Source organism: Rutidosis leptorrhynchoides, chromosome 1 (assembly GCF_046630445.1).
Source record: "Rutidosis leptorrhynchoides isolate AG116_Rl617_1_P2 chromosome 1, CSIRO_AGI_Rlap_v1, whole genome shotgun sequence".
NCBI classification, from domain to species: Eukaryota; Viridiplantae; Streptophyta; class Magnoliopsida; order Asterales; family Asteraceae; genus Rutidosis; species Rutidosis leptorrhynchoides.
Genome location: NC_092333.1, coordinates 578293795 through 578365883, shown reverse-complemented (window position 1 = coordinate 578365883; position 72089 = coordinate 578293795).

Sequence of the window (72089 nt, the reverse complement as noted above, 5' to 3'; positions counted from 1 at the left end):
CATCATATATATCTATCGCAATATCGCTTAAAACGCTCTATAATCGAAGATAATGAAGGTGATCTACAAGTGATAAGCCAAGATGCGCGAATTTGTATCGGAAGAATGATTTGCAAAGAATTTTGATGATTTATGACATTGGTCGATCTCGATACGAGTTAGGGTCAAGGTAGCACTCTAAAATGATAAAACAAGGCTTCCGATATGTTAGGCTTCGTCCAAATGAGCTAATATTAAAAAGAAAACGAAACAGTGCCCTTTAGCTAAGCAGGACGCCGTCCAGGGAATGGGGACGCCGTCCTGCCCTTTGATGTGGGACGCCGTTTTGGACAGTCGGGACGCCGTCTAGGTCTGTTTATCGGGACGCCGTCCTGCCTTTTGGGACGACGTCCCGTAGTAGGTGTACCCGACTTTTCTGCTTTTTACCTAATTTCTCCACTTTAAAACTTCATTTTTGGGACTGTTTCATAAGAGTTACGCACCAGAGAGTTTTAGAGGCGATTTTCAGGAGCCATTTGGAGAATTCCAACCTCTTTGAAGAGGCTCAACATCAAGGCATCATCCATCAACATCTTCTTCATCCAAGAACTCTTGTTCTTGTAGGTTATTTACTTGTTCTCAGCAATGATTTCAGTTAATAATTTGATTGTATTGTTGTCTGTTACCATGATTGTTGGCTAGTTTCTATAATGTTTGTCTAGATTAATAACCAAGGTATTGGATGTAATCTTATTGATTGAATGTATTATGCGTGATAGATTGAAGCTTGAATTAAGAACCATGCTTATTGTTGTTAAAATCATTTGTATCTAGTTAATTGATATGTTGTTGATAAAGAGAACTCTTGTTGATGTATCATATTGATTTACAATCAACTTGTCTTAGATTGATTGTTTGCTAAACCGGACCAAGGGGGTAAACTAGATTAAAACGGTTAAACAAAATAGGAATGAATTGTGTAGAGCGAACGCAAAGGCAATTGTTATTCAAGTCTTTAATCTTGTTGATCAACTAGTCACAAACGAAAAGGTCTAAGTAATAGGGAACCCTCGCTTAGTAATTCTAGTTTGAGTACTTGCTAAAGAGAACTCTTGGCGAGTCGATTTAGGTGATTAGCATACTTATAATTATTTGATTACAAATACAAGAACTATAGTGAAAAGGGAACCCTTGATCTTGTTATTGTATTTGCGTGTTTATCCGAGAGAACTCTTAGTGAACCTATTAGATAACTACACACATAATTATTCAATCAGGGCTTAATATCTAATTTACATCCAATACCGAGGGTAAAATATCTAGATAAACATTTCATCTCTTTGATTTAATTCAAAACTATCTTACTTGCTTTATTTGCACTTATTATCATTTCATAAACTTAAAAGACAAAAATATTGTTTTTACATTTAACCTTCTTTGATTTGGCTAAATCGTTAAATAGCCACCAAAACATAAAACTTGTACTTTTAACTTTCATTCACTTAGTTAATCATAATATAGTTTCAAATTCTAGTTTGACTGATATAACTGTCCTTGGAACGATACACGGAACTAAACCAGTTACTATACTACTACACGATCGGGTACACTGCCCGTTAGTGTGTAGCAATCTCTAAAACCGGTATTTTCCATACGATAATTCATATACCACTTTTCGCACATCAAGTTTTTGGCGCCGCTGCCGGGGACAGTTTTGTGTCAAAATAGAATTATTAACTGATTTGTGATTAAGTAGTTTCTTAATTATTTTAAAATTTTAATAATCTTTGATTGTTAAACTTATAGAATCGGTATGTTTAATAATTTTTGTTAGTTGTGTGATTGACAGTTTATAGGTCGCATATGCCACATACCCGAAGTTCAGAATCTCCATTACTTACACCGTTTACAGAACCTGATAGAAAGCTTGGTAGGATTTCAAAAGAAGTACTTGAAATTTTTGAATCTTCATCAAAGCAAGAAACCTTTGATTCAGAATCAAGTACGACCAAGCCTCGATATTCAGACTTTGGTAAACCCGTTCAACCCCCAAATTTTGAAATGGAAGGAGAAAGACCGTTGGTACCACGACAATCAATGGCAGCAAAGATGAAAGCAACCCGGACCGGACAAGGTAGTGCTATTACTCCACCTACTGGTGAGGTAACTTTTGAAATAAAAGGACCTATTCTTCAAATGATTAATAACAGGTGTCAATTTGGTGGTGGTCCGAATGAAGATGCAAACGAACATATTCGTCTCTTTCAAGAGATATGTCTTCTATTTAAACTTAAACCAGAAACTGACCAGGCCATATTATTAAGACTTTTCCCTTGGACACTCCAAGGGGAAGCACGAAGTTGGTTAGATTCATTGGCCGAGGCTACGATAGAAACGTGGGATGGTATGTTGGAAAAATTTCTTAAGAAATATTTTCCAGCATCCAAGTCCGCGAGACTCCAACACGAAATTACCCAATTCTGTCAAAAGCCGATGGAAACCCTGTACGAAGCATGGAATCGATTTTCCAAAATGCTAAGAGGTTGTCCAAACCATGGTTTGGATACCTTTCAAAAGGTCCAAATCTTTTACAAAGGTTGTGATGTAGCAACCCGAATTTCAATTGACCAAGCGGCCGGTGGTTCTCTTATGGACAAAACCGAGCAAGAGGCTTATGAGATAATCGAGAAACTAGCCGATTATTCTCATGAGTGGCATCAAGAATGCCCAATTACTCGAAATGCTCAAGTCCAAAGCGCCGGTGCTTATGATGACTTAAGCTCCCTAGGTGTGAAAATAGATGGTGTTGTCCGAAACATGGACAAAATTACCAAGGAAATCCATAGTATGAAAGTAGGTTGTGAATACTGTGGAGGTCTCCACTTAGGAAAAGATTGTGATGCCGGGTTAACCATGGCTCAAAAAGAAGAAGTGGCTTTCATAAGCCAAAGAAATAATAACCAGTTTCAGGGAAGAGCCCAATTTAACCGGAACTTTAACAACCCCTACAACCCTCAAGGTCAAACTTCCAATTTTCAACAAGGGTCAAGTGGTGGGTTCCAACAACAAACTCCGGGTTTTTACCAAAAACCCCAACAGGAAGAGAAAAAGTCAAATTTAGAGAGTATGTTGGAAAAGTTAATTACATCACAAACTCAGCTTGTCACAAATATAAACCAAACCAACGAGAAAAACGAACATCAATTTAGAAACCAACAAGCATCAATTCAAAATTTAGAAAAACAAATGAGTGGTTTAGCCAATTTACTGAGCGAGAGGAAACCAGGTAGTTTACCGGGCGATACCAGTAAAAACCCACGAAACGAGCACGCAAATGTTATCACCACACGGAGTGGTCTAGCATACGATGCTCCAAAAATGCCCGAAAATTCTGATTTCAGGGTTCCATTGAACCAAAATGATGAACCGGTTAAGGAGCCGGAAAAAGTGGTTGAAAAGGAAGAACGGGAAAAACCCGTAGTGAAACCATATCAACCACCGCTCCCATACCCAAGAAAACAACAACAAGAGAGGCTAGAGGCCGAAAGGTCAAAATTCCTAGATATGTTTAAACAAATTAACATAAACATGCCTTTCATTGATGTAATCTCAGGTATGCCCAAGTATGCTAAGTTTTTAAAAGACTTACTTACTAATCGGAAGAAAATGGAGGAACTTTCATCCGTCACCATGAATGCAAATTGTTCAGCAATTTTGATGAACAAAATACCGAAAAAGTTAGCTGATCCTGGAAGTTTTACCATACCATGTCTCCTGGGAGATTTGGAATGCATTAAAGCATTAGCGGATTTAGGGGCTAGCATAAATTTAATGCCTTATTCATTATATGTTAAGCTAAACCCCGGGGAACTGAAACCAACTCGAATGGCAATCCAACTAGCAGACCGCTCTGTTAAATTCCCTCGTGGAATTTTAGAGAATATGTTAGTAAAAGTAGGTACCCTAGTATTTCCGGCTGATTTTGTAATTCTAGACATGGAGGAGGACACACGTGTGCCTCTTATATTAGGTCGACCTTTCCTCAATACCGCTAGAGCTATGATAGATGTTCATGGGCAGAAATTGACCCTTAGTATTGAGGATATGAAGGTTACCTTTTCCGTTGACCATGCCTTGCAGTACCCCGAGTCTACTGATGATCAATGTTATTATTTGCAAACCGTAGACACGTATTCGGAGTTATTGCAGGAATTTCCAGAATTGCACGGTACAGGAGAATGCATTTTTGCGGAAGGTGATGATGAAACAATGGTGGAAGAAGTGGAGATGTTGACCACTTTGATGGCTAACGGGTATGAGCCAAATGATGAAGAGTACAGAAAGTTGGATTTAGGGAATGAATACCGATGTAAAACATCGATTGAAGAACCTCCCGTTTTGGAACTAAAGCCACTTCCAAGTCACTTGGAATATGCTTACCTACAAGAAGGTTCTGCTCTCCCGGTGATCATTTCATCCGAACTCTCTGTAAGTGAGAAATCTAAGCTTGTTTCCATGTTAAAAGCCCATAAAACGGCTCTAGCATGGAAAATTCATGACATCAAGGGTATAAGTCCCTCTTATTGTACACATAAGATATTAATGGAAGATAACTATAAGCCGTGTGTACAAAGACAAAGGCGACTCAACCCCAATATGCAAGAAGTTGTTAAGAAGGAGATTGTAAAACTCCTAGATGCGGGTCTTATTTATCCAATTTCGGATAGTCCTTGGGTGAGTCCGGTCCAATGCGTGCCCAAAAAGGGTGGCATGACCGTTGTCACAAATGAAAACGACCAATTAATTTCTACCAGGACTATCACGGGTTGGAGGGTATGCATTGACTACAGGAAATTAAATGATGCTACCCGAAAAGACCATTTTCCCCTTCCTTACATTGATCAAATGTTGGAAAGATTAGCGGGAAAGAATTTTTATTGTTTTCTTGACGGTTTCTCGGGATATTTCCAAATCCCTATAGCACCCGAGGACCAAGAGAAAACGACCTTTACATGTCCTTATGGTACTTTCTCCTATCGGCGTATGCCTTTTGGCTTATGCAATGCTCCTGCTACCTTCCAAAGATGTATGGTGGCTATTTTTCATGACATGATTGAAGATTTTATGGAAGTATTCATGGATGACTTCTCAGTCTTCGGTGATTCTTTTGACTCATGTCTTAAAAATCTTGAGCGTATGTTGATTAGGTGTGAAGAATCAAATCTTGTACTAAACTGGGAAAAATGCCATTTTATGGTAAAAAAGGGAATTGTATTGGGTCATAAAATTTCTTGTGCAGGTCTTGAGGTGGATCGGGCTAAAGTGGAAGTAATAGCCAAATTACCACCACCAACGAATGTGAAAGGTGTTAGAAGTTTTCTGGGGCACGCCGGTTTTTACCGGCGGTACATTAAAGATTTTTCCAAAATTGCAACCCCCATGAAAAAACTTCTTGAGAAGGACGCTCCATTTGTCTTTACGGATGAGTGTCTTACCGCCTTTAATCTTCTTAAAGCAAAGCTCACGCAGTCACCGATTCTCATATCGCCGAATTGGTCAATACCATTCGAACTTATGTGTGACGCCAGTGACTTTGCTATTGGTGCCGTCTTGGGGCAAAGAATAGAAAAACATTTCAAGCCCATTTACTATGCTAGTAAGACACTGCAAGGAGCCCAACTTAATTACACTACCACCGAGAAGGAACTCCTTGCAATCGTCTTTTCGTTTGACAAATTCCGATCCTATTTGGTGCTAGCAAAGACGGTTGTCTACACAGACCACTCGGCATTAAAGTACTTGCTTTCTAAGCAAGATGCTAAACCCCGTTTAATACGTTGGGTCTTGCTTTTGCAAGAATTCGACATCGATATAAAAGATAAAAAGGGTGCCGAAAACCTAGCTGCCGATCACCTTTCTCGACTTGAGAACCCGAATCTTGGGGTTCTACATGAGACCGTTATCCAAGATAATTTTCCTGATGAAAATCTCATGAGAGTTGAGAAAATTAATGATCCATGGTTTGTAGACATTGCCAACTATCTTACGGGTGGATTCCTAGAAACCGGTGTGTCACACCAGAAAAGAAAGAAATTCTTTAGTGACTTAAAATACTATTTTTGGGAACACCCATATCTCTTTAAACAGTGTCCCGATGGGATAATCCGTCGGTGTGTTTCGGGGAAGGAATGCACCGAAATTCTGCTTGACTGTCACCTTGGTCCAACAGGTGGGCACTTTGGTCCTCAAATCACGGGGAAGAAAGTTTATGAGGTCGGTTTCTATTGGCCTACAATATTCAAAGATGCCTACGCTGTTTGTAAAGCTTGTGACGCATGCCAACGGGCCGGTCAAATAACTAAACGGGATGAAATGCCTCAACAAAGCATCCAAGTATGCGAGGTGTTCGATGTTTGGGGAATTGACTTTATGGGCCCCTTTCCAAAATCTCATTCTTACCTCTACATACTTGTCGCCATAGATTATGTTTCTAAATGGGCGGAGGCAAAACCTCTACCAACAAATGATGGCCGAGTAGTGGTAAACTTTTTGATGGAACTTTTCTCTAGGTTCGGCACACCAAAAGCTCTTATAAGTGACCGGGGCACCCACTTTTGCAATAAGCAATTGGAAAAGGTGTTGAAAAGATATGGAGTAATCCATAAAATTTCGACATCTTATCATCCCTAAACGAGTGGGCAAGTAGAAAACACCAACCGGTCATTAAAACGCATACTTGAAAAGACCGTTGGTGCCAATCCCAAAGAGTGGTCAACCAAGTTAAATGATGCATTGTGGGCTTTTCGCACGGCCTACAAAACACCGATTGGAACAACTCCTTTCCGTATGGTATACGGAAAAGCATGCCATCTCCTGTTGGAGATTGAACATAAAGCACATTGGGCGCTAAGGGCATGCAATTTGGATTACCAAGAAGCGGGTCGGTTACGTTTGACCCAACTAAATGAATTAGACGAGTTGAGGCTTGAAGCCTATGACAACTCTCTAATTTACAAGAAAAAAACCAAACAATGGCACGACAAAAGATTGAAACGTCTAAAGGAATTCATGGAAGGCGATCGTATCCTTGTTTATAATTCCCGTTTCAAGTTATCACCCGGAAAGCTTAAGTCCCGATGGACGGGACCGTTTGTTGTTAGAAAGGTGTACCCTTATGGTACAGTCGAAATGGAGAACGGGAAAGGTGATATTTTTAAAGTGAATGGCCACCGGGTCAAACACTACGTTGATGGTCCCCTGGAAATTGAGGATGAGGTTAGCCTCAACTTCAAGAAAAACGCCTAAATCAAAACGGGGACGAGTTTGGTGAACGACTCGTAAAAAAATGGTTCACATTTGTAATTAGGTTTGTATTGTGTGTGCTATAAATTTTTGTTTGGTACAAAATGATTAACGTATGACCCCGAAACGCAAACGACTCAGAAAATCAGGTCAGTGAGTTTTAGTGTTACAGGACGTCGTCCCAATAAGCTAGACGCCGTCCCATTATACAAACCGGGACGCCGTCCTCCTGACCTAGACGCCGTCCCATTATACAAACCGGGACGCCGTCCTCCTGACCTAGACGCCGTCCCACTCTAAAGATCAAGACGCCGTCTTGTATCCCGAGACGCCGTCTCGAACCACTGAGTCAGAAAAAAAATACGCGTTTTAAACCATATCCCACTCATTTCTTATCCACAAAACACACTCTTCTCTATTTCTCTCTGCCCTAACACGAACCACTCTCCAAATACCCTAATTTCTACCTTAATTTCGCGATTTCTTCTTCAAATTCAAGCTTCAAATCATGAACTTTTTGGTATGGATACTCCATTTTTACACTTTTCTTTATCAATTACTTGAATTGTATGTCTATATCTATAAATTGGTGAAGGATAAGTGTGGGGTGTTTGATTTGCATGATTATTGTTAAGATTAACATACCTTAGATGTTTAAATTGCCCTTGTGTGTTTATTTTGCAAAGATTAATTGTTCTTAGGGGTTTATTCATGATACTAGGGTTTGAAGATTTTAAATCCGAATTTAGGGTACTTAATTTGTGATGATGAGTTATTGTATGATGTTTATGATTCTTGTGAAGTATTTGATTGTGTTGGTGATGTTGATGTCAATTTGGCCGGGTCATTTTTTTTTGAATATTAGTAAATTTCTAAGCATATGATGAATTATAATGAATTTATGAAATGTGTATGCTTGTTTTTTATTTGTAAGGTCATGTTGAATCAAATAAGGGAATGGAATGCCATAATGTATATGTTAAGATGGTCATTTGAGATAAAAAAAAATTTGTGAAAATTGCACTATGATTTGTGATGAATATGATTAGTATGCAAGGTTAAATGCTATGACCTATGACACAACATACTTGAATCCTTTAGGTCCTAAGTTTGTGCTACTTTGTTAAGTTGTGATTTTCGTTTTTGAAAGTGTGTTAATGAATTCAAGTTGACTTTGGTTGACTCTGGTATAAACTTGTGAACATGCACTTTTGGTGTAAATGAATCATAATGCTTTTGAACTAGGAATTGAATGATGAAGTTCTCCTGCTACTCGGTTATGTTTTTAGCTAACATTAACACAACGGTTTCTATGTTCTTTTGGTTTGGTGTATAATGTTTTGCAGGGACAATCAAGCAGAGGAGGACCGGCAAAAAGAGGAAGGACAGCAGGTTTGGCTCCTCCACGACAACCACCACCACCACAACAACAACATCATTCATCATCGTCTTCCGGAGAAGAAGCGGAGGAGGATCTAAACGATCCTCGAGTTTGGTTAACACAGGTACAGAATGACGAAGACTACACCGAAACTTTTGAGAGAATAAACCGTAGGCCGATTAATGCCACTTGGTATTTTTTCTGGGGGCCATTGGAGGAGGCGGGCATGCGCCGACATGTTACTAATTTACTCGCCATTCCTTACGGTAGAGTAGTAGCCCACGCCTGGGAACATGTTTTTAGCATCAATGAACCAATCTACCCGGTGCTTCTTAAAGAATTCTACTCTACTATGCGGTTTAGCAATGTAAGTGATTATTTGTCAACTGAGTTTCTACGGTTTCGTCTAGGAGGCCAAGACAGGGGTTTGAGCAGTTTTCAGCTTTGTCGAATTCTTGGTATTTTTGAGGAACTCACCGACACACAGTTAGGTGAATACTTGCGGGCTTCTGATTACGTTGGCCGGCATGTTTTTGATGACACCTCTTATTGGCGCAGAATTTGTAAGCCAAATATTGCGCCTGCACATTTTAGATCAAGCAAGCACAGGTACAACGAAATCGCAGCCCGGGATGATAGGCTGCTTCATCGACTCATCGCATGCACGTTTAATGCGAGGATTGAGGGTAATGAGAAGGTGAAAACATTAAATTTGTGGATTATGGATCAAATCAAGCGGGGTTCCTATACCGACATTCCTGGGCTAATCGGTAATTATTTCCTTGCCATTGCGACTGAGACACGGCTACGGAAGCCACTTCTGGGAGGCCACTACATCACCCGAATTGCCCGACATTTTAACATTGATTTCAGTAGATTACAGGAGTACACGAGCGTAATGAAACCATTAAAAAAGGTTTTTTATATTAATGCTGAAATCATTATGAAAGATAGAAATGGGCATTTGGTGCCTTTTGTGGCAGTTGGTGCAGGTGGCGCAAGTGGCAGTGGTGTTCAGCAAGAGCAGCAACAGGAAGAGGAGGCGGAAATGGAGGCACAAACTAATGTTGGTGAACAGGTTCCGTGGCATCCGTCCCAATCAAGTTGGGACAGTTTGGTTGGTAGTGTTAATAACATGAGGTTAAGCCCGAACGAACAAAGGATGCACAACGATCGAATGTGGGATAGTCAGCAGCGAATGGAGCAACGACAGATTGCTCAAGTGCACGATCAGGGATGGATGAGTTATGGTATTGATTGGAATAACCATAACTCAGAGTTGTTTTATTCCAACCCCGAGCAGTACTATGGGACGACACGTCTGACACCCCAATATTACACGGATCCTCAAAACCCACCTCCGCCTCACCCGATTTATGATAATACCGCTGCGTTGCAGGATGCTCGGAACAGATTTGAGCAGCAATATCCACAGGGACGCCCGTACAGAGATGGTTCGGGTAATTATTTTTGGCCGTTTGATAACTAGGCCTGCGTGCCTATTGGATCATTTTGTACCTTGTTTTTAAACTATTTTATTTGTGTGATGTATTTTGATACAATTTCGGTTTGTAATAATATACTAATGGTGTGGTTTGATAAACGGATGTGGTTGTAAAAACACCGTTATTTTTATTGTGATTTGTGTGGTTTGTTTATTTGTGCAGCATGATTGAACTTCAAAGACTGGCATTAAGTTCAGCGACATTTGATATTATGATGTGTGTATGATGATAATCGCGGACTAGACGATGCTCTTATGCTGGCAGTAAGTTCAGCGGCATCCGTCTACATATTCCACGATTTACAGGTTAAAAATTGAAAATTTCTACAATCACCCTATCACTTTTCCCTCTAAATTTAATCCTTTTTGTGATTTCATGCAATGAGGGCCTTGCATGATCTCAAGTGTGGGGTGGGGAATAGAAATTTATCGGGAACTCGTAATTTATCGGGAACTCGTTTCACAAAAAAGTAAAGCGTTTATTATAAAATTTTAAAATTTTCATGTAAGCCTTAAAAACGATTAAAAGCCCAAAAACCACGTTATACACATTATGGTCTTAAAATCTAGAAAATAAATGTTGGTTTACATTTTAAATTATTAATAGTCTTTGAAGTTGCACTATCATTCAATTATTTGAATGAAAATCCTACTAGTTTAGTAAGCTAACTTGTAGGTCACTTGTACCAAAACGAGTGTAAACCGTGAGAGAGCGGTGATTGTATAGCGTGGTCGGAAACCGGATCTCGCGCCAGATCGAAAACCTTAAGGACGATCCTCATTGTTTCTCCTAACAAGGACAATGTTGCGTCCGACCACCTATTATAACCAATAGGATGTATCTGTTCCATCCTCAAGGAAGTAAAGTCTTCCGAATGACACACTTACTGATTCAATTCAGAAGATGTAGTCCAGACCAGTTGTAGGGTGACAAAAAAAAACTCTTGAAAAGTCATTACTAACATCGACTGGAAATCTACCAGGCCTCAACGTCAAACAGGGAAACTGGTAGTCAAGGTTTGTCTCAATGAGGGAGATTAACTAGTAAAACGGGGGGGGCACCATGTATACACAAAATGTTAGTGATTTATCAGATCCCCGGAAGGATAACCTCCAGAAAGGTAATATATCAGCTTTTAAGCCTGATAAACTTCAATCTTTATGATTGACTTAACGGATTAGATGATTACCTCATGATTATCGATGATATCCGGACGTAATGTGTATCCTCCTAAGCACATTATTTTCTACCGACATCTCGCGATGTTAGGTACCGTGGGAGGGATTGGCTTGACCAATAGCGGGAAACCCGCACTCATTTTTCAAAATTTAAAAATCCGACAAAATCGGAAAACGTGTCTAGTATTAAAAACTAGCATGATATTTTCAAAACCATAAAACGTTTTCATCAAGGTCCTGATTTCCCTAGGATCAAATTTTTCGGATACTTGGCTCAAATCTCCCAAAAATGTGTGTGTGTGTTTCCATTGTGAATATAGCGTGCGTGTGATTTCAATAAAAGTGTGCTATACTTAAAGCGTGTGTTTCCATAGTGTATATAGCGTGAGTGTGTTACTTAAAGCGTGTGTTTCATATAGTGTGAGTTGTGTTTCATTTCAACGTGTGTGTTTCGTGTGCTTCGAGTGATTCATGTAATATTTGTAATCTATATTGTGTGATTGTGTTTAATATTGTTCTACTTTGTAACGAAAGAATTGCTTGAGGACAAGCAAGGTTTAAGTGTGGGGTGTTTTGATATTGCTAATTAACATCATATATATCTATCGCAATATCGCTTAAAACGCTCTATAATCGAAGATAATGAAGGTGATCTACAAGTGATAAGCCAAGATGCGCGAATTTGTATCGGAAGAATGATTTGCAAAGAATTTTGATGATTTATGACATTGGTCGATCCCGATACGAGTTAGGGTCAAGGTAGCACTCTAAAATGATAAAACAAGGCTTCCGATATGTTAGGCTTCGTCCAAATGAGCTAATATTAAAAAGAAAACGAAACAGTGCCCTTTAGCTAAGCAGGACGCCGTCCAGGGAATGGGGACGCCGTCCTGCCCTTTGATGTGGGACGCCGTTTTGGACAGTCGGGACGCCGTCTAGGTCTGTTTATCGGGACGCCGTCCTGCCTTTTGGGACGACGTCCCGTAGTAGGTGTACCCGACTTTTCTGCTTTTTACCTAATTTCTCCACTTTAAAACTTCATTTTTGGGACTGTTTCATAAGAGTTACGCACCAGAGAGTTTTAGAGGCGATTTTCAGGAGCTATTTGGAGAATTCCAACCTCTTTGAAGAGGCTCAACATCAAGGCATCATCCATCAACATCTTCTTCATCCAAGAACTCTTGTTCTTGTAGGTTATTTACTTGTTCTCAGCAATGATTTCAGTTAATAATTTGATTGTATTGTTGTCTGTTACCATGATTGTTGGCTAGTTTCTATAATGTTTGTCTAGATTAATAACCAAGGTATTGGATGTAATCTTATTGATTGAATGTATTATGCGTGATAGATTGAAGCTTGAATTAAGAACCATGCTTATTGTTGTTAAAATCATTTGTATCTAGTTAATTGATATGTTGTTGATAAAGAGAACTCTTGTTGATGTATCATATTGATTTACAATCAACTTGTCTTAGATTGATTGTTTGCTAAACCGGACCAAGGGGGTAAACTAGATTAAAACGGTTAAACAAAATAGGAATGAATTGTGTAGAGCGAACGCAAAGGCAATTGTTATTCAAGTCTTTAATCTTGTTGATCAACTAGTCACAAACGAAAAGGTCTAAGTAATAGGGATCCCTCGCTTAGTAATTCTAGTTTGAGTACTTGCTAAAGAGAACTCTTGGCGAGTCGATTTAGGTGATTAGCATACTTATAATTATTTGATTACAAATACAAGAACTATAGTGAAAAAGGAACCCTTGATCTTGTTATTGTATTTGCGTGTTTATCCGAGAGAACTCTTAGTGAACCTATTAGATAACTACACACATAATTATTCAATCAGGGCTTAATATCTAATTTACATCCAATACCGAGGGTAAAATATCTAGATAAACATTTCATCTCTTTGATTTAATTCAAAACTATCTTACTTGCTTTATTTGCACTTATTATCATTTCATAAACTTAAAAGACAAAAATATTGTTTTTACATTTAACCTTCTTTGATTTGGCTAAATCGTTAAATAGCCACCAAAACATAAAACTTGTACTTTTAACTTTCATTCACTTAGTTAATCATAATATAGTTTCAAATTCTAGTTTGACTGATATAACTGTCCTTGGAACGATACACGGAACTAAACCAGTTACTATACTACTACACGATCGGGTACACTGCCCGTTAGTGTGTAGCAATCTCTAAAACCGGTATTTTCCATACGATAATTCATATACCACTTTTCGCACATCAGATAGTAAGCGGGTCAGGTCGGTACGTAGTGATCCTGAGGTGACAGTCGGCTCATGATCTAACGCTGATGATAGTCCCATCTATCATGCTGTCGTTGCCTGGAATGCTCGTAATCATTCCGGGCTTGCCACTGCTCCATTCGACTAAATCTCTCCCCGTTTGTCATATCTACCTCATCTACACGCTGGTAGATGTCAGTCATAGCCTCCCTAATGACATCCCTAATGTCATCCGCTTCCCCCATTTCCTCATCTGATCCTCTCTCTACCTGTGGATGACGACCTTCATAGGGTACTGCCTGATTTCGTCTGCTCTTTAACACCTTAGCACCCTGATAGACCTTCAATCCTAAAGGCTCAACCTGTTCCCTACATTCCAAAAGTGGACCCCCTTGGTCCCTATCTACACCCAAATACTCTCCAATGAGAGTAACAAAAATACCTCCTCCTATTATTCCCCCTTCCTGTATTCCTTCCACCATTTTAGATAAATAAAAACCAACACAGTAAGAGATATTAACAAAGCCTCTTGGGTCTCGAATACACTTTAGGTAAAATAAATCATGTAAGGTCATTTTCTCCTTATTGTGACCTCTCTGTGTAATCGAGTTAGCCAAAAATCTATGAATTATACGAAGCTTAGCTTTGTTAATATGTAAATAGGAGTGTTTTCCTCCCAGCGTAAAAACATTATAATCTGACATACGCCTCCAGACGGCGTTCGCGTTAAAATTCCTATCTACCCTATCACCACGATAAATCAAATTCATACAATCGGGTAGTAGTAATTCACTAGGAGTATATATCTGCAAAGCCCTGGCCATGTCCAGCATGGACATCCTGTACATCCTACGGCCAAGTATAAATCTAAGAAAACTTCTATCATCTAATCTATTTACATCTGCATTTAACGCTATAGTACTCATAAGCTCAATACACCATTCCTTATATACAGGTCTACGAATGGTGAATAGACGTTCCCAATCGTGAAAAGAAGAGCTGCCATACCTTTGAATCAGATGCTCCCTAACTGAGTTAGCTAGTTGGACCCTTTTCAAAGGATCCCAATCGATTACCCTTGGCACTTCTACATTTTTCGGTATCAGTTTGAATTTGTAACTTTGATATATCGGGTAATCTCTCCAGCTTTTATCGAATCTCAGATTAGGATGCAACGTGTGTTCAGGAATCGTTGGGTATTCTACTGGCGGATGCATCAGAAATACTATGAAGGCATCAACAAATTGTAACGGATCATAATAAGGTACGTGTTGATTAGGTTGATGTTGTTGTTCCTGTTGTGGTTCTTGTTCGGGTTCTGGCTCGTATTGCGGCTCATATTCTGGTTCAGGTTCCGGTTGTGGTTGTCTGGATGATGATGACGCACCTCCAGTTTCAGTATATTTCTGTGAAACACATTAAACACAAAATTTGTACATCCAAATATGCATTAGTGTTAGCAAAATAACAAACTAAATTAATCACAATGACATGTTCAATCAAAATTAAACTTATACACATTTTCACAATTTTTACAATTCTACACTTTTTCAAATAAGCATATATGAAAATTCATACAAGGTTCATAAGCATTTAACTCAAATAACATGTCAAAATAGTCATTACTAACAATTAAACAAGTCTCAAATGGTAATTATATCAAATTAATCAAGTTCATGAATTTTTTACCTAAAAAGTCCACTTTAATTTTCAAAAATCATGTTTAGGATCAATGTTTGGATCATTTAGCTACCTAAACATGTTACACTACTTAATTTAGCAATAACTCATGACAAAAATCGGCCATAACCTGTTTATATCAAAAAGCCCCAAATTGCTCAAGAACACAAACCCTAGATTTCTAAAAATTTTGAAGTTTTTGGCTTCAAATCATGTTTAGTAGCATCAATCTAGGTTATACATGCATAATATACTAACAATTTAACTCTAATTACACTAGAAATTAACAAAATTAAATTAGGTAAAATATTGGTAATTATCACAAAAACTAGAAAATTTAAGAGTTTAGGGGTGTAATTTTTACCTTTTTGTTGAAGAATCCGAACCTAGGCATAATTAAACCAAGAAATTTGACGAATTACGGTGAAAATTTGCGAATTTTAGAGAGAATTTTGGGGTATTTTCGTGATATGTGTGTGTGTTGTGGTGAAGCAGCAGACCCGTTGGAATTTTTGATTCTGGCCAGATTTTTCTATCCATGCAATCGCGTGGCTTCATAGGCCAAACTCCATGCGATCGCACGGAGTCCGGGTACAGTACTTTTAGCCTTTTTTTTTTTTTTATAAAAACCTTTTACTTAATAAAACATATAATTAATTAAAAAAATTAAAATTTTGTTTCTTTTTAGGATGAGGGCATTTCGAAACGATGTCCTAGTCCGTCCCTCAACAAAATTTTAAAATTTTGTCATTTTTAAGCGTGATTTTAAAAGCAAAGATTTTTGGGTTTTTTTAATGTTTTTGGCATACTTTAATTCAATAAGGTTAAAAATAATGATAATAAAAGTTCTCGTCCCTCCCTTGGGTAGAGCAATTTCGGTTCAACGACCTAGTTTTCAACTCACGACGAATTTCTAGAAATCATATTTTTATTTTAGTGAAATAAAGTAAATTTTGTTTTTAAAATTCACACCAAACTTAAATTTAAAATGCATAAAATTAAAAATTCATATTATTAAAATTTTAAAAATAAATTTATATTATAAATTTGTTTTTATACATACAAACTTATATTAAAAATATAAAATTTTCAAATATTTACAAACTTAAATATATTGATTTTAAAAGTTTACAATAATAATTTAATATTAATATATTAATTTTAAAAACAAAGTAAAAATAAAAATTAAAAATCTTTTTGGTCTTTTATCCCACTTTAATCAATCAAATATTATCAAAAATATACGCCCCTCTTTTCGGTAAAGTAATTTCGGCTATATTACCTAGTTTTACTCCTGATGAATTTCTTAAATATTTTGGGTTTATTGATTAAAGATATTTATACCTTAAGAATAAATGGTAAATTTCGCAGTGATGTAATAAATTTTTGTATGATATCAATAATTTCGGTCGCAAAACCTAATTTTATTGAATACCAATTTAATACTTTATAGCGAACAATTTAGCGTTTAATATCAAAAGGTTAAAAGCAAAATAAAAAAATAAAAAATGTACATACTTACCTGTAAGATAGAATTCTCAGTGACCTGCTTTAGCCCACTCATAAGATAGTCGGACTAATTGGTTTTCCATAGCTACATAGGCGTAACCTCGAGCATTCAACGATTTTTCTTCGAAACATATGAATGGTCCTTCTCTGCATAAAGTAACGAACTCGGTATTGGAATATGTCTGATTCATCGATCATTTTCCTTCGTGTGACCATTTTCCGCATTTGTGACATCTTTCAAGGTGTCGTGCTCTTCTTTTCCCTGCGGATTTTGATTTTTCTTTACCAAAATGTAACTTATTATGATCGTTTCTGGGTTCTTTTCTTACTCCGTCCAATTTGGCTCTTATTACTGATACCAGGTCACTCGGGAGTGTGTCATTATTACGTTTAGTGATCAAAGCGTGTAGCATTAGACCATGGTTTAGTTCACAGGAATTCTTCATCTCGTAAAACCTAAAAAAATAAAAATTCAGAATGGGGGGAGAAGACTAGTTCTTTAGGGTCTGTTAGGGAAAGACCATTCGGATTCCATTCTCGGAAACTACACAAAAATAGAACATCTAACTCTAACAGAAATACATATTAACCTAAAAAGATTCGAACTTTCCCACACTTAGTTAGCTGTGGTGTCGAAATTGTGATTAACTTCATCTTCAACTTCCATTGGATTATCTATGTAATGTTTAACTCTGTGACCATTAACTTTAAATTCAATCCCATTTGAATTTATTAATTCTACTGTTCCGTACGGGAAAACTCTTTTGACTATAAATGGTCCAGACCATCTTGATTTCAATTTTCTAGGAAATAGCTTGAATCTTGAATTGAAAAGAAGAACTCTGTCTCCTTCTTTAAATTCTTTTGAACGTCTGATTCTTTTATCATGCCATTTCTTCGTTCTTTCCTTATAGATTAAGGAATTTTCATATGCTTCATGTCTTAATTCTTCTAATTCGTTTAGTTGACTTAATCGTAGACGTCCGACTTCATGTAAATCAAGATTACATGTCTTCAAAGCCCAAAATGCTTTGTGTTCAATTTCTACTGGAAGATGACATGCTTTTCCGTAAACGAGTTTAAAAGGTGTGGTTCCAATTGGAGTTTTGTAGGCTATTCTAAAAGCCCAGAGTGCATCCTCCAATTTCATGGACCATTTCTTTGGATTTGATCCTACGGTTTTCTCTAGAATACGTTTTAAAGCTCGGTTGGTATTTTCAACTTGTCCACTTGTCTGTGGATGATAAGCAGTGGATATTTTATGAGTTACTCCATATCTTTTGAGAACTTTCTCAAGTTGATTATTACAAAAATGAGTACTCCGATACTTATTAAAGCTTTCGGTGTTCCAAACCTTGCAAAAAGACGTTTTAAAAAGTTGACTACAACTCGTGCATCGTTAGTTGGGAGAGCTTGTGCTTCCGCCCATTTAGATACATAATCAATGGCAATGAGAATGTAGAGATTATTATGTGATTTTGGAAATGCACCCATAAAGTCAATACCCAAAATGTCAAATACTTCACATACTTGAATGACATTTTGTGGCATTTCATCACGTTGACTTATTTTTCCGGCCCTTTGACAAGCATCACAGGATTTGCAAAGAAGGTGTACGTCTTTGAAAATTGTAGGCCAATAGAATCCAGCATCGTAAGCTTTTCTTGCTGTGAGTTGAGGCCCATAATGCCCTCCTGTTGGTCCTGTGTGACAATGGTTTAAGATTTGACTAGCTTCATCTCCGAATACACATCGGCGTATTATTCCATCGGGACAACTTTTAAACAAATGTGGATCTTCCCAGAAATAGTGTTTTATATCACTAAAGAATTTCTTTCGTTTTTGGTACGATTATCCTTTTTCAAGGAATCCACATACTAAATAGTTTGCATAGTCTGCAAACCATGGAATTTCATTATAATCTATCTTCAATAGATATTCATCAGGAAAGTTGTCTTGTATGGCCGATTCATTTAGAACTTCTAATTCGGGATTTTCAAGACGAGAAAGATGATTAGCGGCGAGATTTTCTGCTCCCTTTTTATCTCGGATTTCAATATCAAACTCTTGTAAGAGTAAGATCCAACGGATTAATCGTGGCTTGGCATCTTGTTTTGAAAATAGGTATCTAAGAGCAGAATGGTCGGTATAGACCAGCGTTTTTGCTAGAACGAGATATGAACGAAATTTATCAAAAGCAAGGAGAATAGCAAGGAGTTCTTTTTCTGTAGTTGTGTAATTCGTTTGTGCTTCTTGTAACGTCTTACTAGCTTAATAAATAGGTTGAAATCGTTTTTCAATCCTTTGTCCTAAAACGGCTTCCATTGCAAAATCACTTGCATCGCACATAAGTTCAAACGGTAGATTCCAATTTGGAGTTATCATGATCGGCGCATTAGTGAGTTTTTCTTTAAGAATATTAAAAGATTTGATGCATTCATCTGAAAAGATGAATGGAGCATCCTTTTCTAGGAGTTTATTCATAGGAGTGGCAATTTTAGAAAAATCTTTTATGAAACGTCGGTAAAAACCGGCATGCCCTAGAAAACTCCTAACTCCTCTAACATTGGTGGGATGTGAAAATTTAGCAATTACATCTACTTTAGCTCTATCCACTTCAATTCCTTCCTTTGAAATTTTATGACCAAGAACGATGCCTTCTTTAACCATGAAATGGCATTTCTCCCAATTAAGTACTAGATTTGATTGTTCGCATCTAATAAGCATTCGTTCGAGATTAACTAGACATGATTCAAATGTATCACCGAAGACTGAAAAGTCATCCATGAAAACTTCCATGCATTCTTCTATCATGTCGTGAAAAATAGCCATCATGCAACTTTGAAAAGTTGCAGGGGCGTTACAAAGTCCAAATGGCATGCGTTTGTGTGACAACCCGGAAATTTTTGACCAAATTTAAAGTTTATCTTTAAATGATTTAACGTTTCCGACACGATAAACAAAGTCTATGAAGTTGAATCTCAAAATTTTAGAACTGTTTCATTACATTTGACTGCTCTCGACGATTCATGAACAATTATATGTATGTATGTATATATATATATATATATATATATATACATATATATATATATACATATATATATATATATATATATATATATATGTACAAGTAAAAACGACTCTCCTATAGTAAAACACTATTTGCTACAGTAAAATGACTTTGCTACAGTAAAACACTATTTGCTACAGTAACACTATTTGCTACAGTAAAATATATATATATATATATGTGTACAAGTAAAAACGACTTTCCTATAGTAAAACACTATTTGATACAGTAAAATGACTTTGCTACAGTAAAACACTATTTGCTACAGTAACACTATTTGCTACAGTGAAACACTATTTGATGTCGACGAACTAGCAAACAAAAACAGGATAAGGCGGCCATGCGATCGCATGGCAAAAACACTGAAAACTCATGCGATCGCATGAGGTACTGTAGCAGGCCACATACTATAAAAGCTCGATTCATTCATTCGTATTATTATTTTTTTATATTATTATTATTATTATTATTATTATTATTAAGATTAATATTATTATTATTAATCTTATTATAATATTATTATTAGTAGTATATATACCTAAAATACTACGACGAGGTTCTGAGCGTGTCACCTTCAAAATGGGTTTTTGAGCGGGATAGAGCTAAGGAAATTATGGGTTATTGCCAAGGAGGTTATGGGTAATGTTCGGGGGTATATTTGTGAATCAAATCTAGTGTTTATCATCTCTGTTGCGTCTACGCACTTTCCTACAATATTGAATCTCAATATTGATACGTAAGCACTCATATTTTATCTTTTATACATTAATTGTGTATCCATGTCTAGTGCTCGAGTATATATATTTATGCATGCTTGTATGCTAAATTTTGTCGTTAAACAGTTATGATGAATCACAAAGTAAATACATATATTACTGATAAAAGGTATATGATATGCATGTTTTTGGAAAGCTGGCGAAAAATCAATAACTTTTCATTTAGAAATTGTGTAATTTCGGTGAACGAATTAAAAGATATGATCAACTGAATTATGATTGACATTGATTGAAATTGCTTTTGAAACTTGTTTGTAAGAATGATAAATTGGATTTTTGAATATTACCAGCCAAGTAAATGAATCCATATATAAGGCACGTCTCGTTTTGTTGAATTATTGTCAAAATTGACTTTTTGAAACGACTTTGAATAACTTTTGTATGTCGATCTCGAGCATTAGGATTGTTATACACCATGACCTGACCTTGCTTGATAGACATTTATTGACCAACATATGTTCTCTAGGTTGAGATCTACGGTTATTTGGTAATCCGAGTTTCGATCACATTTTGGTGAACGACTTTATATGCTGCTAAGGTGAGTTTCATATGATCCCTTTTACTCAATTTATTTTTGGGCTGAGAATACATGCGACTGTTTATAAATACTGAAAATACTAGATTTATATGCGTGAGTTTCATTTGCTCCCTTTTTAATTGCTTTTGCAATATATATTTTTGGGCTGAGAATACATGCACTTTATTTTAAACGCAATGGATACAAGTACATACTAAATTCTACACTGAGTTTGAACCAAAAATCCCTTAGCTTTGGTAACTGTTAACTGCCAGTTATAAGAATTGGTGGGCGCGAGTAGTAGTATATGGATCCATAGGGCTTGATATCCCCGTCCGAGCTAGAGCACTAGCCTTTTAACGGACGTATGCTATTTGAGAAGCGTACACGTTGTTTTGCGTGTATTATTAAGATAATTATACAAAGGGTACAAATTATATATACGTTAAGTTTAGTTACCAGGGTGCTCAATCTTATAGAATATTTTGATAAACGTTTCTGGATGAAACAACTGAAATCTTGTGATCCACTTTTATATACAGATTATACGAAACACTAAAACTATGAACTCACCAACCTTTGTGTTGACACTTGTTAGCATGTTTATTCTCAGGTTCCTAGAAGCCTTCCGCTGTTTGCTTACATTTTATACAAGCTATGTACATGGAGTCTTGCATGCTTTATTCAAGAAAACGTTGCATTCACAAAATCATCACCATGTATCTTATTTTGACTGCATTGTCAACGGAATTACTATTGTAAACTATTATTTACGGTGATTGTCTATATATAGAAATCATCAGATGTTGAGAACCTTTGATTTAAATATTCATTAATGGTGTGCCTTTTCAAAAGAATGCAATGTTTACAAAACGTATCATATAGAGGTCAAATACCTCGCAATGAAATCAATGAATGACGTGTTCGTCCATATGGATTTGGAGCGATCGTCACAGTTTGTAAGCAAAAGTACCATAAGGGCACGTGAATGTGGTTTTCTCTTGATCATCGGGTGTTATTGGAATTTGAAAATATCCGGAAAAAACATCAAGAAAACAATAGTAACTATTTTCGGCTAATCTTTCCAACATTTGATCAATGAAAGGTAAGGGAAAGTGATCTTTTATGGTGGCGTCATTTAAGTTTCTATAATCAATACAAACACGCCATCCTGTTACAGTCCTAGTAGGAATAAGCTCATTTTTCTCATTTGTAATGACAGTCATGCCACCCTTCTTAGGTACGCATTGAACTGGCCTTACCCATGGACTATCAGAGATTGGATAAATTAAACCTGCATCTAGCAGTTTAATAATTTCTTTCTTAACAACATCTTGCATATTAGGATTTAGTCTTCGTTGGCGTTGCACATACGTTTTATGACCTTCTTCCATAAGGATTTTATGTGTGCAATACGAAGGACTTATTCCTTTAATATCATGAATTTTCCATGCAATAACTGATTTATGAGCTTTTAGCACAGAAATAAGTTGAGATTTTTCATTTTCAGTAAGAGAAGACGATATTATTACAGGTAATTCAGATTCACCATGTAAATAAACATATTCCAAATGGTTTGGAAGTGGCTTTAATTCTAATATCGGCGGTTCTTCTATCGATGATTTATATCGATATCTATCTTCTTCTTTTAGCATTTGAATTTCTTCTGTTGTTGGTTCATATCCATTAGCCATAAGTGTAGCTAACATTTCAGCTTCATCAATTGGTTCAGTTCCTTCTCCTAAAGAACATTCTCCTGTCCCTTGTAATTCTGGAAATTCTTCTAACAATTCTGCATGTGAATCTATAGTTTGAATATAATAACATGTATCATATGCAGATTGTGGTTGTTGCATTGCTCTATCAACAGAAAAGGTAACACTCTCGTCCTCTATACTTAGGATTAGTTTCTTACCAAACACGTCTATTATTGCCTTAGCCGTGTTTAAGAATGGTCTTCCTAATATGAGAGGAACTCGAGAATCTTCTTCCATGTCCAGAATAACAAAATCTACTGGAAATACTAAAGTACCAACTCTAACTAGCATGTTCTCCATTATCCCTCTAGGATATTTTACTGATCGATCGGCTAGTTGTATACTTATTCATGTTGGTTTTAATTCTCCAAGGTCTAGTTTAGCGTATAGTGAATACGGCATTAAATTTATACTAGCACCTAAGTCTGCCAATGCTTCTATTGAACTAAGACTACCCAGAAAACATGGAATTGTGAAACTTCCTGGATCAGATAATTTTTCTGGTATCTTATTCAACAGTACTGCAGAACAATTAGCATTCATAGTAACAGCCGAGTGTTCTTCCATTTTCTTTCTATTTGTGATTAGATCTTTTAGAAATTTAGCATATCTAGGCATTCCTGAAATTACATCAATGAAAGGAAGATTGACATTTATCTGTTTAAACATATCCAAGAATTTGGATTTCTCGGCTTCAAGTCTCTCTTTTCTCATTTTACTCGGGTAAGGAAGTGGTGGTTGGTATGGTTTAACATAAGGTTTAGCCTTAACTGTGTTATCTTCATTAACCTTTTCAACTACCGGTTCTGTTTCCTTATCTTGCTCAGATTGTGGTTCTTGTGGAGTAGGAATAGCTTCATCAGAAATTACAGGCATTTCAGGTGGTTTAAGTGTAATACCACTTATTGTGATAATAGCTTTAGCTGTTTCATTCCGGGGGTTAGCATTTGTATCACTAGGTAGACTTCCCGGTTTTCTTTCACCTATTAACCTTGCTAGGTTGCTCACTTCTTGTTCCAAATTTTGAATAGAAGCTTGTTGATTTCTAAATGCTTGAGCATTTTGTTCATTGGTTTGTTTCTGAGATGTGAAAAACTGAGTTTGAGATTCAACTAGATTCGACATCATATCTTCTAAATTTGGCTTTTTATCTTCGGTTTGTGGTGGTTTGTTTTGAAAAATAGGTCTTTGCTAATTGTAAGTATTGTTGGATACTTGTTGATTGCTTGGACCTTGTTGGTTGTTGTATAGAACATTTTGGTTATAATTCTGGTTTTGATTGTAGATTGGTCTTGGCGGTTGATAATTATTCTGATAATTATTTCCAGGCCTTTGGTTCATGTATGAAACATTCTCTCTTTGTTCCATTGTTAGTTCAATACTGAGACAATCTTTTGTTAAATGTGGTCCTCCACACTGCTCACAACTAATTCGTATTGAGTGAATATCCTTAGTCATCTTTTCCATTCGTCTCTCGACAGCATCTATGTTTGCAGAAATGGAATCGAAGTCATGGCTAGAATCGGCTCTAGCTGCTTTAGATGATCCAATGATATCTTTTTCTTGGTGCCACTCATGTGAGTGGGAAGCAGTGTTATCAATAATTTTGTAAGCGTTAGTTGCGGTTTTCTTCATAATGGAACCACCAGCTGTTATATCGATGTCTTTCCTTGTAGTGATGTCGCATCGTTGGTAGAATATTTGTACTATTTGACAGGTGTCTAAATCATGTTGCGGACATCCTCTCAATAACTTTCCAAATCTTGTCCACGCCTCGTATAGAGTTTCATTTGGCTTTTGTGTGAATGTAACAATTTCTCCTTGAAGTCTTACGGCTTTAGATGCCGGAAAGAATTGTTTAAGAAATTTTTCAACTAAAACGTCTCATGTATCAATCGCCCCTTCAGGTAACGATTCTAACCAATCTTTGGCTTCTCCCTTTAAAGTCCAGGGAAATAACATGAGATATATCTGTTCATCCTCCACTTCTCTTATTTTAAATAGAATGCAGATCCTATTAAATGTACGAAGATGTTCATTTGGATTTTCCTTCGGCGCACCACTAAATTGGCATTGATTAGTTATCATGTGTAGGATTTGTCCTTTGATTTCATAATCTGGCACATTAATGTCTGGTTGCGTAATTGCGTGACCTTGGCCAGTGCGTTTAGCTCGCATTCGGTCTTCCATACTTAGAGGTTCTAGATTTTCCATGATTAAATTTATTGAATCTGAATCACTAGAGTATTCTGATTTAATGGTAGGTTCCTCAACAATCTCTGTTTGAATGATTGGTGGTTCCGGAGGAAAGATTAGTGGTTCAGGATCTCTGAATTGTCCCTGAATATCTTCCGGATTCTCAATTGTGAGGTCGGGTTCAAAAAATGGATTATCGGAAATTTGAATTGGAGTACTTGGTCGACTGGATGACGATTCTAAAGAAAAATCAACGGCGACAATATTGGCTAGATGTCTTGATCGAGTTACAGGTGGTGAACGTACAAAAGGTGTTGAACGTTTTGCTCGGTGCATTCACTGAATATCCTATTAGTTATAAACGATAAAAATTATTTAAGTTATCAAATTAATAGACTTTTCTGCTTTTGCCCACATTTTGAATAGCCAATAGATGCAGCATGGAGCCAGAACCCTTTAAATCGGAAGCTCACAACTCAGCCACTAACAAATCCAACTATTACTACGAAGCAGAAAATTTGGATATCTATTAATTCAACCACTTAAAATAATTTTTCGTTGAAATTTAAAGAAATTTTAGAGAAGAAATAGAAAATTCTATGTCCTAAAAAACTAGAGTGGCGAAAAATAAGAAAGAAAAAGAGCGCGTCGAAAAACGTCGAAAAATAAAAGGTCGAAAAATAATAAAAAGAACGTAGCACGTCTAAACTTAAAAGGAACTAAAAACTAAGAATTAAAAGTTGCGTCTAAAAATATTAAAGCTTAGAGATAATCTAAATCCAAAATGACAATTACTTAAAAAGGTACTAAAATTTATAAAAACGGCGTCGCAAAATTCTAAAGCACTTAAATCTTAGTCTAAAGAAAAAGCACTTAAGAGATTTTACGGCAAAGCCTAAAAATCTAGAAATAAAAATAACTACGGCAAAAACTATAACTTAAAACTAAATACGAGCGAAAAATACAAATATTACGCTAAAACAAATAAAAAGATACAAAATATAAAAATAAACTTAAAGTTGTAAAAAGTACAATTTTTATAAAAATATTATTTTTATATTATTTATTTTATAAAACCATTAATTTTATAATTTATTAAAACTAATTAAACTTAATAATACAAAATAAATAATAAAACTAAACTAAATAATATTAAATACCCTAACCCTAATTAGGGTTTTAATTAAATAATAATAATAATTATTACTCCGTAATTATTGCAGTTGGCAGTCAAATGTGGCGTGTCAGACAGGGCCATGCGATTCCATGGTCCTTACGTTAAAAATCCATGCGGTCGCATGGAGTAGGGTTTCGGGCCAAACTTTGGGCTGCTACAGTAACGGGCCGAGTACTTTTTTTATTTTTTTTTTCTCTTTTTTCTGTTTTGCTTTTTTTTTTTAAATAAATAAATATTTATATAAAATAATAAAATACTTATATTTAAAAACTAAAATAGAAATAAAAATACTTTTTTAACTTTATATATTTTAAACAAACTCTTGATGTGTGCGAGGCGTACTAGGAAATAGTTATATTTTTATAAGAAAATACTATTAAATACGATACAATTTTACACAAGTTATTTATTTATTTATAGAATAGATATACCTAAACCTTGCTACAAGACTTATAGGCAGTGTACCTAATCGTACAGTAGTGTAGTTTTTAGTAAGTCCGGTTCGTCCACAGGGAACTCTAGCCAAGTTTAACGCTATATTTTTAACTTATAATTGTAAAAATACAAAAATATATATAAGTAGTATTATTATTATAAAAGGGGGTTTTTACCGTTTAATGACCGGTTTGTCGATTTTAAAACTTTAGTCGCAGTTAAAATCTAATGTAAAATATTAAAAATAAATATAACTTAATTTTAAGCGTAAAGTAAATAACGATAATGAAATTGCGATAAATAAAAGTGCGATAAATAAAATTGCGATAATTAAAAAGTACGATAATTAAAAGTGCAATTAAATAAAATGACAGTAAATAAAAGTGCGATAATTAAAAGTGCAATTAAATATGAAATAAAAGAATTATGCTTATTTAAACTTCCGTAATCATGATGTTCGACGTGTTGTTTTTAGTTTATTCCCATGGGTTAATTGTCCTTTGTCCTGGATTATTTAATATGTCCGTCTGGTTTTTGTCCACAACAGTCCATCAGTCATAAATATAAAGTGAGAGTGTCCTCGTCAAATTATCCTTATATCCGAAGTCAAATATTCCAACTAATTGGGGACTTAAACTGTAACAAGGTCTTAATACTTTGTTTAATAATTACACCAGGATATCGACTGCGTGTAACCCAAGGTTTTAATACTTTGTTAACAATTATGCCAAGTGTCCTTGTACATAATTCACCCCTGTTTTAATAAGTCTATTAACTATTAATCCATTCCCGTGTCCGGTTAAATGAACGATTATACGTACATATAAATATCCCGCCCATCGTGTCCGATCGAGTGTATATGGTTATTTATAGGTACGTCCAATTGTAAATCTTTATATTAAATTAACAAACTATCATTTAGTTAAACAAATATAAAGCCCATTAATAGCCCATAGTCTAATTTCCACAAGTGTCGTTCTTTTGTCCAAACCCCAATTATGGTACAAAGTCCAATTACCCAATCTTTAATATTTTAGCCCAACATCATGATTACTTCGTCTTATATATATATATATATATATATATATATATATATATATATATATATATATTGTCGTTCTTTTGTCCAAACCCCAATTATGGTACAAAGTCCAATTACCCAATCTTTAATATTTTAGCCCAACATCATGATTACTTCGTCTTAAATAAACATAATAATAACTTGGCTACGAGACATTAATTTAACAATAAAATTAAACATAACTTACAGTGGATATTAATAACGTAGTGGTACACGGACATAGTTTCAACTTGCAAAAGCTTAAGACATTCGACTAACCTAACCTTATTATTATCACTAACTTAAAATTAAAATTACAAATTGAGATTAATATTTGGAGTGATATTTGATACATAGGATAAAAGAAAAGAAAAAGATATATCTCTTTTTTATCAACCAAAACTGCGAATTTATAGCAATGTGGCCTGCTACCTACTGCCATGCGATCGCATGGAAAATGCACCTCCAGGCCATGCGATCGCATGGCCATCTGGGACAGCTCAGATTGCTTTGTTTTCTTGCTTGTCGACGTTATTTTTAAATATATATAATATATACATAATTTATATAATTATTTAAATATTATATTATATTCTTGTGCATAGTTGACTCATAATTTTTAGTCCGTTGCGTAGAGCGTTGAGAGTTGACTCTGATCCCGGTTTCGGATTTTCGAACGTCCTTGCGTATAATTTAATATTTTGTACTTTGCGTTTCGCGTCTTGTACTCTTGTAATTTTGAGACGTTTCTCATCAATAATTTGAACACTTTGATTGTATTTTGTACTTTTGAGCTTTTTGGTCGTTTGCGTCTTCAATTCGTCGAATCTGTCTTTTGTCTTCACCTTTTATTATTTAAACGAATATCACTTGTAAATAGAACAATTGCAACTAAAAGCTTGTCTTTCTTGAGGGATAATGCTATGAAATATATGTTCGTTTTTAGCATTATCAGTAGGTTCGTAACCTCCCTTACTCCTCTTACTCACGTTCCTAACATCTTCAGGCGTACTTCTTGCCCTCTTAACAGGAGCGCCATGTGACTCTAACCTTGCAAGTGCTTCTTCATCCCCACTACCTTGAGGTTTAAGAAACCTCTTTTCCAACTCTTCCCTTACGACCTTAGTCGCTTGGTCTCGGACCATCTAGGTTACTAGTCCCTCGAACGACTCTCGGACAACTTGTTTAACCTTGTCGGCGAAAATTGAGATAGAGCGTTCGAATTCGGCCTCAATCCTTAACGTTATTTCATCCTTCCCTTCTTGAGTAGGCCCGTCCGTTCCATATTCATCTTCCGTCTTCATTCTAAGGAATGCAAAAACGATTAAACCACGAACGCGTATAAACTTACTTGCACCACAACGCCCCATCTTACTCAACAATCATCGTACATTGCTCGTTTGGCACGATTTGAACCCGTAACAATGGTAGCTAGTCATTGTTACGCGAGCACGCCGCGTTAACTTGCTAGTACAACGTCTATCTCGCTTGATGATTACAAACACAACACAAAATAATTAGCGCAGGGTTAGTTCACCTAAACCTATGCACCAACCAAACCCGGTCCGACCCGTCTCCTACAAGTCCCGCATACAACACATACACAATAAAGTCTAAGTCTAGACACTTATCTCAAGTCACCTAAATCCCTTAGACCATGCTCTGATACTACTTGAAACAACCCAACCCGTATACATCAGCCAAATTTTTTTTTTTTAATTTAATAAACCATAGATGCATTGTTTAAATAGTTACATGAAATGAACCGTTTCTTACAAAACATTTAAACATCCAACAATCCAAAGTTTACATACTTGGCACGAAGGCTGTAACGACCCGACTTTTTCGACTTGCTTTTGTGCCTTGTGTTTTTGCGAAACTGCGTATTTGTGCATACTGTGCTACTTTATACTCTGGAATCTTTATACATATGGCTTACTTTCATTTATGTGTTAAAACGTGCTTTTAAGTACGTAGGATACTTAATTTATTCATCGGAAATCTTTATGACCGTTAGTGTCACTTGACGTTACGAACAAACTGCGTACTGCGTACACGTTTAACTTTTGTCGTAATCGGAATATTATGACTACGAAATCTTAATTATTATTTTATAATAATAATTACGTGGGTTTATGGATGCTTAATTACGCGTAGTAATTTATTTATGCTTACTAGTTAGTCTTGTTGGACTTTCTACCTTGTTGGGCCTTAGCCCACCCTACACTAGTTAGTGGACTATTTAATTAGCCCAATTATTATTAGCTAGTGACACATTAATATGTAAGACAAATGCCCATTTATTAGAGGGAACATACTAGCATTTATGTCAAGTATTATCCTTAGTGTTGCATGGGATCCCAACATAAGCACCAACTTTATACAACCATTAACTAAAAAGCAAACTTTTGTCCCCCTTGTCCCCCCCCCCCATTTCCAACGGCCACCACCCCCTCCCCTTACCCCATTCACCTATAAATACCAGCCTTATTCCATCAATTTTGCACTTGCTTTCATTTGTAATTCACACACACTCACTCTCTAATTCTCTCTAGTTCTTTCTCTCTCTAAAAGTGTAAGTATTTTGAATTTATCTTCTTCTTCTCCTTCTCATCATCACGAATTCATCATCATCATCATCATCATGGGTTTAGCTTTTTAGCTTTTGATCTTGATTACATCTTGTACATTCAAACATAGATTTGAATCTTTCAAGAACATGGAAGATTCAAGTTTTCTAGCTTTGAATCTTCACCCACTTTGTAGATCTATATTTTTTAAACTTTAATCTTGCTATTTTGTTATAAAGATTCAAACTTGTGTTTGTAATCTTCATGTAACTTAAAGATCCAAGCTTTATGCTTCAAGATCTTCAAGAACAATCAAGATGCAAGCTTTCTAGCTTGGATCTTCATATCTTTTGTTGGATCTAAGTTTTCTAACTTATGATCTCCTTATTTTGTTATAAAGATCAAAACTTGTGTTTATGGTCTTCATATGACTTAAAGATCTAAGCTTTATGCTTCAAGTTCTTCAAGAAAACTAAAGGTTCAAGCTTTCTAGCTTTGTAACCTTATAACTTGTGTGAAAGGGATCCAAGCTCTCTAGCTTAGGGTTCCATCACTTCATTTGACTTAGATTATGTTCATATTTGCTTGATTGAAGTAAAGTTTGTAGCTTTAGTTGTAAATGTAACTTGTAATTGTGTTAAGACTAAGGATATGATGTAACCTTGGTTCATCATCCATCTAAGACTCTTAAATGAGTTGTGTTCTTACTTTGTCTTAACATATTGTGTGTTGATGGTAGAATCTTGTTCAAGGTGATGCTAACCCATCAACGAGTTGTACACTTGAAGCTACAAGCATCAAGGATGAAAATCGTGATGAGCATCAAGCACTAAGAACCCTACTGGAGCACCTTGCTTACTGTTTTCGGGATCTGATCAGACAATCTGGGCTACTTGAAAGTTAATTTTCAGTTATTTCAGTTCGAGTAGATGATTTTCCATTTAGGCCTCATCTTAATCCGAGTTACGGTTTAGGATTTATTGGCTTCCGAAAGTCATTACACCCTATTAACGTTGTGCTGAAATTTCTGACCTACTCGCACTTAAACCGTCACCACGGTCAAACGAAGACGAGTTTGGTTATGGAAATTGGTCAGAAACTAGGGGACTCATATACGGAGCCATATCCAATGATTACGTGTCTTTTCGATTTAGGTAGAGGTCGTAGCAGCTGACCGAAATCAGCCTATTATTTCGATCTCTATTCTTGTCAAACTTACTTAGCTTTTATGATGATGAACGATGATGATGATGATGAAACTTAAACTTATTTTATGCACTATTAAAACTTATGAGGATAACACACTGACCTAGTAACCTTTGACTTAGGTTGACGACCTTTCGGACCGACTTACTACTCGCATACTTTCATTATCGACTTTACTGCTCTTATCACTGTGAGTTATAGTATCCCTTTTTACTTTAATTATTTTAGGACTGAGTATACATGGGCTTTTTACATTTTACATACTAGGCACGAGTACTTAAACTTTATATATGTGTGGGTTATACAACGGCATAAACTTTCCCCTTAGCTCGGTAACGTTTAGTCATTGGTTTTTGAACCGGTGAACGCGAATCTTAGATATGGATCCATAGGGTTTGACATCCCCACTCGGGCTAGTCGCGCTAGCATTTAACGGGTGTTTAATACTTCGTAAACATACGCACTCGCCAAGTGTACTTTTAGGGGGTTATAAATGTTAAGTTAGTTAACAAGTGCCCATGGTTAAGCATATACTTTTCATACTGTTTTGGAACACTGAAATCTCGTGGCCTACCTTACATTATTGTTACAACTTAAACTATAGCTCACCAACATTATTGTTGATATTTTTAAGCATGTTTTCTCAGGTGCTTAGAAGTTTGTTGCTTCCGCTATTTAGACTTGCTGTCTTGGTGTTTAGGCTTGCTGTCTTGGTGTTTAGACTTGCTGTGCTAGAATTCTGCTGCATAATCTTAGAGATGTCTCAATCATGGAACTTTTCTTTTGCATTCGTAGTTTATGTTATTTTCAAATAATGACTTTGTAACGACCTTTGTGTCACGTTATCTTTTGTAAACACTATCTTTTTATGAATGCGAAACTGGTTTTCAAATAGCATGTAGTACTTGACCGTGTAAAGATCCTGTTGTTGACGAATCGTACACGATGGTTTTGTACGGGGCGTCACATTTGGTATCAGAGCATTGGTTGTAGGGGATTAGGTTGCATTAGTGAGTCTAGACCGGACCGAGTAGGAATCACTAATAGGACTAATCTACAACTTGCTAATTTACTTATTTCCACGAAACTTATTGCATGCTGCTGCTTACTTTTACTGCTATATGACGTATACTGCTACTTTATTTTCATTACTGCATGCTATTATCTGCTTTCGATTGCATGATACTTCCGTACGATTTGCTATTATTGCCATGCTATTTACTGCTATAGATGATCTAGACTGTCGTAGTTATTTTGCCTAATACGTGCTTGCTTTATGACTTACTGACATGGAAAAAGTAATTTTTCCTTGTTCAGATGTCGGATGTCCCGCCCGTTATCATTTTAGAGAGCGACTCAGACTCACCCTCCACCTCGTCTGCCATTGTTGCCGATTCACAGATCTCGTCGTCGACACACTCCAGTGACTCTGGCGCTTCGTCCTCTGGAACTAGTGGCCATGCACCCGACCCAGTGATCACCACAGACAGACACGAGGATCCACCAGAGATTCCAGCTCCACTCATCCCAGGACCCTCAGAGCCACAGCACCATTCCAGTGGTGTTGTGATTCCCGGGGAATACGGGGACGTTTCGTTCCGTAATGAGCATAACCATTGGTGTAGACGCTTTCCTGATGGACGTGTCGTGCCAATTCCACCTTTCAGATATCGGATTATGACTACCGGTATAACAACCCTCACTTTTCGACTTCCGATTTTACTAAAATACCTAGAGTTGTTATATACGAATAAATTTAACGTTGACCGAATAAACGTACGCTTAAAATAAATAATATAATTATAAATATTATAAATAAGATTATGATATATAATATAACATAATTACATCAATGAATATATATATAATATTTATATTACTTTTGTTATTTAGTTAATAGAATATATAATTAACTAAATAATACATAATATTATAACATTTATAAAACTAATAAAAACTATAAATTAATAATCATATATTTTAATTTTTATAAAAACTAAATATAATAATAATTTTTATATAAAATTCGTATTTAATAATTAAACAAATATAGAAATAAAATGTTAAATGTTCTTAGAAATATATTAAACAAATTTTTTTTTTAGAATTTTATACAAAAAAAAAATCAAAACTATATCTACTTTTAATAAATAAATACAAAAATACAAACTACTTTTTCTTTTAAGATTTACTTTTAATAAAAATACAAACTACTTTTATTTTAAGATTTACTTTTAATAAAAATACAAACTACTTTTTCTTATTTTAACTTTTAAGATTTACTTTTAATAAAAATACAAACTACTTTTTATTATTTTAACTTTTAAGATTTACTTTTAATAAAAATACAAACTACTTTTTCTTATTTTAACTTTTAAGATTTACTTTTAATAAAAATACAAAATACTTTTTTTATTTTAACTTTTAAGATTTTACTTTTAATAAAAATACAAACTACTTTTTTCTTATTTTAACTTTTATGATTTTACTTTTAATAAAAATACAAACTACTTTTTCTTATTTTAACTTTTAAGATTTACTTTTAATAAAAATACAAAATACTTTTTCTTATTTTAACTTTTAAGATTTTACTTTTAATAAAAATACAAACTACTTTTTCTTATTTTAACTTTTAAGATTTTACTTTTAATAAAAATACAAACTACTTTTTTTTTATTTTAACTTTTAAAATTTACTTTTAATAAAAATACAAAATACTTTTTCTTATTTTAACTTTTAAGATTTTACTTTTAATAAAAATACAAACTACTTTTTCTTATTTTAACTTTTAAGATTTTACTTTTAATAAAAATACAAACTACTTTTTCTTATTTTAACTTTTAAAATTTACTTTTAATAAAAATACAAAATACTTTTTCTTATTTTAACTTTTAAGATTTTACTTTTAATAAAAATACAAACTACTTTTTTTTATTTTAACTTTTAAGATTTTACTTTTAATAAAAATACAAACTACTTTTTCTTATTTTAACTTTTAAGATTTACTTTTAATAAAAATACAAAATAATTTTTCTTATTTTAACTTTTAAGATTTACTTATTTTATTTTAATTTTTTTTTTACCTAACATTTTCAACTATAAATACCACATACATTTCTCATTTCAAACTTACACCTTAATCTCTCATTTTTCTCTTAAAGAACTACTTCTAGTTGATATCTCGGTCACTTACTTGCTTTACTTTCCTTTCTCGCGTGGAATACTTCAACTGCTATTTAAGGTGAGTTTCATTTGCTCCCTTTTTATATATATTTTTGGGCTGAGAATACATGCGCTGATTTATAAATATTTTACGAAATAGGCACAAGTACTAAAACTAATTCTATGTGGGTTTAAACCAGAAATATACCCTTAGCTTGGTAACATTAAACTACTTGTCTAGGTACGGTAGGCGCGAATCCTAAAGATAGATCTATTGGGTCTGACAAACCCCATCCTGACTATGGGATGCTTTAGTACTTCGAGGTTATTTTAAACACACCTGATCTGGTGTACTTCAGAGGGTAAAACATGAATGTTAAGGCTTGTTACCGGGTGCCTACAACTTATAGAATGCTTTTATACACTTGCTAGTGTACGGATATTTTTGAAACTGAAATCTTGTGGCCTATTATTATAACGGAAATGATTGATTTTGATAAACTAATGAACTCACCAACCTTTTTGGTTGACACTTTAAGCATGTTTTGTCTCAGGTGACGAATAAGATGATTGCCATGATTGCTACCTGATGAATTGAATGCTGCTACATGGAGTCTTCATTTCATTACATTTACTTTGCATTAAGACTATTATTATTATTTCAGTTTAAATTTGATGTAAAACTTTTAATGCTTCCGCTGTTTTATTAATAAATGTTTTATTCAAAACGTCTCATATAGAGTCGTTCTCGTTTATACAACTGTGATTTGATATAATTAGTCACAAATACCCTAGGCCCTAATTTGGGGGTGTGACAGATTGGTATCAGAGCAGGTTGTTGTAGAGAACCAGGATTGCATTTTATGTGTGCCTTATACAATTAGGTACCTTAGCAATGTAGGACTACAACTTTCCTTGACCATAGTGCCTTTAATTGTTGCCTTTAATTGATAAATGCTACACTATACCTTAGAAACTATATTTAAATCTTAAGATTATAACATACACGATAATGTGAAATTACTCGAACGTCAACGCTACTTAAGGCCTAGGGTGATCCTTGGTACCACTATGGGACGCTTGTGGATTTCGAATGCCAAACTTAGATTTTGGTCGAGAATTCCTGGGCCAACCGGTAACAATTGATCATTCAAGTGACTCGGCGGTGGCATAGATGTTTGGGTATGGTGCACAATATCAAACCTGACTATAGTGATCATACAACACTTAGTCACTTACGCACTTAATAAGTGGTGAACTTATTAAGAACAACTCACCTAGTCATCTATCCTGGTTTTGTGTATTACATATGTATTACATGAAATATTATCCAAGATTTTTGAAACTCCTATAATTCATACTCAAACGTATATAACTCCCTGTTATATCACGAACCTATATGCCTTATACCTTTATGCATCGGTTTGCGAACCGGGAAATGTCATTGGGTTATCACAGTATACGAATTAAAAGTCTTTAATCGAAAGATTATTAGATTACATACTTATCATTTTATAATCTCGACACATCATACTGCCATTATTAGAGTTTAGACAAATCATATCTTAGCATATCTATTCCCAATAGACCTTGTCTAACACTTTTCCTAAATTTCCTCCGTAAATTACGGAGATCTTTCTGCTATATATACGTATTCAAGGAGATGAATATATCATTCAATATTCAACACCCATTTCATATCAAACCCTATTCCAAACACATAATATGGATTTCTCACCTAATTCCTCAAGTTCTTCTAGCTCCAAAGATAGCGTGACAGGAGCACACCCACCGATCAATTACCGTGATTTCTTTAGAAAATGGGGATGGGTTCGTGAAATACTCACCCTATGGAGAAATGAAGAAGGTACTCCTTATCACGAGCCAAACTTACCACCAAACGTCGGAGTACTCGATCCTCTTACTGGCGAACCTGTTCGCAATACCGTTTTCACTCTTTTCGCAAGGATTTTTCGCCTCGAAGGTCGACTCGATGTAACCAACGACAATATTCGTCCTCTACTCTCGAATTCTAACCAGAAAGGGTTATTAGAAGAAGTTAGAAGACTTCGAACTAAATATCAAGAATTAACAAACCTTACAGAGGAATGGGTAGAACAAATCCATAGACTCGAGCGTAAAGTAGAAACCCTGGAGGAAATAGTGCGCGATTTGGTAGCTAGGCTCACACTTACTAACCAAGTACCACAAGCAGCACCAACAGCAGCACCAGCATCAGCACCAGCACCACCAGTACTATCAGCATCACCACCAACAGCATCAGCTTCACCAACAACAACATCAGCATCCCACGTCTCAACATCATAATCGGTACCTCAAACATCGATATCATACGCCCATAGATACTAAGGAATATTAGTAATAATGAGTTAAGATGTATTGACTCATTCTTCCTGAAGAATTATATATGTATACTTTATATATATATGGTTTGGAACAATAATAAATCTTTTCGTACTAAACTATTACGTGTGAATCTTAACTAGTATGTACTACTTGGTTAATTCATATCACTAATACGCTATGATGTACATCCTTCGTTAATGACTTAACAATCATTAATCACTGCTTCAGTACAATAAACTCCATTTCATAATAAACTAAGTGTATTATTCAAATGCATGTGTGATTTTACACTCCTATTTTTCGATGTACTCGAAAATTTCTCGAAAACATCATTTGTGCCTTATGAATTTCACAAGAAATCCACGAGCATCAACATCATTTACTGAGGTATATTAATAACAATGAACGATGAAGTATTGATTCATAACTTCATTAAAGAAATATTCCGCGACGATTATGTAATCTCTAAAGTTTTGGAGATTATTTATTCTCGTTTCAACCGTAAATCAAATGAGTTTAATAATATATTAACTTATTAAATCCATAATTACATATGAAGAAAATATATATGTATGTATATTTTCATAAAGATTGTATTTAAAAATTCTTTTGTACAGACTATTAATTGTGAAAATATTTTAACGGGTAGGTAATACCCAAGAAATATCTAACATTCACATTAATATATTACATTGTACATTCTTCAAAATCCTTGAAAACATATCAGATTGATAATCAATGATTCAGATCAGTTAACCTTGAGAATGCTGATGAAGCAGCAAAAGCTGTAGATGGCCTTAATGACCAGAAGCTTGATAATAAAGAATTGTGTGTTGGAAAAGCTCAAAAGAATATCTGGTATTGAAAGACGGATTGAGCAAAACATGAAGGAGACCAAGGACAAATCCCAAGGACTAAACCTATAACCAAAGAATCTAGATGATTCGATTTCTGAAGGAAATCACAGAAGATCTTTTTACGCATTCTAAATCCTTACAGAAGAATTTCTTCATTATCCATCGATTTTAGAAATTCTAAAATATCATCATATCTTTCGTTATAAATATCCTCGATATTTCTAAAGATATCTTCATAACGATTCTTGTCCGCAATTAATTATCTCTTTGCAATATCTTTATTACATCATAAAGGAAAACTGTTTAAGTTTCTATATTCCGTAAAATTTAAATTCAAATTTTGAATGATTTGAAGTAGTGTTGAGAATTGAAGCATGAGTTAGTATAATATAATGACGTCAGGCCAACATGATTATATTACAGTAAGTCATGCTAAATTTTTAATGGAAGATGATGATTCATAGACTTTATAATCATCATTTGCCATGTTACACGACTCTTACATTCTACTTAATCTCTGAACATATCAAGCAAATATATTCTTGATAGTTCTATCCTCAGTAATTCTGGTAATTTACCAAATCAAATCGTGATATTACGCTTAGAACAGTAGGTCCATTCGAAACTTCATACCTACAAATTCAGGACCATTACTCGCTTTACTTAGAGTCGAAAGGAGAATAAAAAGGCAAAGAGCTCCGACATATAAGGGAAAATATGTAGCCCGATAACGATACCGAAATTACAAACCGTGTATATCAATACGTATTGCAACGTAAAGACATGGGAGAATTAAAAACACTATAACCCGAAGGTAATAGTAGAAGAAAACAAATTCCTCTAGTGGTAAATGAAAAAGAAGAATGACTGAAATGATAGTCAGAAAAATATCCAGGATAAGAACTGGATGGAGCATTCTCACAATCTTTGGAAGTATGAATTGAGGAAGAAAGTATAGAAGTAGTGAAGATAATGAAACGGAAGAAGCTAATTTATAGCAAAATTCCAAACACAGCAATTGAAGCAATTCACCTCATTTAATCAAAGAAAATTTCAAATTCCTTAATTACCGGAGAATCAAATCTTATGGATTACGAAAATTTCCTTTAATCCCTTGAATTCCAAAAATCAATCGTGACTACGTCAAAAGTTAAGGCGAACATTTAATTTCTCATTCACTCTTTTACAATAGCTTCATTTATACACTTCCTATAATCAAATCGTTTTATCCATATTATTCAGTAGTGATAAAACTTTATTTTTTCAACTTATATTCATCATTACAATATTCTTGTTGTAAACAATGATGATCTCTATCAAACTTCATGACTATAATTTTCATGAACTACTCTCTGTTTTGTCTACCCTAATATTGTGACATAAACACTCAAAGTTTTAAATAAGCTCAATACTATTCATAACACATTTCATGTGTTCAGTTTACTAAAATGCTCGTATAACACCATCATCCCTTTTGAGGATAACCTAGTCAAATGACACTCTTATTAATCCTTTAGATAACCTCCGCATTAATGATAAAATGCACTTTATAGAAGAACCTGTAAGAAATTAGGGTTCGTATTATTTAAATGCAAGAAACAGAACAATATTCTATCCGTTGGAATTCACGAAAGGCCCCGAACCTACCTGGGAACGTGAAGACCAGATAAAACGTAAATATCCTCGTTTAGGTACGAACAACGCTGATTGATGGCAAAAACTAAATTTCGGGACGAAATTTCTTTTAACGGGTAGGTACTATAACAACCCTCACTTTTCGACTTCCGATTTTACTAAAATACCTAGAGTTGTTATATACGAATAAATTTAACGTTGACCGAATAAACGTACGCTTAAAATAAATAATATAATTATAAATATTATAAATAAGATTATGATATATAATATAACATAATTACATCAATGAATATATATATAATATTTATATTACTTTTGTTATTTAGTTAATAGAATATATAATTAACTAAATAATACATAATATTATAACATTTATAAAACTAATAAAAACTATAAATTAATAATCATAAATTTTAATTTTTATAAAAACTAAATATAATAATAATTTTTATATAAAATTCGTATTTAATAATTAAACAAATATAGAAATAAAATGTTAAATGTTCTTAGAAATATATTAAACAAATTTTTTTTTAGAATTTTATACAAAAAAAAAATCAAAACTATATCTACTTTTAATAAATAAATACAAAAATACAAACTACTTTTTCTTTTAAGATTTACTTTTAATAAAAATACAAACTACTTTTATTTTAAGATTTACTTTTAATAAAAATACAAACTACTTTTTCTTATTTTAACTTTTAAGATTTACTTTTAATGAAAATACAAACTACTTTTTATTATTTTAACTTTTAAGATTTACTTTTAATAAAAATACAAACTACTTTTTCTTATTTTAACTTTTAAGATTTACTTTTAATAAAAATACAAAATACTTTTTTTATTTTAACTTTTAAGATTTTACTTTTAATAAAAATACAAACTACTTTTTTCTTATTTTAACTTTTATGATTTTACTTTTAATAAAAATACAAACTACTTTTTCTTATTTTAACTTTTAAGATTTACTTTTAATAAAAATACAAAATACTTTTTCTTATTTTAACTTTTAAGATTTTACTTTTAATAAAAATACAAACTACTTTTTCTTATTTTAACTTTTAAGATTTTACTTTTAATAAAAATACAAACTACTTTTTTTTTATTTTAACTTTTAAAATTTACTTTTAATAAAAATACAAAATACTTTTTCTTATTTTAACTTTTAAGATTTTACTTTTAATAAAAATACAAACTACTTTTTCTTATTTTAACTTTTAAGATTTTACTTTTAATAAAAATACAAACTACTTTTTCTTATTTTAACTTTTAAAATTTACTTTTAATAAAAATACAAAATACTTTTTCTTATTTTAACTTTTAAGATTTTACTTTTAATAAAAATACAAACTACTTTTTCTTATTTTAACTTTTAAGATTTTACTTTTAATAAAAATACAAACTACTTTTTCTTATTTTAACTTTTAAGATTTACTTTTAATAAAAATACAAAATAATTTTTCTTATTTTAACTTTTAAGATTTACTTATTTTATTTTAATTTTTTTTTTACCTAACATTTTCAACTATAAATACCACATACATTTCTCATTTCAAACTTACACCTTAATTTCTCATTTTTCTCTTAAAGAACTACTTCTAGTTGATATCTCGGTCACTTACTTGCTTTACTTTCCTTTCTCGCGTGGAATACTTCAACTGCTATTTAAGGTGAGTTTCATTTGCTCCCTTTTTATATATATTTTTGGGCTGAGAATACATGCGCTGATTTATAAATATTTTACGAAATAGGCACAAGTACTAAAACTAATTCTATGTGGGTTTAAACCAGAAATATACCCTTAGCTTGGTAACATTAAACTACTTGTCTAGGTACGGTAGGCGCGAATCCTAAAGATAGATCTATTGGGTCTGACAAACCCCATCCTGACTATGGGATGCTTTAGTACTTCGAGGTTATTTTAAACACACCTGATCTGGTTTACTTCAGAGGGTAAAACATGAATGTTAAGGCTTGTTACCGGGTGCCTACAACTTATAGAATGCTTTTATACACTTGCTAGTGTACGGATATTTTTGAAACTGAAATCTTGTGGCCTATTATTATAACGGAAATGATTGATTTTGATAAACTAATGAACTCACCAACCTTTTTGGTTGACACTTTAAGCATGTTTTGTCTCAGGTGACGAATAAGATGATTGCCATGATTGCTACCTGATGAATTGAATGCTGCTACATGGAGTCTTCATTTCATTACATTTACTTTGCATTAAGACTATTATTATTATTTCAGTTTAAATTTGATGTAAAACTTTTAATGCTTCCGCTGTTTTATTAATAAATGTTTTATTCAAAACGTCTCATATAGAGTCGTTATCGTTTATACAACTGTGATTTGATATAATTAGTCACAAATACCCTAGGCCCTAATTTGGGGGTGTGACAACCGGCCGAGCAGAGCCACCTCCAGCTGTTTTCGACATCTCATTATCCGATGACTCCAGTGACGAGGATTCCGACGAGGACCCTGAGGAGGCACCCGTGCAGCCACCATCTACCCCGCCGAAGAATCGATATCATTTCGATGGTACCGTTATTCCAGGGGTTAACGGAGGTAGGTCGTTCGTTAGCGCACATGGACTGAGGACTAGGGTCACCGCCTGCAAGCGGGTTGTACCGTATCCTGCCGATCTATTCATGCGTAAGGCTTACCATTGTGCACCATCTACTTCTGGTGCTGGACCATCTGCACCAGCTACACCACCTGTACCGACTGCACCGCCTGCCCAACCATCTCCCTCCGTCGAGGAACTGACGAGGGAAGTGTAGATCCTCCGTGCTCGGGTAACTGAGCTCGAGGACCAGATGTCCCACGTAATGGACATCCTTTTCCCACCGTCACCATAGGGCATTGTAGTAGATTTCATTATGTAATCTTGTTTGTAGTTTCATGTTTTACTCATGTATTGTACGAACCTATGCGGATGTATGCAACTTATTATTAATGAATGGAACTTAGTGTTGTTTACTTTTGTACAGTGTTCTAATTACGTTACTGCATGTTGTTTTTGTGGTATCTGTGTCTAGTGCATTGCTTAGTTAACATGTGTTGCGTTGGTTCCATGTTGGTTGCCATATACTATATTATTATTTATTAAATGCTGGATTTTGACTTAAGTCAAAATTTCTGTTTAGAAGAGCAATGGCAAACGGAAGAGCAGCGCCCACAGCAGCATAAATTGAGGAAATGATTGCGGAATTAGTAGCCGCAGCTATTGCAGAAATCAACCCACAAGCTCCACCAGTTGACCAGCCCATTCGTAACGGGTGTACATATAAGGAGTTTCAAAGCTGCAAGCCCCACAACTTTAGTGGTACTGAGGGGCCAGTTGGATTGACTAGATGGTTTGAGAAACTAGAAGCTGCGTTCCGTGTAAGCAACTGCTCAGAGATGAACAAAACCAAGTATGCCTCCTGTACACTGTCGGACGGCACCCTAACCTGGTAGAACACACTTGCTCAGGCCAAAGGTATTGACGAGGCTTATGCTACTCCTTGGGAAGAATTTAAGAGAGCCATGATCGAAGAGTACTGCCCCAGAACAGAGATACAGAAAATGGAGGCTGAGTTCTGGGAGTTGAAGGTTGTGGGAAACGATCTTGATGGTTACAACCGTAGGTATCTGGAATTAGCGCTAATGTGTCCCTCGATGGTTACCCCGGAGTTTAAGAAAATGGAACGATACTTGTGGGGACTTCCCAAGTCCATTCAGGGAAATGTCACCTCTTCTAAGCCACCCAACGTCCCAGAAGCTATGCGCATGGCGCACACCCTGATGAACCAGATCACCCGCAAGGAACCTGAGAAAGCGAAATCAGAATCGGGGACTAGTCATGAGAAGCGTAAGTGGGATGGAAACAAGGGAAAGGTCTTTGATCAAAACTCTGCTAAGAGGCATGAGGGTTTCAAGGGAAACAATGACTGGAGGAACCCCAACCCGACCCCTAGCTCGAACCCTAACTACAAGGGTACTCTATCAAAGTGCAAGAGGTGCTACAAGCACCATACTGGGTACTGTAATGTGGTCTGTGAAAAGTGCAAAAGGACCGGGCATATTGGTAAGGACCGCAAGATTCCCACCCCAAAGGTGAAGACAAACCCTACTGGGCCAAGGCAGTGCTATGAGTGCAGACAACAAGGCCACTTCAGGAATGAGTGCCCCAACAAGCGAAAGGACGGTGGACCACCGCGTGGAAGAGCTTTCAATGTAAACGCAAGGGATGCCCGTGAGAACCCCGACTTGGTTACAGGTATATTCACTATCAACAATCTATTAGCTTCTGTCCTATTTGATACTGGTGCCGATAGGAGCTATGTTTGTAGACACTTTTGCTCTAAGATAGATTGGTCGTTAGTTCCTTTAAAGGAGAGTATGCTTGTTGAGGTAGCCAATGGAAAACTTGAGAAAGTTGACCAAATTGGTCGAGGTGCTATTATCAACATAGCTGGTGTGGATTTCGAGATTGACTTGATACCCACCAAATTGGGAAGTTTTGACGTGATTGTCGGTATGGACTGGTTGACCAAAGTAAGGGCCGAAATTATCTGTGGAGATAAAGCTCTTCGTATACCCTGCGAAGATGGTGAGCCACTGATTATATACGGAGAGAGATGTAGTTCGAAGCTGAACCTCATTAGTTGCATGAAAGCACAAAAGATCATGAAGAAAGGAAGTCTTGCTGTGTTAGCACATGTGAAAACATTAGAAGCCGAGGTGAAGAGTGTGAACGATGTACGAGTTGTGAACGAATTTCCCGATGTCTTTCCGGAAGAATTGCCTGGATTACTGCCACCGAGAGCAGTGGAGTTCCAGATCGATCTAGTGCCGGGAGCTGCACCCGTAGCTCGCATACCTTATCGACTAGCACCTTCCGAACTGCAAGAGTTGCAGAGTCAACTGCAAGAATTGTTAGACCGTGGATTTATCCAACCGAGTTCATCGCCTTGGGGCGCACCTGTTTTATTCGTGAAGAAGAAGGATGGATCTTTCTGCATGTGTTTTGATTATCGTGAGCCGAACAAGTTGACGATTAAGAATCGGTATCCCCTTCCCAGAATTGAAGATCTTTTCGATCAGCTGCAAGGATCCAGTGTTTATTCCAAGATCGATTTGCGATCCGGTTATCACCAATTGAGGGTGAAGGAGAGTGATGTGATGAAAACTGCGTTCAGAACCCATTATGGTCACTATGAGTTTCTAGTGATGCCATTCGATTTAACCAACGCACCTGCCGTGTTTATAGATCTCATGAATCGAGTATGCAAGCCATATCTGGATAAGTTCGTTATCGTTTTCATAGATGATATCCTCATCTATTCCCGAAGTGAAAAAGAACATGAACAACATCTTCGGCTAGTGTTGGAACTCTTGAGACAAGAGCAACTTTATGCCAAATTCTCCAAATGTGAATTTTGGTTGAAGGAAGTCCAATTTCTGGGTCATATTGTGAGTGATCAAGGTATCAAAGTTGATCTCGCAAAGATCGAAGCTATCAGCAAGTGAGAAACCCCCACTACTCCGACTCACATCCGCCAATTTCTAGGTCTTTCCGGTTACTACCGAAGATTTATTGAAGGTTTCTCTCTGATTTCGCGACCTTTGACCGCGCTGACTCAAAAAGGGAAGAAGTTCGTTTGGCAAAAAGAACACGAATCAGCATTTCAAAACTTGAAGCAGAAATTGACCACCGCACCTATCTTATCTCTTCCTAAAGGCAGTGATGATTTCGTCGTATATTGTGATGCCTCGAAAAATGGTTTTGGTTGCGTATTGATGCAAAGATCGAAGGTTATTGCCTATGCTTCTCGTCAACTAAAGATTCACGAGCGAAACTACACTACTCACGACCTCGTGCTTGGAGCCGTTGTCTTTGCGCTCAAATTGTGGAGACACTATCTTTATGGGACTAAAAGTACCATCTTCACCGACCACAAAAGCCTCCAGCACATATTCAATCAGAAACAACTGAACATGAGGCAGCGACGATGGATCGAGACGCTAAACGACTATGATTGTGAACTTCGTTACCATCCTGGAAAGGCAAATGTTGTAGCCGATGCCCTGAGCCGGAAGGAGAGTACGGTACCTCTTCGTGTCCGCGCCTTGAACACCGTCATTCATTCAAATCTCAATAGCCAGATCCGAGTAGCCGAAGAAGAGGCTCTTAAAGAGGAGAATATTTCTCAAGAATACTTGAACATTCTCGTTTCATGATTCAAGGTTAAGGAGACTGGACTCCGATGCTTTGCCGGAAGGATTTGGGTACCTAGTTATGGAGATCTACGTAGCCTTATACTAGATGAAGCCCACAAGTCGAGATATTCGATTCATCCAGGAGCCGGTAAACTGTACCACGATCTCAAGGAACAGTATTGGTGGCCTAATCTTAAGAAGGATGTTACAACTTACGTTGGTAAGTGTTTGACTTGCTCGAAAGTTAAGGGCGAACATCAAAGGCCATCTGGATTACTTCAACAACCCGAAATCCCGCAATGGAAGTAGGAAAGGATAACGATGGACTTCATCACAAAGCTATCGAAGACGGTAGGCGGTTATGATACCATCTGGGTTATCGTTGACCGAGTTACCAAATCTGCACACTTCTTAGCCATGAAGGAAACGGATACGATGGAGAGACTCGCTCAACTATACATCAAAGAGGTTGTATCCCGTCATGGTGTGCCCTTATCGATTATCTCAGATCGCGATACCCGTTTTGCTTCTAGATTTTGGCGTTCTTTGCAAGAAGCCTTGGGAACTCGTCTCGACATGAGCACCGCGTATCACCCACAGACCGACGGTCAGAGCGAACGAACGATTCAGACTTTGGAGGACATGTTACGTGCCTGTGTTATTGACTTCAGAAAGGCTTGGGAGAGACATTTGTCGCTAGCTGAATTCTCTTACAACAACAGTTATCATTCGAGTATTAATGCCACACCTTTTGAAGCGTTGTATGGCCGCAAGTGCCGATCTCCTATTTGTTGGGCCGAAGTAGGCGAAAAGCAAATCACCGAACCTGAGGTAGTCCATGAAACAACCTAGAAGATTGTCTAAATTCAAGCGAGACTTAAGGCAGCCCGCGATCGCCAAAAGAGTTATGCCGACCTTAAACGTAAAGACTTCGAATTCAACGTGGGTGACCGTGTAATGTTGAAGGTCGCACCTTGGAAAGGTGTAATCCATTTTGGAAAGCGCGGAAAGTTAAACCCGCGATATATTGGTCCTTTTGAAATCTTGGAGCGTGTTGGACCCGTAGCTTACCGTTTGGATCTTCCGACTCAGTTGAGCGCAGTTCACCTTAGTTTTCACGTGTCGAATCTGAAGAAATGTCTTGCCAAACCCAAACTTGTCATCCCTCTCGATGAGCTTACGATTGATGACAAACTTCACTTTGTGGAAGAACCTGTCAAAATCATGGACCGAGAGGTTAAGACTTTGAAGCACAATAAGATTCCAATTGTTCGAGTCCTATGGAATGCCAAACGTGGACCCGAGTTTACTTGGGAACGAGTGGATCAAATGATGCAGAAGTATCCTCACCTTTTCCTGACTCCAACACCTGACTCAGCTTAAATTTCGGGACGAAATTTCCATTAACAGGTGGGTAATGTAACGACCCGACTTTTTCGACTTGCTTTTGTGCCTTGTGTTTTTGCAAAACTGCGTATTTGTGCGTACTGTGCTACTTTATACTATGGAATCTTTATACACATGGCTTACTTTCATTTATATGTTAAAACGTGCCTTTAAGTACGTAGGATACTGAATTTGTTCATCGGAAACCTTTATGACCGTTAGTGTCACTTGACGTTACGAACAAACTGCGTACTGCGTACACGTTTAACTTTTGTCGTAATCGGAATATTATGACTACGAAATCTTAATTATTATATTATAATAATAATTACTTGGGTTTATGGATGCTTAATTACGCATAGTAATTTACTTATGCTTACTAGTTAGTCTTGTTGGACTTTCTACCTTGTTGGGCCTTAGCCCACCCTACACTAGTTAGTGGACTATTTAATTAGCCCAATTATTATTAGCTAGTGACACATTAATATGTAAGACAAATGCCCATTTATTAGAGGGAACATACTAGCATTTATGTCAAGTATTATCCTTAATGTTGCATGGGATCCCAACATAAGCACCAACTTTATACAACCATTAACTAAAAAGCAAACTTTTGTCCCCCTTGTCCCCCCCATTTCCAACGGCCACCACCCCCTCCCCTTACCCCATTCACCTATAAATACCAGCCTTATTCCATCAATTTTGCACTTGCTTTCATTTGTAATTCACACACACTCACTCTCTAATTCTCTCTAGTTCTTTCTCTCTCTAAAAGTGTAAGTATTTTGAATTTATCTTCTTCTTCTCCTTCTCATCATCACGAATTCATCATCATCATCATCATGGGTCTAGCTTTTTAGCTTTTGATCTTGATTACATCTTGTAGATTCAAACATAGATTTGAATCTTTCAAGAACATGGAAGATTCAAGTTTTCTAGCTTTGAATCTTCACCCACTTTGTAGATCTATATTTTTTAAACTTTAATCTTGCTATTTTGTTATAAAGATTCAAACTTGTGTTTGTAATCTTCATGTAACTTAAAGATCCAAGATTTATGCTTCAAGATCTTCAAGAACAATCAAGATGCATTCATATCTTTTGTTGGATCTAAGTTTTCTAACTTATGATCTCATTATTTTGTTATAAAGATCAAAACTTGTGTTTATCGTCTTCATATGACTTAAAGATCTAAGCTTTATGCTTCAAGTTCTTCAAGAACACTAAAGGTTCAAGCTTTCTAGCTTTGTGACCATATAACTTGTGTGAAAGGGATCCAAGCTCTCTAGCTTAGGTTTCCATCACTTCATTTGACTTAGATTATGTTCATATTTGCTTGATTGAAGTAAAATTTGTAGCTTTGGTTGTAAATGTAACTTGTAATTGTGTTAAGACTAAGGATATGATGTAACCGTGGTTCATCATCCATCTAAGACTCTTAAATGAGTTGTGTTCTTACTTGGTCTTAACATATTGTGTGTTGATGGTAGAATCTTGGTCAAGGTGATGCTAATCCATCAACGAGTTGTACACTTGAAGCTACAAGCATCAAGGATGAGAACCGTGATGAGCATCAAGCACTAAGAACCCACAGGAGCACCTTGATTACTGTTTTCAGGATCTGATCAGACAACCTAGGCTACTGGAAAGTTAATTTTCAGTTAGTTCGGTTCTAGTAGATGATTTTCCATTTAGGCCTCGTCTTAATCCGAGTTATGGTTTAGGATTTATGGCCTTCCGAAAGTCATTACACCCTATTAACGTTGTGCTGAAATTTCTGACCTACTCGTACTTAAACCGTCACCACGGTCAAACGAAGACGAGTTTGGTTCTGGAAATTTGTCAGCAACTAGGGGACTCATATACGGAGCCATAGCCACTGATTACGCATCTTTTCAATTTACTTAGAGGTCGTAGAAGCTGACCGAAGTCAGCCTATTGTTTCGATCTCTATTCTTGTCAAACTTACTTAGCTTTTATGATGATGAACGATGATGATGATGACACTTAAACTTATTTTATGCACTATTAAAACTTATGAGGATAACAAACTGACCTAGTAACCTTTGACTTAGGTTGACGACCTTTCGGACCGACTTACTACTCGCATACTTTTATTATCGACTTTACCGCTCTTATCACTGTGAGTTATAGCATCCCTTTTTACTTTAATTATTTTGGGACTGAGAATACATGCGCTTTTTACATTTTACATACTAGGCACGAGTACTTAAACTTTATATATGTGTGGGTTATACAACGGCATAAACTTTCCCCTTAGCTCGGTAACGTTTAGTCATTGGTTTTTGAACCGGTGAACGCGAATCTTAGATATGGATCTATAGGGTTTGACATCCCCACTCGGGCTAGTCGCGCTAGCATTTAACGGGTGTTTAATACTTCGTAAACATACGCACTCACCAAGTGTACTTTTAGGGGGTTATAAACGTTAAGTTAGTTACCAAGTGCCCACGGTTAAACATATACTTTTCATACTGTTTTGGAACACTGAAATCTCGTGGCCTACCTTACATTATTATTACAACTTAAACTATAGCTCACCAATATTATTGTTGACATTTTTAAGCATGTTTTCTCAGGTGCTTAGAGGTTTGTTGCTTCCGCTGTTTAGACTTGCTGTCTTGGTGTTTAGGCTTGCTGTCTTGGTGTTTAGACTTGCTGTTAAGGACCTGCTGTGCTAGAATTCCGCTGCATAATCTTAGAGATGTCTCAATCATGGAACTTTTCTTTTGCATTCGTAGTTTATGTTATTTTCAAATAATGACTTTGTAACGACCTTTGTGTCACGTTATCTTTTGTAAACACTATCTTTTTATGAATGCAAAACTAGTTTTCAAATAGCATGTAGTACTTGACCGTGTAAAGATCCTGTTGTTGACGAATCGTACACGATGGTTTTGTACGGGGCGTCACAAAGGCCATTAACCAAATGTAATACAAGTTCGACCTTAAAATGATAGTTTTAGACCAAACGACACACGAGCATGGTTTAGGACTAAACTACCCAAACAATAGGTCGACTTCCAAAAGCTTCATCTAGCAACCAACATGGGATTATCTAATGACCAACAACCCCTTTCCCTTTCTCCATACCTGCACCTAAAAAGTAAACAATGAGAGGGGTAAGCTAACGCTTAGTGAGTGCAATAAATATACACATGCATACATAATTTACCTACTTGCAACCACCTACACACATACCACAACATGCTAGCAATATAATATTAGCATACGAACTCCAAATATAAAGCTAATAACCTCCATTACCGTAACTAGCATAAATCAATAGCATATACTCCAAAATATATTATGTTACACTACAATACATACACAAACTATATGGTTAACCATAAGCGTGTCATGGTGCTACTGGCTCCGTGGTTCACACCATTAGTAATGCTATGACGCTACCGGCTCTGTGATTCACGCCACTATGCATTTGAGTCATACTCTTTTATAGTGCTACCGGCTCCATGGTTCACACTTCGGTGTTACCGGCTCTGTGGTTCACACCTCATTTTATAGTGCTATCGGCTCTGTGGTTCACACTTTGATGCTACCGGCTCCGTGGTTCACATCACAACTCGAGTCATACTCTCGTTGAGGTGATACCGGCTCTGTGGTTCACACCTCAACACTCATGCTATAGTGTTACCGGATCTATGGTTCACACTACAACACATGTACCATGATGCCACCGGCTCCGTGGTTCACATCATAGCACACTCACACACACTATGGCACTTCCAGCTCCGTGGATCATGCCATAGCGTACAAATAAATATACTATATACATACATGCATAAATATCACACTCACCTTAACGCCTCCGATAAATTTAGAAATCAAGCTTGCAACCTTCAATGCAATGTACCTATTACATTATGCATATAATTAACATACAAATTCGTTGGACTAAACGCCAACCATTTACTCATGTGTATTTAATGACCCATTTACCATAAATGACCCATTTACACCAAAACTGCCCTTTTAAAGCCAAGACTCATCATTAATCACTAAGAGCAAGTGATTAAAGTCTACTAACACCAACTAACATAATTTAGGGTATTTTCATACTTATCTTACCCAACTAGGTCAACCATTACCCATTTGACCCATTTTAACCTCAAGACTCATAATTTGGTCAAACTTGCACCCATTAACAATCTTTCATTAACTCACAAGTGTACTAGTGTTATAACAACAAAATTAAGACTTACAAACACCAAACCCATGACCAATCCCTAGATTACAAGCCTTAGGGTTTCCATACACCAATTTAACCCAAGTTCACCCATTTAACCCCCAAATGGGTCTTACAAGTTTCAAATGAACAAACCCTAGCAATAAATCAAATTAAACTCAAAACTCAGAGTTAGAACTTACCAACACTATCACAACGTAGCTAGAGACGTAGGGAACAACTTTAAAACTTGATACTTGACCTGATTCACTCTTATTCTTCTTCTCCAAATCTCCAATTCTCTCTCTAGAACCTCTCCCTCTCTCTCTAGGTTTTGATGGAAGTGGATGAGAAGAAAATGGAAGAAATGAGGTTTGGATAAGGTTGGGATCATATTTGAGGCTCCAAAACCCGTCCACATGTGAAATACCAATTTTGCCCTTCATTTAACTCATTAAAAGGCTGAAAAGCATCAGATCGTGCCTATCTCCGCGCCGCGAGTAAACCCTCCGCGCCGTGGCTTAAAGGGTGATTTTAGTTCACATTTCCAAGCTTTCTGACCCTCAAAATAGGCAAAATCCGTGCCGTGGAGATTCTGGTCGCACCGCGGAGTTAGCCTATTTCATCCGAACTTCAACAACTTGTTTTGGCCATAACTTTTTGACCGTAACTCTGTTTTCGATGAATCAAATATCGTTGGAAACGTAATAAGATTTTCTTTCTAATGGTAAGGTTTTGAAATATCAACTCTATAATAACCCGTCCTAATCCATCCGGACGAAGTCCATATCGATTATAAACGATTCATAATAGTTGGTTACATCGCGAGGTACTTGACCTCTATATGATACATTTTACAAACATTGCATTCGTTTATAAAAGATAAACTTGCTTTACATCGAAAGTTGACGGCAAGCATATCATTTCATAATATATCCAACTATAATTGACTTAATAATAATCTTGACAAACTCAACAACTCGAATGCAATGTCTTTTGAAATATGTCATGACTGACTCCAAGTAATATCCTTAAAATGAGCAAATGCACAGCGGAAGATTTCTTTCTTACCTGAGAATAAACATGCTTTAAAGTGTCAACCAAAAGGTTGGTGAGTTCATTAGTTTAACATAAATAATCATTTCCATCATTTTAATAGACCACAAGATTTTCATATTTCATAAACATCATTCTCATATCAGGCATTTCGCAAATTGCATAGAGATAAAAATCATTCATATGGATTGAACACCTGGTAACCGACGTTAACTTAATGCATAGAATATCCCCAAAACAGAATCTCTCGTCTGTATAATAAACTCGAAGTACTAAAGCATTCGTACCCCGAATGGGACTTGTCAAGGTCCATAGATCTATCTTTAGGATTCGCGTCAATCAGGGGCCATTTCCCTAAATTCTTAGGTTACCAGACTTGAAGGGCGATATTCGATTTAATAATCCAACCATAGAATGTAATCTTAAGTACTTGTGTCTATTTCGTAAAACATTTATAAAAGCAGCGCATGTATTCTCGGTCCCAAAAATATATATTGCAAAAGCATTTAAAAAGGGAGCAAATGAAACTCACCGTACTGTATTTCGTAGTAAAAATACATATGACTATATTGAACAATGCAGAGTTGGCCTCGAATTCACGAACCTATATCATTTGTGTATATATTTATACACAAAATTGTAATTGAATAAGTTTATATATCTAACTTATTAATTATATCATTTTTATATTAATAATATATTTATGTTTCATATATTCCTTTTATATAAAAAAAAATATTTGTTATGTTATATGCGTTAAACATAATTATTTATATATTTCATTTTGTACATAATAATAATAATAATAATAATAATAATAATAATAATAATAATAATAATAATAATAATAATAATAATAATAATAATAATAATAATAATAATAATTGTGTATACCCTTAAAGCTTTGTCTAAAAAGAATGCTCCAGACGGGACTCGAACTCGCGACATCACGCTAACCCAAAACAACATCCAAACAACCATTCATTTCTGCCATTGTTTTTTTTTTAATTTAATCAGGTTCTAAATAACTATAAACCGTATATTTCTGTTTCCCTTTCTTAAACCCATTTACATTCAATCACAGTAAACCTCATCATCATTGTATCATTTCATTAACCTCATGATCACCTCACTATCATCATCTTCTATAATCGTATCATCAATTATTATGTTTTCATAATCATCATCGTTATTTTATTATCATTATCTAATCATCAACAATATTCGTCCCAACAGAAATCAATGAATAGATTTCGGTCCAAAGCAGAAGAGTGGGACACGGCCCAATTTGCATCCAAAAGTCCAATCTATAATGAGGCCCGTTAAATAATTCACAGTCCAATTTATTTTATATCCTACCTCGTGAAAGTTTAATATCAGATGAAAGTTTAAAATTGTGGGGTTCGGTTTTATATTGAAAAGAACCGAAACAAGATTGAGGCGACAGGAATTAATGGAGGGTCCTCTTGTCCTTCAAAAGAGGTAATCATATCCATTTTAAATAAATGGAAACCGTAATAATTGTAAGAGTAATTCTTTTCGGTAGTGGAGTTGTATACCTATAATGTGTCGGCCCTTCTATAATCAAATAAAGATCAAAAGCAATCGTATCATTTGCTTTATCAAGTGGGTGAAAATGGGGTTTAGGTACTACTAGATCAAGTATAAGGCAGCTATCAAGTAGTAGAAAAATAACTCTTATGTTTGAAGTTCTAAGGTGGTGATATGATCGAAGGAATACAGCAAAGTAGTAGCATCGATACAAGTAAAAATAGTGGTTTAGGTAACGGTTTGCAGGCTGTTTAAATCAACTATTAACAGTAACAGCTGCAATAGCAGTTAACAAGTAGTTACACCAAGGAAACGAGTAGTAGAAACAAGGATGGTTTGGTGGTACCTTGGATTCGTTTAAAACAGAAAACGTGTGACAGTTTCACGAAGGTTTGATGATGGTCCTCATTATGGTTCAGTTGGTGGTGTTTCTAATGATGTTTGATTTGATCAGAATAAAGCTGAAACGAGTGCCCGCTAGTTTGTTGTTTGAATATCCGTAGAAGTAACCGCTGACACAGGTATGTGATGGTTTCAATAATTTTGAGGGTTCCTGTCATAACAGAAGAGAAAAACAGAAAGGAAAATTCATGGTTGTTTTTAAGTGGGTTTTGGTGGTGGTGCTTACGATGGTTCTCCGGTGGTGTTGTAGTTGTAAGTTCTATTTTCGAATAGCAGTTTAATAGTGGTGGTTGAAATGGAAATGGTTATGGTTATCGAGTTAAAAAAAAAATAATAATAGAGAGAGATATAAAGAGAAGAGGTGGGTTGAAGTGTGATTGATTGAGTTATCGTAAAACAAATATGTAGATATGTGATATGTGATATGTACCCATGTATGCATATATGTTATTCCATGAGAGAAAAGAAGAATCGTGAGGGTGAAAAACAAACAAGAAAAACAAAAAAAAAAAAATAAAGTAGATTGAGATAGGTAACAAATTCTGTTATCTATCTTTGATTTATATCTAATAAATATAAATACTAAATATATTAATATTATTAATATTAATATTAATAATAATACTATTAATAATACATATAATAATAAATAATAATAATGATATTAACATTTATTTATAACAATAAATTCATACAATCGATTAATAACATTTAATATAATATTAAATTTATATATATATATATATATATATATATATATATATATATATATATATATATATATATATATATATATATATATATAATTAAAAATAGTTGTTCGTGAATCGTCGGGAACTGTCAAAGGTTAAATGATTACATGAATATAATTTCAAAATTTTCAAGACTCAACATTACAGACTTTTCTTATCGTGTCGGAATCATATAAAGATTAATGTTTAAATTTGATCGAAAATTTCCGGGTCATCACAAACTCAAACTTTATTTGGGGTCGAAAAGGTACGTACACACCTTGTAACTCTAACAACGTCAAGTTTTCTTCGACATTCGAACAAGCAACACGTACATGCTTGGTACCCTTCATACACGCATCGTACAATCATCTTTATACAATAATACAACCAAGTAAGAACATTCTAAAGATCAATTACGTACAATCAATTACGTAGACATAATAAAGTACGACAACTAATCTCTACATAAATTATCACTATTGACTATATAAAGTCAAAGGATAATGTTGCGGATCCGCTGACTAAAGGCTTAAGCAGAGAGTTAGTATATGAGTCGTGCATGGGAATGAGACTAAAGCCTTTGAATGGATAAGTTTATATGAAGGAAAACGTAACTCAGTTGACTAGAGATCCCAAGATCTGAGTTCAATAGGACAACCTAATTGTATGAACTGGTGAGGTCACTGTATGGGATTTGATAAAAGCCTGTGCGTCTTTTAAAAGGAGTTTATTTAACGATTAATAGACTTCCTAGTCCATTCCTAAAAGTGACAAGTACAAGGCTAAACCTATGACTTTTAATGATTCGACTGAAGTAGCCATACATGCTAAATCAGTAGCCATTCGTGGTGAATCACCTATGTGAGAGAGAAGTGGGGTCGCTTCAAAGGGTATTTTTGGGCACAATACTTAATAGCTGTCGCAGAACCAGGCTAGTGTTTCAGGACCATAATGAACAAGACTATGAGGACTTGACTTTGTCAGGAAGAGTCTTGTGTGATGAGTATTGTCGCCTACACAAATGGCAGATGAGTTCAAAGACATCACCGTCTACTCAGAGCTAGTAGACTAAGTGCGTTTCATGAGCGAAGGTTCAAAGGGTAACACCTACATATAGTATGCAAGATTCAACAGATGAAAATTTTGTATAAACTTATGTGTTTTGGGATCGACTTCTATTCATGTTGGAAAATCTAAGTGAAACCAGATTCACACAAACTTTGGAATATATGGTTATGTAGTTGGTGGCCAAGGCTTCATAATAATATATTACATCTTCAAAGTAGATTTGAGGTGAATGAGATGTCGTTATTCAAATACAGGAAAGTGGAGCTAAGGTGAATAAGACATCGTGACATTGATATTGTTACGATTATCAATTTTATTCATGTGGGGGATTGTTGGAATATGAATGAATAGAAATTGATGACAATGATATTGAAAATGTTGGAAAAATGATCTGATGAGTCAAAGTGTTTTGGAGGAGTTAGAGTCTGGAGTCCTAGAGTCTGAAGTTGCAGATTTTGATAAAGTCAACGTTTTGATTACTTGATGATTAAGCTATGGAAAATTCTGGAGATTTGTTTAAATATTAAGAAGATTGTGTTTTGATTCTGTGTTATCTCTAGAAGATAAACTTTGCATTGTTTAGAATATTTGTTAGTTTTAAGTTTATCTTTTCCTAAGTTTTAGTCAAGTAGTTTAGGAAACCAAATCTTCAAGATTTGGTTTAACTCTGTATAAATAGGGGTACGGTTCATTATGATGATGTATCTTTTTGCACGAAATACTTTGTCTTTCATATATTTTCAATTCGTGTTCTCTCAATTGTCTGTTCTTATAATTCATATTAATTGTTCTATTGAGAGTCTGGTGTTCATAGTTGAATACTGTGAACTAATAACTGGTATCAGAGCAGGAAAGGTGTAAATCCAACTTGGTAATCTTTTTAAACAATCCATATATTGATCAAGATGTCTACCAGTACCATTCCAACCCCAGTTATGGCTGGAAAAGGTGTGCCAATATTCGATGGCACAGACTTTGCAACATGGAAACTGAAAGTTCTTTGGTTTCTGGGTTCCATTCATGAAGATGCTGAGCAAGTCCTCACAACAGGACCTATTATACCTGGTGCAATGGTTGAAGCTGTTCCTGCCACAGATACTGTTGCTGCACAACCTGCTTATTTTCGTGAAACTCCAAGAGATAGATGGACTGAAGCACAAGCCATAAAATTCAAGCTTGATAGCAAGATAAGGAGTATTATAGGCAATGCTGTTACTGTTCCGATTCTTAGAAAGATAAGTCATGCCAAAACTGCAAAAGCTATGTGGGATCTTTTGCTTAATGACTATGAAGGAGTCACAGTTGTTAAGACTCAGAAGAAGAAGAATCTGATAAGATGTTATGAAAACTTTGCTGCTCAGCCTAAAGAATCTTTGAGTGATCTCCATTCAAGATTTCAGGTTCTAATTAATGATCTTGGAATTGTTGGCGTAGAGAAAACACAACAGGTATTGTGTCAAAAGTTCATTGAATTGTTACCTTCAAATTTTGAGTCTGTGATTACATCCATGGTAATCAGTGAGAAGATAGACAACTATGAATTAAGTGAGCTGTTTGGCATACTATCAAATTTTGAAGAAACACAATTAAAGAACAAGATTAATGCTAAGAAGGTTGTTAAAGATCCAGAAGCTGCATTGGTTGCTACCACAAAGAAGAATAAGCAACTATTCTCCAGTTATTCTAGCAAGGTTGAATCTGAAAGTGATGAAACTTCTGATGATGATAGTGATTCTGATGAAGATGAGGAGATTCAAGATCTGGAAGGGCAGGTGGCTCTTTTGACTTAAAGGATTGAGCAGAAAAGGTTTGGTTATAAGAAGGGTAAAGGTAAGAGTACTTTTGATCCAAAGAAAGCTAAATGTTTTAAGTGTGGCAAGATAGGTCACATAGCTGCAGATTGCTGGTCTAAGAGTGAAGGAGGTTCAAATACCAACAAGTCTGTTGACAAGGCAAGAAAGTATAAGCTCAAGTACATGAAGTTGAAGAGTGAAGCAGAAAAGTCAAAGAACAAAGATCAGGAGAAGGCTTTGTACACAGAAGCATGGGAGGATGAAGATTCATCATCTGATGAGGAAGAGGATAAGTGTCTTATGGCTATAACTGAAAGTGATAGTGGTTCTAGCAAGTTTGAGGAAGATTTGAAAGCTACTGAAAAGATGGATAAAGACTCTACTTGTAATAAAGTTTCGGCCTATAAGGTACAAAATTTTGTAAACTATCTTGATAATAAAAAAGTGAGAATATTTCAGTATTTGTTACTTGACTTTAAGTGGTGCTTAGAAGATATTGATAGGTTAAGAACACAAATTTTTGATCTTAAAAACATCATCGAAAACAAAGATGCTAAAATTAAAGAATTAAAAGAATGTGAGGCAGAACTTGACACCTATAAAATGGCATACACAGAAGAAACAAAAAGGTTAAATACTGAATTAGGAAGATCAATTAAAAGGTCAAAATATTATGAAACAATTTGTAAATCTTGGTGTGTATCTTCCAAAAAGAATTCTGATGCTATTGCCAAACAAATTCCAAATGATGTCAAGGCTATACTAGGTGAAAACTACATATTAAACAATAATGTGGAAGTTGATCCTAGTGTATTCAAACCTGACATTTTACCTGACACTTTTGTAAAATTTGATGGTGACAAAAAGATTTTAACTAATGCATTTGTAAGATCATTAGATCCTGTTGAACCCTCAGAGACTATAATACTAGAATGCAGAAATCCACTAGAGTCTGAACTCTTGAAATCCTCAGACTCTAACAGTTTAGTCTCTAAAAGTGAAAGTGTATGTTCTGACCTAGAGTCTGACACTCAAGAGTCAAGTAGCAAAAGTGATTCTGAATCATCTTCTGATAATGACACTTGTCCAGATCCAATAAGGTCAACTAAAAGAAGGTCAAAACAAGCAAAGACTATCAAAAAACTCAAAAGGAAAATTTCAAAACTCAATAAAAAAATCAAGAGTCAAGAAAAACCTTTAGTTAAAAGAACATCTTGTTTTCCTGAGAAAATTGAAAAGGTATGGAAACCTAAAGTTTGTGAAAGTGTTTTGAAAACAGTTAAGGACAAGTTGATTTGGATTGGGAACAAAGCTTTTGTTTGGAGAGTGAAGAGCACTCCAACTGAACCCACTGAAAAGTGGGTTCCCCTTAAAAACTAACCATTTTCTTTTGTTCTGTGTCTTGTGTAGCAGGGTAATTTATGGTATTTGGACAGTGGCTGCTCAAGACACATGACTGGATGCAAAGAGCATCTTGTAGGGTTTGTTGAAGAAAAAGGTCCTTCTGTAAGATATGGTGATAATTCTGTTGCAAAGACTATTGGTTTTGGTACTGTTAAAGCTGGAAGTGTTTCATTTAAGAAAGTTGCTTTAGTTGAAGGGTTGAAGCATAATCTGCTAAGTGTGAGTCAGATTGCTGATGAAGATTGTGAGATTAGAATAAGAAAGAAAGCTGGTATTATTTATGATCCAAAAGGAAGGCCAACACTTGTAGCCTGGAGAGTTCAAAATGTGTATATGCTGGATCTAGATACTGTTGATGTTGGAATTGAAACATGTCTGTATTCTCAGACTGTTCCTGAACTTAATTGGCTCTGGCACAAAAGGTTGTCTCATCTCAATTTCAAAAACATTAATGAGCTTTCCAAAAAGAAGCTTGTTAGAGGTTTGCCTCAACAATCTTTCAAGAAAGATAAACCTTGTTCTGCTTGTATTATGGGTAAACAGACCAAAACAAAGTTTTCCTCAAAAACTCTAGCTACTATTAGCGATCCACTTCATATGCTACACATGGATCTGTTTGGTCCAATGAACACTAGTAGTCTGGGTGGGAAAAGATATACTCTGGTAATTGTTGATGAGTATTCTAGGTTTACTTGGGTTATTTTCTTAGTGCAAAAAGTGATGCTCCTGAAGAAATCATCAATTTAATCAAGAGAGAGCACGTTCAGAAAGGTGTCCTTGTTAAGCAATTGAGAAGTGATCATGGCACTGAGTTCAAAAATGTTACTTTAATTGACTTTTGTGAAGAGTCTGAAATTGGTCAAAATTTCTCTGCTGTTAGAACTCCACAACAAAATGGAGTTGCTGAAAGAAGAAATAGAACACTTATCGAAGTAGCCAGAACTATGCTATGCCAATCAAATGTTGCACTCAGATTCTGGGCAGAAGCTGTTAATACAGCTTGTTATACTCAAAACAGGTCCTTGATTGTGAAGAAACATGGCAAAACTCCCTATGAGCTATATCATAAAAAGATACCTACTATTCATTACTTCCATGTATTTGGATGTAAGTGCTATATTTTGAATCAAAGAGATCAGCTTGAAAAAATGAGGCCAAAATCTGATGAAGGTGTGTTTATGGGATATTCTTCTGTATCTAAAGCTTATAGAGTATATAATCAGAGGAGAATGAAGATTGAAGAATTCATTAATGTTTCTTTTGATGAAAGTTCCATAGAAATGGATCAGTCATCCAGCTCTGAGCAATCTGCACTTGATGAATTGTCAAATTTAATTTCTGGAAACAGTGTTCATACTCTGGATTCAGAGTCTGAGTCAGATGAACCTGATTTGTCTGGGTTGAAAAATGATTCTGCAGATAATTCTCATACAGAAGAAGTTCAACAAGAAGATGAGCCTGTTGTTATTCAAGAAGGTGATCAATCACCTAATAACACCTTGGTTCCTGTTGTTCCTATCAGAAAATCTTCTAGAAACATAGTTCCTCCAAAGCATCTTGAAGATTATGTTGTAGATCCTACTGGGTTGCCTAAACCTGGTTCTTCTCAGACACCTGTGTTTGACTTTGCCATTGCAAACTATTGTTTCTTTTCTTATTTTCTTTCACTCATTGAACCCAAAGAAGTAGATGAAGCATTGGCTGACAATGATTGGGTTGAAGCTATGACTGAAGAGTTGACAGAGTTTGAAAGGAATGATGTATGGGAGTTGGTTCCAAAACCTGATGGTAAAACTGCAATTGGTACTAAATGGGTTTACAGAAACAAGGTTGATAAAGATGGTATTGTGGTTAGGAATAAAGCAAGGTTAGTGGCTCAAGGGTATAGACAAGAAGAAGGTATAGACTATGATGAGACATTTGCTCCTGTTGCTAGAATTGAAGCTATTAGATTGTTTCTGGCATATGCTTCAGATAAAGATTTTGTGGTATTCCAAATGGATGTAAAGAGTGCTTTTCTAAATGGTAAATTGCAAGAAGAGGTTTATGTGAAGTAACCTCCTGGTTTCAAGAGTAAGAAGTTTCCCAAGCATGTCTTCAAGTTGAAGAAAGCTTTGTATGGTCTGAAGCAAGCTCCCAGAGCCTGGTATGATACTTTGTCAACATTTCTTCTAGAAAAGAAATTTTCTAGAGGGGCTATTGACAAAACTTTATTCATCAAAAAGGAGAAAGGTGATGTGTTACTTGTTCAAATTTATGTTGATGACATTATTTTTGGGTCTACTAATCCACTTTTGAGAAAATGGTTTTCAGACATAATGTCTAAAGAATATAGAATGAGTAATTTATGTATTCTAAACTATTTTCTCGGACTACAAATAAAGCAGAGTCATGAGGGTATTTTTATTAACCAAAGTAATTACATTTCTGATATGTTAACTAAATATGGTTTTAAAAATTTCTCCTCTTTAAGAACTCCAATGAGTGTTTCTGAAAAACTTGATAAAGATGAGTCTGGAAAACCCACTTGTCAATCAACCTATAGAGGTATGATTGGATCTTTGTTATATTTAACTGCTAGTAGACCTGATATAATGTTTGCTACATGTATGTGTGCACGTTATCAGTCAGATTCTAAGGAGTCTCATTATAAAGCTGTGAAAAGAATTTTTAGGTACTTAAAAGGTACCCCTAACCTGGGTCTTTGGTATGCTAAAGACTCAGGGTTTGATCTAATTGGTTACACAGATGAAGACTATGCAGGTTGTAAGTTAGATAGAAAAAGCACTTCTGGTGGATGTCAATTATTAGGTGGAAAATTGGTGAGTTGGTCCAGTAAAAATCAAAATTCAGTGGCCACTTCCACAACAGAAGCTGAATATGTAGCAGCAGGGAGTTGTTGTGCTCAATTGCTTTGGATGCAACATCAACTTTTGGATTTTGGGTTAACATTGACCAAACCTCCAATAATGTGTGATAATGAGAGTGCTATTGCTATTACAGAGAATCCAGTGTTTCACTCCAGGACCAAGCACATAGAGATCAGGCATCATTTTATAAGGGATTGTGTTGAGAAAGGCAAAGTGGTTTTAAAGCATATTGGTACTAAAGATCAATTGGCAGATATTTTTACTAAGGAACTTCCTGAGGAGAGGCATTTTTATCTTCTTGAACAACTTAGAATGTTAAATCTATCAACTGAAATGTTGACAAGTGAAGATACTCTCTAAACTGTTGTTGTAAAAAAAAAAAAAAAAGTCTGGATTACGTTGTTTTCAGAGTTTGAGTAACATCAAATTATTCAGAGTCTGGAAAGATTTACTCTCCTAGTGTATTTTTGGTGTATATTTGTTTCCTTATTTAATTCTTAAAATATTTCTTTTCTTTAGTAAAAAGGATTATTTTACAAGGGGGTAATCGGTAATTTATTTTGAGGGTTAAAAGTAAATTTTTTGAAATTTTGTCAGGATATAAATATCCTTCCTCCTCTTCAAATCGATTTTAAGTTTTCAAACCCTAATCCCTCTTTCGATCATCTTCTTCAAAATTCCCTCAATTTTCAAAACCCTTTGTTTCATCAAACGTAATGGCTCGATCAAAGTACATTCCCTTCATCCTTGTCCCCACAGCAAACATGATTCGTGCTACAGAGATTAAAGGTAATAAGGATGTTATGGTTTCTGCTAATAACCGAGTTGCTTGTGATTCAATTCTAGAGAATTTTGCTAACGAAGGATACGAGGAGTTGACTCAGTTTATGCACAATCATCCATTGAAGGACGCATTCTTCAAAACAACAACGATGTTTCCAGAATTGCTTGCTGAATTTTGGTATACATGTGTTGGTGACAGGGAGGCACGAACACTCACAGGCACATATCGTAATGGTAACAATACTCTTGTTCTTACTGAGAATCACTTAAGGTTAGCTTTGAATTTACCTATGCGTGACAATTTTATTAGAACACCTTCTAAGTCTGCTGCAAGGTTAAGTTTTAATTTAGTTGGTCAACCGTTGACTGATTCAACTGTTAAGACTAGCATGTTTACACCTAGGTGGATGTTTATGTTATCCAATGTTGTGAGAAGTTTGAGTTTTAAGAGTGGAAGCTTGACAGAGATCAATGATTTTGAAGCTTGTTTGTTTCATGCCATAGTGACAGGAAGAAACATTGATTTTGCTCGCTTGTATTTTAATGAGTTGTTGGTTCTTACTGAGAAAACACCTAGGGATCATAATTTTCCTTTTATAAGGATTTTGAGTCTAATGATTGAACAAGCTATGCATCGAGATTTGTATGATGGTCTAAAGGTGTTAAGAGTGTATGAGTATACAGCTTTTCCTGAATGCAGTTCAAGAATGTTTCATAGTCATATCAACAATGATAATGAAGTTGCTCTCACTCCAGCAATGCTGCAATGGGTCAACATTGGTCAACCTGACCAACCTGATCAACCTATAGCTCCTGAGCAATCAGGATCTGAAGGGGCATCTCCTGCAGGGTCTGAGCAATCAGGATCTGCAGAAGATCACAACATTGATCAACCAATCATAGAGTCTGAGCAATCAAATTCTACCCCCCAGTTACTCCACCTCATGATGTTCAACAAACTGAGCAGGCTGAAGGGATGAATGAGGAAATCTCACTTAATTCAAACCCACCTTCTCCCACTGCTCTTGAACAAATTACTCCATCAACCAACCTTATGAGCTCACCAGCTCATAATGAGAATGTTCACATACTTGAAAACTTAGTTGATTCAGCACCCATGGATTCACATCAAAAATCTATTAGGCAAGGTGCTGCAAGTACAACTCCATCACCTCTGCTAGAGGTTGGTGAGGGGAGTAGGCTTGGATTCCCACATTACAGTTGCTGAGAAAACCCCCTCAGTTAACTTAATTCAAGAAGTCCCAATCCTGGACTCATCAAACCAAATTCATACTCCAGTTTCAATGGCTAAACCTACAGTTACCTCAGACACAAGTCTGCCACTCCTCTCTCTAAATATCCAATCCTTACACTTGCTAGCACAGGCTGCCAATGTTTCATCCATGTCACAGGATGAAATACAGGTTTCAAACCCTTCTATGTCCAGGGATCGCCCTACTTATCACCAGGAAGGTTGTGAGGACATGCAAACTTTACCCCTAAACATTGGCTCCACTTCACAGGCTGAGGCACCAGTCAATGTGGTTGGCCTGCATCAGGCTTTGACTACTCTGACTAAGAAGTTTGATGACAAACTTTTGGGTGTGCAGTCTCAATTTGATAAAATTAATCTCCACTTGAATAATAATTTTATTTCTAAACATGAGTTGATGGAGGTCAGGAGGATGGTAGGGGATATGCAGGGTTTGGGTGGTTCTAATGATACAGTGGGTGTAACAGATATTGGTGATAGATTGGATGCTTTAGAGAAGAGGTTGGAAGGTGTTGATGAAATCAGGCAATGTTTTACAGGTTTTGCTTCTGATGTTAAGACACTCCAAGAACAACAAGCTGAAATTTGGAAGTTTTTGTCTACTCTCTCTGTGGATGATGTCAAAAAGGGGGAGAAAAGGAAAAGGTTAGATGGTGAAGGTATTGAGGGGGAGTCATCAAAGAGAGCTCAGGTTGAGGGGGAGCAACAGATTCAGGGGGAGGATGTTGATAGAGTTGAAACTCAAGTGATTGTTGGTGAAACTCAAGTGATTGTTTGTGATGATACTCAAATGGATGAAACTCAGGTGGTTGCTAGTCATACTCAAACAGGTGGTGTTCAAACAGGTGGTGTTGGTAATGATCAGGAGAATGCTACTGTTGTTGCTGCTATGCAAGATAAATTAAGGGTTCAGATGAATAAAAGATTTAAATTCAGAAGGTATGCAGGGGATGTGGTCAAGGTTGAGATTGATAAATCAGAGCTTGAAGGTGTAACTTTGTTGTTAACTATGACACATTTTTCTGATAGGAGGTTAAGAGTTAAGTTGAACCAAATTGTTCATTTAGGGTTCTGTGAATGGAAAGGGTTAGCTGTGTGTATCCAGGAGTGTGCAGATGATCAAGCTATAGTGCAAGAAGTATTGAAGAGGGTATCTAGTTTGGTACACTTAGTATTTGAAGAAGGGTTTATAAGTTTCAAAGATTATGAAGTATTTTGTGGTATGTTTGAGTTAGAGATGAAGGAGAGGAGAGTTAAAGGTCATGTAGAAAGGTATTCTGTTCGAGAGCATCTAGAGTATGTTGATGATAGTTATGTCGAGTATTTAGATGCTTTAATGTTCAAAACAACTGGTAATCAAAGAATGATGATAAGAGTTGATCAATTTGAAGGAGCAGGTATTGAATTGTTGCTTGGCTTGTTGACTAGATGTGTGACAGAGCAGACTCATCCCTTCAGAGTTAAATTGGTGAAGCACTTGTACAGTAAGCTTTCTATGTTGAAGAGTTTCAAGTCTATGAAGAGCAAGTGCAAATTGATTGAAAGGGAGTATGCAAAACTGAAGGAATAGGTGAACAGGTGATTTTGACATCATCAGATAGGGGGAGATTGTTGGAAAAATGATCTGATGAGTCAAAGTGTTTTGGAGGAGTTAGAGTCTGGAGTCCTAGAGTCTGAAGTTGCAGATTTTGATAAAGTCAACATTTTGATTACTTGATGATTAAGCTATGGAAAATTCTGGAGATTTGTTTAAATATTAAGAAGATTGTGTTTTGATTCTGTGTTATCTCTAGAAGATAAACTTTGCATTGTTTAGAATATTTGTTAGTTTTAAGTTTATCTTTTCCTAAGTTTTAGTCAAGTAGTTTAGGAAACCAAATCTTCAAGATTTGGTTTAACTCTATATAAATAGGGGTACGGTTCATTATGATGATGTATCTTTTTACACGAAATACTTTGTCTTTCATATATTTTCAATTCGTGTTCTCTCAATTGTCTGTTCTTATAATTCATATTCATTGTTCTATTGAGAGTCTGGTGTTCATAGTTGAATACTGTGAACTAATAGAAAAGCTTGCAAGTAATGTAATATTTATTACATAAGTAAATAAGACTTTTCATTATGACGTAACTTATGTAAATTAAGTGAAATTCAATATCATTTAAACTATATCAATGTTTTATTTAAAACCAACTTAATTCTCCCATATTAAAGCTATTATATATAGAGAATTTGCTCTCTTAGAAGCATCTCTCGATGAGTGTCTTCCTCTAGTGTTTTACACACACTGTCAATTTGATTACAAATGAAAAACACACAACTTCATATATTAGTGTTGAGCTTATGAGTTTGTTCTAGTCACATAGTGATCTATCATCTTGGTCAAGTGAGGAACAAACACTTAGTTAGCTCACGAGGAACAAAGACAAATTTTTCAGGCAAATGTTCAAGTCCGAAAGTACTACTGCTTCGGCCGTTGTACCCTGAGAAACAGACGATGTGTAGACGGCGGAACTGTTTTAAGGGAACTGTGTCAAACACGGGCCTCAGCTTCTCTTGGTGAGATGATTTATATATCTTTTTCATATCCTCTCGATAACAACCTTTTTAAGTTATGTGTATTTCATTATATTTGATTTATTATTATAATGAATATATAATATATATTTTCGGATACTATATTTCCTACAAGATAATGGAAAAGTATATGAAAGAGAAACTATGGGTACAAATTATATACATTTCAAAATACTCAAATATTTATTGGCTTTCGACAACTATGAGTAATATGAAAACTCTTGGTAACTTATTAGATAAAATTGTGCAAACTATAATCCTAATTCACATTGAATATCATTGCAACTTCTGTTACATTTGCATTTGTTTCTTTTGAAATTGTGTTTCTCATTCGGGTGTGCACGTTTTCTTTTGTTTACTTAGGCTTTCGTTGTTTGTGATGTAGAGTTTTGATGATTATACTAGTTTAAGACCCGCAAAATTGCGGGTTTTTGACATGATTATTTTTTTAAGCAAGACAATATGATATGTTAGTACTAATGTATCGCTAGATAAACTCAATTCAATTAGCCAGTAAGGTGAACAAAGTGATTATCATCACTGGTGAATCTAGGATGAGAACTCAAAGGTGTTTTAAATTTTTTTTGTAAAGTACCATTCATGATTAGTAGTTGTTTACCTTCAAAAGATCATAAATCATACGAATATATGAGGTCCCATAGTTAAATCTAGCAGTGTCATATACGATTTTACGAGTATTTAACAAAAAATATTTTAATGATAATAGGGTCACTTCCCTCGTAAGACGAGTGATCTACATCTACATCCCATCGTATATCCTTCCTTTTAATTAAAAACTATATGTCCATAATTACCAAAACCAAAGCATTGCAACTCCGTACATATGTAGATCAGCACCTGCATTTTACCTAAAGCTACTCGAAACATATGCTATGAGTGAAATTGACACGTATAAGAAATACTATTGTTATTATACTACAATAAAGCACGATAAAACGGGTCAGTGAATTTAAAAAGTGTTATGAGCATGATCACATTCACAATACCTAAACAATACAACTGCAACTTGAAAATAACCTAATCAGATAATAAATTTCATACTCACGTACCTAAACACCACAAGCTATTATTATGTACGACTTATAAGCAATTGAATTAGATACTCACCTTCAGAACACAATGCCAAAAATCCGACGTTGAAAGAGAAATTGAAGCTTAACTTCTTAGTGTTCGTCATCTATGATCATATACTTGTATGTTCAATGGTATATATCTAGAAGTTATTTGCAAGAGTATAACGACTTATAAGTGACTACTATATGCATTTTCAAATGCACATATTAGTACAATTTGTTCAAAAAATCCTCCTTATAAGTTGAACTGATTCAATTCATAATTTTTTTTTTGATACAATAAACACTAACCATTCATGACCCTTACAAAAAATATTCATAGTAGTAGCTTCTCTAAAGGTGGCCACGTACATCTTAATGCTACACACGAATTAGATCATAAACGGAAATAATACAATACCTCATAACATTTGCATATATGAAGCCTTTTAAGACTTCTACGACCAGTACCGATATTGTATATGGTCTTATCCCCAACTATTGTGCAATACACCAAGTTAAGAGCTTTTAAGAGCTTGTAACCTTACCACCCTCGGATAGGACTTCATCGCCTACTACTCATAGTACAGTAAAGCTAACTTCGTAATACGCCTGCGAATGTACTTGTATCAACTTCCAACCGAAATGAATGGGGATGAAATCAAATTGATTACCACCTATGTTGTTAATAGCGAGGGATCCAATGATATAATATATAAAATGTCAAAAAAAGTTATATATTTCTGAAATCACCTTACTATTTTATCATTGGAATTCATTACTATTCATTTTTTAGTCGAACTTCGCGTGCACAAAACCTGAATGGATACATTATTAACTAAAAAAGGGTATATTGAATACGAAACTTGCGGTAAAATGAAAATTACAGATAAACTCACTTGCAATTCATCAGCCTCACACTCATTCGGTTCATCATGTTTGCCCTCCGTTATTTTTTTGAGATCCAGTCTGCAAAAAAATATCTTTTATTAAGAATGTAGATTGATCACAATCAGTAATACCGATATAGCCAAATAATCAAGATAAAGAGCATATGTAGAATTCCTTAAAACTTAGGTTACTGTACATATAAAAGAGACAGTGCTGCTATAAATATGTACAATAATGCATAGTGTTAAGGAAGCAATACACCTATTTATTTAAAGGTATATGCCATAAAAGACAGAAACAAAGAGGTATACATCAGAAAGGTGAATGTATTTCAGGTGGCAAGCTGGTATTAATCGAGTAACATGGTTTCAATCTAGGTCTAATGATTTACCCGTTTAATAATTTTTTTCATGAATTTATATAAAATCAATCAATAGTATATTATTACAAAATCTAATACTTTTTGCAAGCTAGTATTAATCTTATATTTTTAATGAGTTGATTTACATTTTAAACAAAGTAATTAGTTCATTTTAAGGATACTGACTATCTGTGACATGAATATCAAAATGATATCTGTAAGTGCATGTAAGTGCAGAAACTAACCATTAAAAAACCCTGCACATTCACTCTTCATCGAGTTGGAGTCCCTTTTCCACCAATATTTTCATCATCATCTCTATGACATCAGTAAGGTAAAAACTAATTGCACCCTGCTAATCCTATTTTGGAAAGACAACCATCAAGATTCATTCGTAAACTGAACTATGATATTGGTAGTCAAAATTATAATTATTGGCCACAATGAGTTAGGTCGAAAAAGCATAGAGATTGCTTACCAGTGGATCTGGGGAATCTTTTTGTGGCATATATCTGATTTGATAATGGGTAAGCTTGTACGTGAGTGAATGGTTTATGCATATAACCTACTAAAGCATCGCCTCCACAAAACAACATTTCAGTCCAAATATATACATTTTTGTTTACGCACAATATCGCGTAAGCCCATAACTTACCCGTTTGAGGCCTTACTCAACCGTTTTCTGGATGTCAGCTGCATCTACAAAATTCTGTTATCCACATACATCTGATGCTGGAGAGAAAAAAATTTAGTGATCCGCTCGATGACTTACCACGAATGATTCCTTATGTACAAAATTGTCCCTCCTATCCATTCACTCGTTTGCAATCTTTGTAATATCTTTTCCACTCATTTCTTCTTGCCCAACAATCTTTATTTTTCTATCCTGCACTCTCACCTTGCCTCTCGATTTCTGTCCTCATTTCTGTCATCATTTGGAATTATCTTTTATGATTTTGATCTCATGAGATTCAACCTCATTCACTATTCTGGCTTCTTCACCTTGTTAAGACATCTGAAAACCGTAAGATAATTAAAATAAGGATTTTTCTAATGACAGCCCTAAGGGCGGTCATTAAGAACTAAAAGTATGCATAAAATATAGTACAATAAGACGGTTATGGAAAGTTATTTGCAGGAAGTGGGTTAAATATTTTAAAAGTACAGGCAAATTAAAGATGTCCAAGTCTCTTAATGACATCCCTTAGGCCTGTCATTAGAATAATCCTTAAAATAAAGAAGTAGTTCAAACATAATACATTTCGTTGTAAGCTAATTTGATATTGATTCAATAAAACTATCATACCTGTGAGAACAATCTTTCAATAACACCTATGGTTTTCATCTGGAATAAAAAAATATCACAAAACTCTTAACATACATATTCACTATACTTGTTTCTACATCTACGTAAACAACTATAAATAAGAATAAAAAAATAAAATAAACTTGCAGGCAAACAAAATCTAAATTTTAAACATCCATATGCTTATCCAGCTCAAGCATTGTTCATTGCATAATCAATCACATTTACTTAAAACAATCTTATTTTAATATACTTATATACATTGTTTGTTAAGATGTGTGTAGAATTTAAGCCCCCGCAACCACAAATAATGAAGGTTAGTAGATAACTAATTTAAAAATAGAAATGGATATCTTTAGCAAACTCTTTTTCATTAGATAGTTCAAAGAAGATTTTACCATCAAGTAGCCTACATTAAGTATTGCCAGCAATTAAACAACGAATACTTGTAATAGCTTTTGTGTTCCTGTAGCCTTTTACTACTACAAATATGACGAGAAACCTTTAACAACAGCCAAGCATATTGAACTCCATATTCTGATATTATCAAGGTTCATACCAGGTTCTTCCATCATCAATTTCATCTACCTGTATCGTTTATTAAACAAAAACCTAAATAAAATAGAGAAACGTTTGAATCCATGAAATTAAATAAAAAAAATACCTAAATTGACGCCCGTAGATCGAATCACTATGTCGGATTATACCGATTTCATCTTCTGATTTTTAAATTTTTGCGAGATACTAAAATTAACGAACCGTAATATAACTTTAGGTATCCTAAATTAAATTAGAGAGAAAGCGTGAAACCTATGGTGCTTAAAAAAGGATGAATCAAACCATACTCTTCATAAAGTGATGAAACGTGAATTATTGTACCGTTTCCAGAACGCATGGAACCCTAATTTTCCAAAACTGATGAATCGAAATCTATGAATAACATACACTTCAGATATTGATGTATATATAGAACCCTAATTCTCAAGTATGGGAGATGAAACTGAGAGATTTGTGTGTATAATTTTGGTATTGAATCTGATGAAAGGAGAATTATGTGTTTATGAATTATGAAAGAAGTTGTGGTGAAACTGCCGATGTGCAGGTTAGGGTAATTTTTGAATTAATACGGTTTGAAATTTTGATTTATGAGTAACTGCAGTCTAGAACGTACTAACTGTAATTTAACTCTAATTTATAATATGGGTATTTTGGTAAATCTCTTGTAACCTTATTAGGAAAGAGATAAATCTTAATATTGGTGAATGTAGACCATCAGATTTGTTTGACATATTTCTAATGTAAGGCTATGATTGGATCTGATAGAGAATCTTTTTTTAATCTTAACTAATAAGCACCGTGCTTTAATATATAGAGAGATTCAACGTAACATCTTAACGCAACGCGAACGATGCATACTTTAGGTTTTCATATCTATGTTATTAAACTGACATGTAGGCCTTAAACCCTAAATGCTATTAAATTCAGTAAGTTGCGTAGCATATCTATGCTATTAAACTAACATGCATTATCTTTTAGCAGGATTATGTTTGTAATATT